Source organism: Schistocerca cancellata, chromosome 10, assembly GCF_023864275.1.
Source record: "Schistocerca cancellata isolate TAMUIC-IGC-003103 chromosome 10, iqSchCanc2.1, whole genome shotgun sequence".
In the NCBI taxonomy this organism is placed as follows: Eukaryota; Metazoa; Arthropoda; class Insecta; order Orthoptera; family Acrididae; genus Schistocerca; species Schistocerca cancellata.
In genome coordinates this window covers 93,308,106-93,380,194 of record NC_064635.1, presented here as the reverse complement: position 1 = coordinate 93,380,194, position 72,089 = coordinate 93,308,106, and the positions used below count along the sequence as shown (strand labels likewise).

Genomic DNA, 72,089 nt, shown 5'->3' with positions numbered 1-72,089 from the left:
GCCCAGACGTGCTCTCAACAGTGCTGGCTGGGATGTTTTCACCTCTGCTGTTGACATTGGCTCCCTGCTGCATGGAGATGTTGGTGAGGGAGTCCAGCATACAACTACAGTCATTCTTTCAACAGCTGATTTAGCCATCCACTGTTCCTTGGGCCTGCCCCAACTGAAGACAGTACTTTGGTGGTCCTCAGAAATCACAGAGGCCATTACACTGTAGGCAGGTACTCTGAAACCATAAGTAGCACCCATCAATGGAACAGTGCATTGCCTCTAAGTGTCTCAATACCTGGGTCCACCATCTAATGAAAAGACGAAAGTGAGAATGCTGGGAATGCTATGTTTCTACTATTGGACCATGTATCTCTCCTCTGCAGGTTTGGGCTAAGATCAGACATCTCTCAATATAAGACACATGCAGGTACACTTGGAATTACCTTGAATGGTTCTGAATACTGTACCAACCTAGATGTCATCACCAAAAATTTTGCTGTGCACTGTGCTCAAGCATCAGAGTCTGAGAATTACCAATCTGTCTTTTGAGTTGGAGCAAAACCAATCACCTTTTACTACACCCGGAGCTATGTAATGCTCCATTGAGAGTGGTAATTCATCTGTGTCCTCTACCACTCCTCTGATACAGCCCAGGCCTGGATCGCATACATACCGTATTTACTCAAATCTAAGGTGCACTTTTTTCTGGTTTTTGTAATCCAAAGAAACGCCTGCGGCTTAGAATTGAGTGCAAAGTAAGCTGAATTTCTGAAAAATCTTGGTAGGTGCCACCACAACCAAAAGACTGTTTGGGATGTTTGACAATATGGCCAACTCTACATTCTGAATTTTTTCCTATCTGTGAGAAGAGATGGTTCCTTATAGGAACTTCTATGAATTGTGAAACACATGCAGTATTCTCATCACCATAAGAATAATATGAATATAAACAATTTGACATGTATTTTTTCGTGTTTGTTGCTAACTTATTTAAATCCCGTCTGCCTGGTAAACTACGAAACTAGAGTGAGACAACAGCAAACTCGGAAGAATATACATATCGTGTCATGTTTACATTCGTATTATTCTTATGCCTAATAGTGATAGTCAGAAATAAAGCACGGCAATTGACTAGATTTTTAAATCTAAGATGACTCTAATTTCAGTGCAGAATTTAATGTACTAAAGAGGTGTCTGCAAAGATTTTCAAACAGAGAAAAATTTTCACCACACTCTCGTTCAAAACATCTTCTATCATACACTGTATATTATTTGGTTCTTGTTGATCATTATCAAAGAAAGTAGCAGTGTAAGTGACAACAAATATCAGTCTCTTGCCATTGTTTTGCTAATGAGATGATTCCTCTCTCTTTTTTTAAAAAATTGTAAGCGGCAGTAGCGTGCACAAAAGCAAGTCATGCCGCGAGCGGTGACAGGTCTTAAACACTCATTATCAGAATACAATGCAGGAGTCAGTAAAGTAATGCATTTTCAGCTTAGAGTGACATAAACACCTATAACAAAGAGAATGGCACTTATCAGATCAAAGAAAAATAAGCAATCAATTCAAACCAGACGAAGCACGCGAAAAAGGAAGGGTACCCGTATAAATACGGATGTCGCACTTGACGCATAGCAATGGCTACCTGGTAAAGCTGAACTGCTAAGATTATGACTCAAACCCAACTACTGTAGCTGTATCGTCATTCATTCGACTTAAATTGTCTCATATTACAATGGACCATATTTATTTCGATTTGAGGGGGTGACCTAAAACTTTTCTCTCCCATTGAATTTCGAGTCTCAGATTTCAGGTGCGGCTTAGATTCGGGAAAATTTTTTTTTCCTTAATTTAGAGTCTCATTTTTTAGGTGCGGCTTAGATTTGAGTAAATACAGTAACTAGATGATCAGGAACCTACCAAATGGTCAACCATGCATCCTTGCCAGCTTTAATCCCATCTTGAGTGTGGGCATGTACCCATCAAAATGGCGACAGAGCATCCTTTTCCCAGTGCTGAAACTGTTTAAGCAGCCTCTAGAGACTGACAGTTATTACCCAATAAGTCTCACCAATGTTCTCTGCAAGTTGCTAGAATGCATGAGGAGCTGGCAGCTGTGTTCGCTCCATGTGTTTTACGATCTTTCACCTCTTTTCCAGGGTGGCTTTTACCAAGGTCATTTCACTATTGATAATCTCGTTTACCTGGAGTCTGTCATCTGAACAGCTTTTGCCCAATTCCAACACGTTAAAGCTGTCTTCTTCAACCTGCAAAGGCTTATGACACCACATCCTCGCTACCTTAGATGATTAGGGTCTCCAGGCTTCACTCCCAATTTTCATCCAGAACTTCCTTTCTTACCTTATGTTTTGGGTTTGTGTTTGTACTTCCCACAGTATCCCATATATCCAAGAGAATGGGATCATTCAGGACTGTGTACTGAGTCTCCCTCTCTTTCTAGAAGCCATCAATGGTCTAGCAGTTGCTGTGAGGTCCTCAGCATCACTGTCAAAGTATGCCAATGACTTTTGCCTCTACTATTCCTCCTCTAGTGTCGATGTTGCTGAGCATCGATCGTAAGATGCCTTAGGAAAGGTGCAGGCATGAGCCCTCATCCATGGCTTGCGATTTTCTGCCACTGAGACTGACATTGTGCACTTCTGTCAATGTTGTAGCAGTCAACCACAACCAGAACTTTACCTTGATGATCAGCTACGTAATGTGATGGAGAGTTATTGCTTTCTAGGGCTGGTCTTTGATTCCTGGCCATCATGGGTTCCCCATCAATGCTAGCTTAAGTAAAAGTGTTGACTGCACCTTAATACCCTTCGCTGCCTGAGTAGCACCAGCTGGGTTCCAGATCACAGTACCTTTCTGTAACTTCACAAAGCCCTGGCACAGTCCCACCTTCATTATGGGAATCTGGATCATGTTTGGCATCACTGTCAGCATCATGGATACTGGATACAGTAAACCACTGTGGAGTTCGACTTGCAACAGGATTTTGTCAGACTTGCCCTGCGAACAGCTTATTTGTGGATGCTGGAATTTCTCCATTGTGGATCAGGCACCATCAACAGCTTGCCAATTACACTACCCCCATTGGCAGTGCCCCTAAGCATCTGACTACCATCCAAACACGGTAATCTATCTCCTGCAATGGCAGCCCCAATGAGGAATTACCATTGTGATCTGCATCTGGTCTATCCTCTGAACTCAGTTCTTCCCTCTTCCACAACTCCTCTGGATCCACTTACATACACCTCCACAGAGCATCCCCTGGCTTCAGCTTCATCTTGACCTATCACAATGTGCAAAACACATAGTCCATCCTGAGGCCCCCTACTGCAAATTTTTCTCCGTCCTTGGTGCATCCCAGGATTCAGAAGTTGTCTACACTGATGGCTCAGTGGGTACTGGTCATCTAGGCTTTGCTTATACTTGGCCAGTACATTCTGAACTGCTCTCCTTGCCAGATGGCTGTAGTGCTTTAACTTCAGAGTTGGTATCCATCTCTCATGCTCTCAGGCATATCCGTTTCTGCATTCCCTGAGCACTTTGCAAACTCAGCTAGTGCTACCCTCACCACCTCTTGGTTATTGTTATCCGTGATTCCCTGTATGACCTCGAAAAGTGTGGAAACTCGGTGACCTCTATCTGGAACCTGCACCTCACAGAGATCCCAGGGAATGAGCTTGCTGAAAGCCTGGCGAAACAGGCTACCAGTAAACTGACTCTAGAGATCAGTTTTCCAGAAACTGACCTCCAGTTGGTATTACACCATCAAGTTTAGGTACCCGGAATATGGTATGGCTCATTCTGACTTCACCAAACTAACTACCATTGATAAGGGGACTATGAATCTGTGGAGGTCCTCCATGCAGGCCTCTAACCAGGGCTCTACCTTTACTGGCTCCCCATTGGCCATACTTGTCTGACTCCTGGTTATTCCCTCCATAGAGAAGCCCATCCCACCGTTGTTTTGGCATCCGTATGACAGGTGTCCACATTTTGCTGGACTATGCCAAACTAGCCACCCTGTGGCAGACTCATAGCATCCGTGACTCACAACCACTGCTGTTAGGAGACCATGACCCAGTATCTGAATTAGTTTCATGTTTTATTTGTGAAGCAGGCTTTTACCACTCTCTTTAAGGAAGGGTCATTTAACTTCACTGTCCTGTTTGGGGGTTGGCAGAAAATTCTGTAGTCTTCCCTGCCCAGACAGAGCTGCAGCTATCTGGGCTTGGCCATCCAGTGCAGTCTCGACCCTACCCACTCTGTCTCTGTTATTGTCCTTTCCCCCATCCTCATGTAGTCTGTAAGACTTGTTCATCTTTTGTTTGTCTGTGCTTTTCTAGCTGTAGTAGTGAAGGAACTTTGTCACACTGTAAACAATAGTGACAGCATCTTTTTCTATTTGATAATAAATGCACTGAGTTTGAATGAGCAAGTTTTAGGCAAAAGCAATGGGTCCCCCTTGTTAACCAATTTTGTGTGAAATCACAGCACTGATTCCTTAGGAGAAAGCGTCGACTTGCAAAACTAATGGTTTTGCAGGGTCAAAATGCACTAAACATCTGTCACTAAGCAAGGCATTTTTGAGTTTCCAAAATCCATTTTGACAGCCGTTAGCCCAATAAAAAAGATACACTTTCGTGATGCAAGCAATGCAATGAAGCTATGATTTGTGTGGCATTTGGTATGAACTCATCTTGTCTAGTGCAGTTCAGAAACATTGTGAGGAACAGACAGGTAACAGATTGCAAGCAAATGACACTGGAGGGGATGCACACCCTAACTATTGTAGTTCAGTGTGAAAAAAGTCACACTTTCAAACAACGGAAAGTCCAGGATGGAATGTAACAATACAAGAGAAGGAAAGTTGGTACTCACCATATAGCTGAGATGCTGAGTCGCAATAGTCACAATATAAAGATTCACACAATCGTAGCTTTTGCCCTTAAGGCCTTTGTCAGCAGTACATACACATACACATACGCATACGCACACACACACTCATGCAAGCACAACTGCAGTCTCAAAAAGCTGAAACTACACTGCGAGCAGCAGCACCAGTGCATGATGGGAGTGGTGACTTGGTGGGGGTAAGGAGGAGACTGGGGTGGGGAGAGGGAGGGTTAGTATGGTGGGAGTGGTGGACAGTGGAGTGTTGCAGTATTACAGAGGGCAAGAGAGAAGGTGCGGAGGGGGGAGGGGTTAAGTAGTGGAAAGGAGAGAAATAAAAATAAAAATAAATTAAAAGACTGGGTATGGCAGTGAAATGATGGCTGTGTAGTGCCAGAATGGGAACAGGGAGTGAGCTGGTTGGGTGTGGACAGTGACTAATGAAGGTTGAGGTCAGGAGGGTTACATGAACGTAGGATGTATTGCAGGGAAAGTTCCCACATGCACAATTCAGAAAAGCTGGTGTTGGTGGGAAGGAGCCATATGGCACAAGCTGTGAAGCAGTCATTGAGATGAGGGGTTTCATGTTTGGCAGCGTGTTCAGCTACAGGGTGGTCCACTTGTTTTTGACCACAGTTTGTCGGTGGCTGTTCATCAAGGCAGGCCTACCTTGAAAACCAGTCATGTGATTTAGAAGCTAAGCTGCAACCACTGTGCTGCATTCTATGTAGGGATGATAACCAACGAGCTGTCTGTCCACATGAACGGCCACCGACAAACTGTGGCCAAAGAACAAGTGGACCATCCTGCAGCTCAACACGCTGCCAAACATGATTTCCATCATCTCAATGACTGCTTCACAGTCTGTGCCATATGGATCCTTCCCACCAACACCAGCTTTTCTGAATTGCACAAGTAGGAACTTTCCGTGCAATACATCCTACGTTCCCATAACTCTCCTGGCCTCAACCTTCATTAGTCACTGTCCTCACCCAACCAGCCCCCTCCCTGTTCTCATTCCAGCACTACATAGCCATCATTTCACCACCACACCCAGTCTTTTAAATAATTTTTATTTTCATTCCTTTCCTATCCCCTACTTACCTCCTCCACCCTCTGCACCTTCTTTCCTGCCCTCCGTCTAAACTGCAATACTTCACTGTCTGCCAGTCCCATCATACTATCCGTGCCCCTCCCCACCCCAGCCTCCTCCTTAGCCCCACCCAGTCACCACTCCCATCACGCGCTGGTGCTGCTGCTCACAGTGTAGTTTCAGCTCTCTGAGACTGCAGATGTGTGTGCAAGTTGCACTTGCGTGAGTGAGTGAGTGTGTGTGTGTGTGTGTGTGTGTGTGTGTGTGTGTGTGTGTGTGTGTACTGCTGACAAGGGCCTTAATGGCCGAAAGCTATGATTGTGAGAATCTTATTATTGCGCCTATCGCAACTCAGCATCTCCACTATATGGTGAGTAGCAACTTTCCTTCTCTCAAAAAGTCACACTTTTTGAGATGAAACTTTGATTCTGCTTCTGACAACACTCGAAAGACAGTATGCAAATTGGCAATGTGTTCCTCTGGTGTATGACCTGAGATAACAATATCATCTATTTAGCTCAAACAAAATGGCACCTTTGCAGTCAGCTCTTCCGAGTAATATTAAAAAAGTCCAAATTCAAATATTTGAACAGTCCTAAGTGTGTATTTGCAACAAACACTTTTTGTTATTCTGCATCCAATGGTATCTGTGAGTAGAAGTCATGTAAATCTATCTTAGAAAAGCAATATTCTGCACCAAGCCTGTCCATGACTTCCACAGGGTAAGGCAATGAATAAGTGTCAACTACTGTCTGTGAGTTGACTGTAGACTTGAAGTAAACATAAATATGAATGCAACCAGAAGACTTAGGCAACAAAATGGGAGGACTTGCCCCATGACTAGCTTGACTGGTAGCAATTACACCATTATCTTGCAATTCTTTCATTTCACCGGCTGCTTTGTCTCTTAAAGCAGTTGGAATGTGGTGGGTCTGGAAAAACTTAGGCTGTTCATTGTCTTTCACTGTAACATGCACTAAAAAGTTATTAGATTTTTCCATTCCTTCTAAAAATAGTTTAGGAAATCCTTTTGCAAGCTACAGATGCTGTCTTTTAGTGCAAAAGCCAGTACTGAAAGTACATGGTCTGGGATGCTAAGTCCAAACAAATTAACACATTAAATTTCACCATCCTGATGCGGCAGGCAAACTACACTGTCCAAGCAGTGGAATTTCCTGTCCATTGTAGGTAGTGAGGTGCTTGCTAGATTTAGGAGGGCAGGGTGAGCCTATCTGTTCGTATGTGGCATGATAAAGCAAAGTTACTTAGGTACCTGTGTTCAACTGAAAGTTCACACAATGGCCAGCAATTCGCAATGAGACAAATATTTCGTTAGAACATCATTGTGCAGCACTAGGGTGAGGAGGAAGTGTAACTTTAATTTTACTTTTGTCAGAACGTGTTGTAGGCTTAGAAAACAGAGCATTCACTGCATTTTCATGAGCCTGTATTTTCTGGGAGCAGGCAAAATTGGAGCTTTTGTGCCATTGCAAACAAACTGCTGGGAGAAGGTCTTTTCTTCCACATGTGTAACATGTTGTGTTACATGATGGTCATTCCTGTCTTTTATGGCAAGTGAAACATCTAGGGCAAGACTGTACTAAATTCACAGGCCTGTTTAAATGTCTACATGGCTGTCCACATGGCTATGTACACGCTCGTTGTTGTGGCGGCTTGGGTTGGTTGCGAGCAAGGGACGACTCAACCTGACAAATCGGGGCCTGGTCAAACTTACTGGCTGCTATGACACCCAAATGTACCTCTAAGTACTTTAGGATCTGTTCCCATATTCTGCTGTCTGGGACACTGAATGTCAAGGCATTGTGGATCATTAAATCAATGTAAAAGTTGTCACAACTGCACTTAAATTTACTTCTCCCCGTTATGCCAATTAAATCTGTGTATCTATGGCAGTAGGTCTGTTCTGGCTTTTTTTTTTTTGCAAGTGAAAGAACTGATATCTAGCTGCAGCTACTTTGTCTTGGTGATCATAATGTTGAGTTAATGCAGCAATTACTTTGTCATAGCCGAGTTTGCCAGGAGACATGGTGGGGAATAGTTTTTGTATTAACCTTAACATTGGGGACACTGCAATTAAAACAAAGTATTGTAATTTTACAGTACTTTGAACATGGTGAACTTGACAGTATGCTTGGAACTGAGTGAGGTATTCGAGCCACTCCTCTTCTGTGTCATTAAACTGCCAGATCATCGCTATGCTGCTCGGCAGCAAATGTCAAGCTGGTCGGTTGTTCGGTAGTGCAGCTGACGCAGCTTGTGAAGCCAGAAGAAATTGTACCATCATCATCAGTAGGGTATCAATTTGTTGGTTCTGAAACTGAAAAGCTTGTATTAGATCCATTACATTAGCTGTCTGTGGTTGAGGTGTGGTGGCAGGGGATGGATAGTTCACAGATACAGCAAAAAGCAAGCAAAGCCTCTGAAAAGAGAAATTTGATTAGTTCTGCCGTTCCCCTCCTACAATACATGCAAGAACACAAGAAAAAATTAGCAATGAGGAACACAATCACCCATGCAAGGTAAAACTCAAGAGAAGAAAGCAAACTCTTTGGCCAATTCGACTAGCTTCATTTGTTACTGAATTATCCTCGTCACTGTTGTGTCCTTGTCGCCACTGTAGAGCCTCATACCATGGAAGCAATGGAGAGGAAGTGGCTATGTGTGGCTAGTATCCTCTTTCTACATCACAATTGCATACATGGATTAGCTCAGTCCTTTATTTTCTGGAACAGATAGCCACTACTTAAATTGAAAAGTCCACGTGTTGTGGTACAAGCTCTCAAAATGTACTCCACGTTAGCCTCACTGAAAGTGAAGTACAAGTCCCACTATAAACACTACTCTGGTCACTATATCTGATCCTAGCCCAAGCCCACTATGTGAATGAATGACAGAAACCAAACAGGATTGTGAGTTAATTACTGAGGCACTCCAGCCAACTGCAGTGTTCTAAATACTTTCTGTAGAGAGGGCCTTGGTGGCGTGTTGCTTGCAAGTTCATCTCTGGCCTCTTGTGATAGGCATGCATGATCCACCACCTACTGTCGATCTTTGTGCTATATCTTTGCCAACCAGAGTGCTGGTGACAGCTTCCACCAGCACACTTGGCCTGTCCATGTGGCTAGTCTTTCCAAGGCCATCTTGGAGTGGAGTACCTCTGGTATGTGACAGGAGCCAGGTGATGTATATGTTCTCACTGCACTCTGCTTTTGGAGGCTCCTGGTTGCTTCCTACATGGGGCGCCTTGCTTGCCTGTTTTGCTCTGTCTCCCTTCCTCGTCTTTGTCTCTTATTTAGATGCTTCGACATAAGTAGATCTTGAGGTTTTCTTCACCTGGTTTTTGTGTTGTAGGCATTCACTGATCTACAGTCATATAGCCTTGTCTGTCTGAGGCAGAGGGACTGATGATCTAGTAGATTGGTCCCTTTAAGCATCCAACCAACCAATATTAAGTATATCTGTGGAATGAGGAATAGTACCTCACCTCATTAAAATTTAAATAATTAAAAAACTTTTGGGTTAAATTTGAAATTAGTTCTTGATGCAGATAAATATACTTAAAACTAATTATTGGCATTTTTGTTGCAAATATTCCATTTAAAAAATGTTGCATTAAAAATGTATTATAGAAATGCACCAGGGGATCTATGATAAAAGTGAACATTGAAATGGGTTCCACTTACAGCAAAGTTGTAGGCAACTCTCTAGTTTTCCTCATATTCTTTTCAACATTGAGTTAATTTCTTTGTCACATTGTTATATATGAATAATATGTATTTGTATCTTATATATTATAATGGAATTGATTTGCTAATACAATCAGTAATAATAATGACTTCTCCATGCTGCAGATAATTTTATTACGATCTGTATGGTATAGTATAATTTACTGTTGAATTGCAATATATGCTGATTTTTGGAAATATGATTATTATGCACATCTTTTGAGACTTTCTGATGGTTTCAAAACATGTTTCTGTGTTAACAGATTCAGTCTCATGGCAAGCATGTGAGAAATGATGTTGGGGAACCAGCACATGTCTCTTGGACAGCTTCAGATTCAGCTTGGCCACCGTGGAGAGGCTACCAAGAAGCACGATGGTATCAAAATATTGCACATTCGCATATCAAGAATGTATCCAGGCCATTGTGTTTGTAATGCATATACTTAAAGCTGGAAAGTACTATGACTTTGACTACATCAATGCCAGGTATAGAGCAATGAAATACTGTAATTCCTCTGATTTGACAAAATAAGGATAGAGGTGAACTTTATTTGAATAAATATATGCTGCACAGTACATGTTTCACTGAATCATGACAAATCTGAGGCATAGGGATATTTGGGTTTTATTGGTAGTGTGTTTATTAATATTTTGCTGAAGAAAGGTGTAGCCACTCCATTCCAACTGACTTCTTTCAGGTATTAATGAGGAAGACAGCCAACAGTTCATAAGTGAATTACAGTTACCAGTAGCTGCTCAATTTTAGTTACATAGCAGAACAGTAGTTTCTTTCTGACCCTTTGTCAACCACCTGCTATGACTGGTAGCCATATATGACATCGTACTCTTCTTTCTCAGTATTGTTAATTTGTATCTTTTTCAACTAGTATATATAGTATGAATTGCATTTATGTAAGGGATATTATGATCACTTTCGCGTATACGGTTTTCCTTATTACATAATGTCCTTCAGTCAGGACTATCATTTCCCAATCCTGTTGCCTTCAAATTAGAGTTCTTGTTACCACATTGGCTGTTTCCAAATATCTGGTTCTCTTCTTAAGCTTTTCTTCTCTTCTTGAGCAGAGAAGTATGTTCATAGTATTGTCAGTATATTTGGTATGAACTTCAATTATTAACCAGTTTTTTGATATAATATGTTCAGGACTTGCTGGTTTCTTTGTCACAATTTTCATTTAATAAATTATTATTAACACTACAGTGTTTCTCTGTTTCTGTTTTTCTCAGACTTAATGTTAATTAAGAAATAATGTCTATGTGGTGACATTAAGAAGACAGATTTCCTATATTTATTCTTTCTTTAAATTGTGTTATGGATTTTACAGGAAATTTTTGATTGCAGAAATAATATTCAAGGATTGCACTGTTGCTAGTAGTTACTAAATGAGAGCTTGAACTTGTTAACAGGAAAGACAATGTCCGTCACCTGTGAAATTACCTGCTGGAGCTTCTTGCAGCTTGCTATCTTCAGTTGGAGCTTTCTCTCTAGTAGCAGTAAAACTTCCAAGTGGTGCTGGATATAATTGACTCCACAGAAGAATTCTAGGTGAATAATAGAGCATAGAAAATACAGCAATTTGTGTCCTGTGGATGGAAAGGAGTTGGCAGTTCTTTTGCTGCTGTGTGCTTAATACAGGGAAAGGGTCAAATATCCTTAGCAGTGATGTGCAGGAAACTGAAACTTCAATTCAGCAGCATCAGAAACATCTTTCTGTGTAGCTGGCCAGCAGCAGTGCAAAATGAGAACTTGTTAGCTTTTAGATCGTGGTTTTATTTCATCCAATGTAAGAGTGGTAAGGATTGAATGAAACAAGAATTTATACAGAATATAACCCAGGGCTCTGTGTTACTGCTTCTTGCAGAATGAAATTGACTTATGCTAACTGTTGTTGCTTCCCATTTTTCAGAAATTCTGTTCTTCTTTGTCTCTATGTTCTAGACTCCACCCTTACACCAGAGTCTTTTGTTGCTTTGCTAATTCTCATTTGCTCCAACCCTTTTATGCCATCTAACAGTTGAAGGAGCCCATGGTTCTGAAAACTAGCAAGATTTTTTTTATTTTCACTGCTGGCGTTCCCGCTGTTTAGTAAACAGGTACTTTGTTATTATCTATTTAATTACTGATAGTTTTTATTAAAGTATGCACATTCATGTGCCAGAACATAATTTCATAGAACAAGAGGTCAAGAATTGTTGCTGTATAGCAGTCAGTAGCTTCTTGCACTTAGAAGTTTGTGAACTGTTTTAATTACTGCAGTTTGTTTAAAGTCATTATAATTTCTAAGTTGATGCATTAACCTCATGTTATTGGGCTTCATATTGACATGCTTATAGCTCTGTCTGAGAAAACATTTAATGGTCAGTTCCAAACCATACTGCATATGGGCAGCTGCTATCACAGTCCATGTAGAAACTGCAGAAAGGTACCTCTTACTAAAGTGGCCAAATATTTGGTGTCATGTCGTATGCTATGGGTCCACATCTTGTCTTGAAATTGTGCAATACTTTAATTTTGATCTAAACTATAACCATGGAAGTAGTATTGTAATAAGTAGTGATGGCTCAAAATACCAGAACATGGGCCATGTGCATCTACTATTACAGTATGTAAAAAAGTGGCACTACTAGTGACAGAAGGGAGTGAATTTCTCCAGAAAAAACGGAGGAGCCATCTATTCACAACTATCCCTTAAACTTATGCCAATACAATCTGTTACATATTTCACACTAGGAAAAAAGATAATTAACTAAAGGGAAAACAAAATCTGAAATAAGATGAAGGGAAGGTCTCTAATTTTGAGAAGCAGTGAATTACAAAATGATTCTATTTTAAGGAGGATTTAAGTTTCTAATGTGATGAGAGCCTCAAGACACTGCTCATGAGGTTGAAAACTGATTCTGTTTCCTAGTGTCAACCCCTCTCATATATCTAAAGTATTAGATCACTGGCTAGCTCTTCTGACAATTATGATAGTACATATATTTAGGTGTTAGTGCTTGTAGTTGTGTGATGAGAGCAATACATTAAATTTAAGAATACAGATTTTTCCTACTTATTTGGTTGGTGCCTCAAGCTGCTTTTAATTTCTCCAGCTGTTTTCAAAAGTTGGGCAGTGGATTGTTCAATTATTAAACTGGATACAAGTTGTTTTTCATTTTTTTTTATATCCAAAAGACATGTCATCCCTTCACTACTGCTCTATATCAATTCCAGTTCATAAAAACACAGTTCGTTGTGCAGCATAGCCAAGCATCAAAGCATAATAAGCTACTAGCTTCCACCACTGATGTCCCTCTCTGACCAACTGACAATGCATTTCCCTTTCCTTTGCACACAAAAATGGACACTTTACAGTATGCTGGTAATGCCACAATTATTAGACACTTTCCCCGTTTTGTTTTAATAACTTTAATTCTTGGAATTATATGATTTTTCCATTAGTTGTATTTAGTTTTTATAATAAAGAAGATAACTGAAGACATAAGAATTGCCATTTTTATGACATTAATTAATTTAGCCAAATTCAATTGGTCAATCTTTGAATTGTAGTGTAATAGAGGTCATTTAGAACTATAAATGCAGTTATGTAAAACTGTCTTGGGTTTTGCATGCACTAATAAACATTTAAATGAAGTTATACCTATTCTGTATAAATACAAAAATTGTAGAGAAATTATTTTACAGACACATGGCATTTTTCTGTTATGTTTTAAAATTGGTTTAATTATGGCGTTGATTATATTTCCTCCCACTGACAGTCATTTGTGTTGGTTTGGGTATCTGATTTGGTCTAAATTTGGAAACATAGTTCCAATGTGAAGAAAATGGTGTTTTTGTGGGTTTGTGTGTTTGTGCGTTTGTGCGTGCGTTTGTGCGTGTGTTTGTGCGTTTGTGCATGTGTTTGTGCGTTTGTGCGTTTGTGCGTGTGTTTGTGCGTTTGTGCGTGTGTTTGTGCGTTTGTGCGTGCGTTTGTGCGTGCGTTTGTGCGTGCGTTTGTGCGTGCGTTTGTGCGTGTGTTTGTGCGTGTGTTTGTGCGTGTGTGCGCGCGTGTGTTTGTGCGTGTGTGCGCGCGTTTGTGCGCGCGTTTGTGCGCGCGTTTGTGCGTGTGCATCATGCATTGGTCTCTTAAATGCATTTCATCTGGCAGCTCTTTGCCTATAGCCCTATGCTGTGTTTTACAATTATTTTGCAGTAATCTCTGTTTCTGTAGAAGTTTCTGTACAATAATTGTATACGATGGAATTCCCTCTCATTATGAACTGTTGTACAGGGTACATACCTATTCAGCATGTCATCAGCTACTCTTTTAAACTTGGGTAATAGTTTGTCTACACATTCCTGCCCTGCACTGAAAGTTTAAAGTTCCTCATTAAGATAGGACATTACAGATTTCTTATCCAGTTTCTTGATGGTGGGTTAGTAATTGAGAAATCAATGTGCTAAATTTCTCTTGCAACAGTCAACATATGAAAGTTGGGATCCTGTTATCTGGGAAGTATTTACAAATATTGTTCAATTATTTATGTATATATTATATATGGAATCAGAGAATGAATTTAGAAATTATGACAATCGCACAGGCACATAAGCACTCCTTATTCACACATCGAACTTGTGATGTAATGAATTCAGACAGTTAAAATTGAAATATTTTGTGGTTCTTCACTTGGATCATTATGCAGTTTTCATCAATCTCACTTTTATAAAATTTCACATGTATGTACTTGCCACAGCACCTGATTCCTAATCTCCATCACTATTTTAGTTTAGCAACTTCTTGACATTAAAATGAGCATGTGCAGTGAGAAGACAACCACTGCCACATATCAAGATGTTTGATTTACACTCAAATTCTGTTGATGTAAAGTTATTCAGCTTCTTAATATTTTTGCAGATGCCACAGAAGTTGAGGATGGAGGAGCTGTTGGCAGGTGAGATATTTGCTTTCTTCAGTAGCTTAATTACACATTAAAGTTATGACTTTCATATTTTATTATGTGGTACTTTATTTTTCATCTTTTTCTTTGAAATTAATATTCCATTGGTGGTGTGCTAAACAATTTTTGTGAAACAGTTTTTCAAAATTCTATACTGTAACATAACACTGGATGTTAAGTATGTCATACATAATTCATACTGAAAATTGGCGGTGTTATTGTAACTATGTAAGATTGGTTACAAATGTGCAGTTGCATTGAAAATGTGTACTGTGGTAGATTGTGAGGGAAATGTGGTCAAAGAGAAAAAAGACAAATTTTTAAGTACCAAATTGACATTTAGAAATTTGTCATTGTAATGTTAAGCAAACATTACAAATAGGCACACTACGATAAGTAGTAATGAATTTTGCCACCTGACTGATGTGTGAAATAGCCTGACCCATCTGGGTGCCACAGTTACTCTCAATCCCTCACCTGCCAAGAGTGTTATTGACTACCCGGTGACAACATGCTACTGAGTACAAGGTGGCTGACTTGTTGGTGGCTTCACAACTTGTGTACTGCATTCTCGAGACCCATCTCATACTCCTCTCACCCCCTCTACTCCCATACCAGCTTCCCTAATTTGAAAATTTTGGAGTTCCCCTTAACTTAAGTTTCACAATCCTTCCCTCAGTACTAGCTACCCCTACACTGCCCTTTCACATGCCTAGCTCTGTACCTGTACCTGTACCTGTACCTCTACCTCTACCTCCTATGTTACACCCTCTGCCATCCCATCCCCTCCATGACATTTGCATTAAATCTGTCCACCACAACTCCTCACGCAGTTGGCCTGCAGGTTTATGACAATTTATCTGGTTGGCAGAGGGACAGAACGCAACAAATGTTATTCCAGGCTTAGCCTTTTACTGCTTATTTCCAGATTAACCCTTTCATGGCCAATCGAACATCTTAGGCTGATGCATAACACTGTAGTGTTTCCTACAAGTTAAAAAACTCAGACTATACCTACTGGAGACTTAAATCATCATAAATAATATACTTTGTTTCGCTGTTCACTTCAGTCTGTTGGGATAACTTTCTGGATCCACAACTGTAGAAATCATGTGATTTTGTAACAAAGAGCCATGTTCAAAGTGTATTTTCACCCCAAAGGAAGTATGTCAAGATCATTGAACAGAGAGCAGAGAAGATGAAATCTGAGGGTGCAAGATCAGATGAAAAGGGTGGGTGCAAAATGACTTCTCAATCCAGTTGTTCTATAGTGTTTGTTGCCAGTCAAGCAGAATGCTGGTGACTGTTACTGTGGAATAGCACCACTTCACACAGTCTTCCTGGATGTTTTTCTGGGACTATATCTGCAAGATGTCTGTTGTTGACAATAAATACCAACAGGAAAGTTACACCTCATGCAAGCAACTCGTAGTACACCACATGGTCACCTACATCTACATCTACACGATTACTCTGCAATTCACATTTAAGTGCTTGGCAGAGGGTTCATCCAACCACAATCGTACTATCTCTCTACCATTCCACTCCCGAACAGCGCATGGCAAAAATGAACACCTAAACCTTTCTGTTGGAGCTCTGATTTCTCTTATTTTATTTTGATGATTATTCCTACCTATGTAGATTGGTCTCAACAAAATATTTTCGCATTCAGAAGAGAAAGTTGGTGATTGAAAATTCGTAAATAGATCTCGCCGCAATGAAAAACGTCTTTGTTTTAATGACTTCCATCCCAACTCACATATCATATCTGCTACGCTCTCTCCCCTATTACGTGATAATACAAAATGAGCTGCCCTTTTTTTGCACCTTTTCGATGTCCTCCGTCAATCCCACCTGATAAGGCTTCCACATCCCGCAGCAATATTCTAACACCGGACCTCTGCACAATATCGATAACATTATCTTGTGTGGATGCTCAAAAGTCTATGTGGCACTGATGCTTTGTTTGGACTAAAGCATTCCTTTCCGTTCTTTGTCTTACATTAGCATAAAAACAAAATTTCTAGTCATCAGTAACATTACAGGTTAGAAATGGTCAGTGGTATTCACCCTCTAATGAAGAACAAGCAAGAGGTTAATGTACATACGGCCAACCACTGATTTATATGGTTTGGCATGTGGTACCCGTATGCTTTATTGTTGAACCTTCTCCATTGTATTCAAATGCTGCACAGTGACGGAATGGTCATACTTCATCACATTTTCTGGTTCTTGAGTGCAATGATGTGCATCATCGTGGATTAATGCATTCAGATGATCTTCATCAAATGCTGAAGGTCTTTCTGAAAATGGAGGGTCAATAATGTCAAAACAATCATCCTTTAAATTAGAAAATCTTTCCTTGCCATGCTCTGTCCCATGGCATTATCCCCATACATGGTGAAAACGTTACCATTGAAACCACATATTCATAAACACCACTGTTCTCATTTTGCCCACTTAGCCATTTTAAATTAAAATGTAGCAGTGCTTTGTGTCAACATAATATTCATAGAATGACAATTTACCTAAAAGAATGTGTCCACATTAAGTGAGAACAAGGTAATGTACTTCGTAAAAATGGTGGAAAAGACAACTGTATCCTTTGATCCCTAGGCATATGAACTTCTCTTAGATCACATGTAATGCCCCCAACAACACAAAACACAATGATGGGAAAGGCTGACTTAAAGCATACATTGTGTGCTCACTGTTACATTATTGGTATCGGCTGCATAAGTAACAATAACACAGTGCACACTGTTCACTTAAGACGTCTCTCTGTTTTTGCTCCCAACATTTAGTGTTCTAATGATGTACCAACATCATAATGCATTGATGATGGGTGGTTTAAATAAAAAATATGTGCAAATGAAATGAGCTTCATGACAAGGCTGAAGATATATCGGTACATAGGACACTGCATAGAACTACATGGAACATTGTAGATGTAACTGTAGATGTGCTCCAAGGAAGTGTGTGGGGCCCTTGATATTGATGTTTTATATTAATGACATCACAGACATTCTTCTTCTTTTTGTTTTTCTGTTTGGGGTATCTAATGACCACATCCTAATTTCAATGCTTCCTCCTTTGTTCTTCTTCCAGGTTTCCTTCGTCTTCATTATCTATCCTTTTTTTCTTCCTCAGACGATTCTGACCCTGTCTTCCTCTTCTTCTTCCTGCCTTGGAATGCTTCCATTTGCAACACTTTCTTCTTGAAATCCTATCATTCTGCTGGGTCTTTTTCTTGTATTTCTTTCCAAATCTTTCCTAACTACTTGAATCTGTCCTGTTGTTGACATCTTGTCCCAAAGATGCTCAACAATCTGTTTGGTTAACCTGTTGCTGTTCACTCTGTATACATGTCCAGCTCTTCTGCAGCATTTCAATTGTTTTTCCTATGCTGCAATATACTTCATTACTTCTTAATATTCATACTCATGGATTTCCTAGCAGTCTGAGTATTTTTCAAATGATTCTTAATTCTAGGACTTGAAGTTTGTATAATTCATAATTCAACATTAAACATTCACTTGCATAGAGACATTCTGGTTTTACTACTGTGCTGTAGTGCTGTATTTTCAAATTTTTAGACACACACATCTTGTTGTAAATGTTCATGTTTATATCATATGCTTTCTCCATTTTAGATACTATTTTGTCTACAGCAAATATTTTTGAAACCATTGCCTTGAATCTTTCCTCCCAAATATTTAAATTTATAAACCCTCTTTATCTGTTCATTATCTGTTACTAGGATTTCTGGGTCATTATTTTATGTTTGTCCTAAAAAAAATTTTTCTACAGAAACTTTTAAAGCTGCTTTGTTAGGTATTCCTTCTAAGAGGTTGATTTGTATTTCTGAATTTGTTATATTTTTATAAAGAATGGCATAATCATTTGCAAATACTAGACACTGAATTTCAGTATCTCTTTTTCCTGAAGTCTCCAGTCTCATTGTGACAGCTTATGTTCTTTGCCTTTTGTTTCAATTATCTTACTATTTCCTCTAAGATGCAGTTGAGGTGGTGTGGAAACATGTTGTCATCCTGCATTTCATCTGTTATTTTGAGTGCCTTAGGTGTTTCACACCAAAACTTTACTTATGCTTCAGTGTGTGGGTGTTTCACGAATAAGGTTTGCTAGCTTAGTGTAATGCCAAGTTCTCGAGTCACTTTACCCACTGTTTACCTGTCAATCAAACGCTTTTCTAAAACCTGTAAATGTTAAAACTATGTCTTAAAATTCGTATGGACTTGAAGTTGAAATTCTGTTCTGCGCCAGATTCGATCTTTCTAAATCCACTCTGATATTCTCCCAAATGGCTGTCAAGTGTTACTTCTACCTTGTTTAGTAATATTGTTAAAAATATAATACAGCCCACTGGCAACAGATATATACCTGTGCAATTATTTAGATAATGCCTATGACTTTTTTGTGCACAGGATGGATAGGAGCCACTTTCCAGTTTCCCATATTTCTTCAGACATAATCTGAAGATTAGTTGTCATTTCTGCTTGACACCAGTTATGGTTGAGATGATTTTATTTCTTCTCCACTGGCTTTGTTGTTTTTCAGGGTTTTTTTTGTTTGTTTGTTTGCTGTAGGTGGTAGATCTGCTTCCATGTTTTCAACAAATATCTGGAAATTCTAGCTAACAATTCAGTTATCTACAGTTCAAGAGTTGATCAAAGTACTTTCTTAGTAGTTTACATGTGTGGTTATTGCTTAGACCTATTTTACCATTTTCATCTCTGATGTAAATACGTTCGATCATGATAGCCCTTTTTGAATAAAACCATGACTGTATGTATGAGAGCATTTTTTCTGCTGTAGTACACAGTGATTCTTTTTTATCACTAATTATGGTACTCGTGTCATCTTCAAATAGTAGAATTTTGGCTGAGCTGTCTGGAGCCTGTATGTCATTGATATAAACTAGAAATAATAATGGGCCCAGAATGCTGCCCTGAGAAACAACTATTTAAATTTGTTTTGGTTCGGATATGGGTTTAAAATTGTGAAGATTCTTGGATGACCTCAGCTCAACAACTTGTGACCTGTTTTGCAGATAGGAATCAAACCAATTTTTAACGGTACCCCTAATGCATATTGCTTCAAGTTTCCCTAGTAATATTACATTTTTCACAGTATTGAAGGCTTTGGCTAAATCTAGATTAATTCCAACAACCTGTTTATTTGACTCAAAATTTCTTACTATTTCTGTGCAATATGGCTGTTTCTGTACTGTTATTTATTAGTTTATTTTTTCTAGATATTTTGTAACCCTGATTTTCGTAAATTCCTCAAGTATTTTGGAGAAGGATGGGAGGAGAGATATAGGTTGGTAATTTTCTATTTTATGTCTGTCACCATTTTTGTATAGAGATATAACTTTAGAGATTTTAAGTTTATCCGGAAATATCTCTTCACTAAGGGAAAAGTTTGCTATGTGCACTATAGGTTCGACAACACGTGGAGCAATTTTTTAATTATTGATACAGGTACATCATCCAAACCAGAGGACAATTTGGATTTCAAGCATTTAATGACTTTTAGAACTTAATGCTCGTCTGATGGGATTGCCATCATGCTGGTATTTACCATTGGAGACATCACTGTTAATTGTTGCTTAAAGTAAGGGGAATATTAACAAAATAATTGTTTACATTGTTTGCCGTGGCGTTTTTTCTATGGGGATATTTTCATTATTTTTAAGATGGATTTCCTTTTCTTTAGTTTGACCCTAATTTTTTTCTTTTTTTTTTTCTTTTTTTTTTTTTTTTTTTTTACCTCATCATTCTGGACTTGTTACTAGCCTGCCTTATTAATCTATCATTACTTAATAATTTTGCTTTTGATATTACTTTGCGGTAAGTCTGTTTGTATGTTCTCACATACTCAACAAACTGCTGATCATGACATGTTTTTAACTTTAAACTTAGTAATATCATGGTTTCACTTGACGTTTTAATTCCGGATGTACTCCAGGTCCCTTTGGATCCAGATGATCTGTAACTCAAAAGCTTTTTTGGGAAGCACATTTCAAAGTATGCCGTAAAAGTGGAAGCAAATGTATTGTAAGCATCATTTGTGTTTGTTTGTGCCAAGACCTCTGGCCAAACTGCATTTTTAACATTATTTTTGAACTGATTACAATTTTCAGTAGAGAAAAATCGTTTGTACTCCTTTTTATTTTCCCCTCCTTGGGAGTTGCAGTGAGATTAAAGGTTAGTGCATTATGATCTGATAATCCTATATTCACATTTGTAACTGCAACTTCATGTGTGACTACATTTGAGAAGATGTTATTTATTAGGCTTTCACTGGAATCTGTTGTTCTAGTGGGAGCTGATACGTGGGGAAACAAGTTGAAGCTTTTAGTATGTCTAAAAACTTGTATTTTACTGAACTCTGGACCAATAGATTAATATTAAAGTCACCACAAAGAATTATGGCAGAGTTCTCATTTGAGAAAAATGTCGAGCATTTCTTCCAAATTCTTAAGAGAGACTTCAGTATCTCCTGATGGTGATCTGTAAATTGCTGCAACAAGTACTTTCTTTTCTATGATTAATGGTTTAGCTTCATATCTTAACTTAAATTTAAGCTTGGGATTTAGATAAATGCATACACCACCACCTTTGACATTTTGCCTATAGTACTGACTGGCAAGTTTATAATATGTGTGACCAAAAGGACTTAAACTATATCTGTACATTGTATAAGGCTCAGTCACAACTTCTGTGCATGGCTATGACAGGTGGGGTGGGCAGCCTATCAAGTTAGGCTGTGGTCTCCTGATCTCACATTTTGTGCTCGCTTACTCAGTTGTGCAGGACTCTGACACTTGTCTCACTCCTCTGTCAACACAGCTTCCCTTTCATGTTGTTTGTCTCCTAACACTGCAGTCAGGTGTCATGTGGTGTAACTATTTAATACAATGATGTATTATATTCAGTACCTTATCTTCTATACTTCTTCTCAAACTCTGTTATAATTACTTTAAAATTCAATATTGATGCCTTTGACACATCACATTTTTATAAATAACTTACTATGTCACTTTTGACTTAACAAATTATTTATTCCCTTCATCATCACACTCGTGAACTACACTAAAAGATCACCTTCATTCAGTATAAAAGAGACACTCACAATAATTTTGAAGGTTCCTCTTCTGTGTCTCACAACATACATCAGTTGTTGAAACAACTCCTTTGGCAGCCTATTGCTTTATAGGACCGTGTGGTGACCCCACAGAATACTTATTTTCACACATGTAGTTTGGCACCCAAAGCTGCTGCGATAGCTGTACAGTGCTGAAGGTGCATATTGTCCCCTGATGTAAGTCACCACACACAAAATAGAAATAACACTAATGAACAATATCTGTACGTTTATGTTTGACATGTTGTTTTCTATTGCTCTTTTCATAATGTGTACACAACACTTCTTTCAAAATGGCATTCATTGATAAGAAGTCATTGATATGTGCATCTCTCCTCTGGAGTGGTACGTACAAGCACAGTCTGTGAACATGGTGCCCAGTGGACACAGTCCAAAGTTTTTTAAATTTTTTTCCTATATGCCATGAATGTGGATTTCTTTTCGTAACTATGGCTTCTGAGATTGGTTATAGCCTCAGTACATCATTGTCCATGATAAAATACGCAAATTTACCCTCAATTGCAGCCATAATTTAAGAGCATGTCACTAAAGTGAACATAAAGTACTTAAAAGATGTTTTCTTCTCTGTGTGTACAATAGTATCCAGTGCAGAACCACAGCGGCAGCGGACACCGGAGGCTGGAACCAGTACTGGGCCTGGGGACATACATGCAGCGAAGTCACCTGGTGAGAAAGAGTAAATTTACACGTAATTGCAGCCTTAACTAAAGCAGTACATAAAGTACTTAAAAGACGTTTTACTCTCTGTGTGTACAATAGTAGGCAGTGCAGAACAACAGCAGCTACGGTCACCAGAGGCTTGACCCAGTACTGCAGGTGCAGCGAAGTCACCTGGTGAGTAAGAGTAAGAGCCCTCTGTGGGAGGCTTACATTCCTGCTCTGTACACTAGAGAATCAAATGTATCTGGACACCTATTAGTGGACATTAAGATTTTGTGTTCTCCTTTATGAGGACTTGAACTCTTCTGGGGACACTTTGACATTTCGAAATCTCTGTGGGTGGATGCCAGCCCATTCTTCCTTGATAGCTGATACCAGACAAGGTAGAAATATTGGACACAGGGTATGGAGTGAAAATGCCATTTATAACTAATCCCTAAGACGATCCATTGCTTTCAGGTTGGAACACCGGCAGGCAAGCCTTCTTCAGGAATGCCACTGGTTATAAGCCTTTGCCTAACAATGCTGATCCATGAGAGGTACAAGTGTTGAGCTGATCAAATCGGTCGTTGTCTGTGAACTGTTCCTCTGCTGTGTATAGTACACAATACTGTCAAATATGTACTTACCCTTCTGCATTTATCATATCCTGAAGTACAATAAGGGGAGAACAAGTTAAAGAGGAGAAATTGCATATTGTTACACTGCCTGCTCTGCACTGCATTGTTGGCAGTAGAGGTAATGGCAGATAATGTTCACTTAGTAGTCAACACATCCAAATTCTTCTGTCAGATAACCACAGAGTATAGCACTGTTTGTCACTCCAAATCTCGTTTCCACTCATCCACTCAACAGCAGTCATAGGTTTTTATGCTACTGTCAGTGTGACTTTATGTTGAACAGAAATATGTTGTTTCCAGAAGCTGCTCAGCCATTGTAACCAGTTTTTCTAACTCCCTGCACACAGCCATTTCCTTAGCGGGCTCCTAGCTGCACTTCAAAACTGAAGAGTGACTGCAGCAGCTAACTGCAAGCTGGTTTTTATTATTTCCTACCACAATGATAGAAGCACTTGTCCATCAGCGTACTGTGTGTGCCTGGACTTCATGTAGCATTGGTTGTTCCTTCACATTTTCACTTAACTGTCACATCACTGACAGCTGACTTGGGCAAGTTTGGAAGGGCTGAAATGCATCCCTGTGTTACTTATTCAGGTGTAATGCAAAGAAAAGTCCATGTTCAGTGTACTCAGATCCCTGACTGATGAATTCTGCTTACAAAACAGTATTATCTGCCACTTCCTATAATATATATGACGGCAGTATCTGTTGCCGAAAGAACAATTGCCATGGATAACCATGCAGCTTTGCTAGAAATGAAATGATAATTAAATGGACACCCTAGCTACAAACAGGCGGTGATGTACTTCATTGGGGACATGTTGAAAATGTGTGACCCGACCGGGACTCGTTCCCGGGATCGTCTGTTTACATGGCAGATGCTCTATCCATCTGAGCCACCGCAGGCACAGAGGATAGTGCGTCTGCAGGGACTTATCCCTTGCACACTCCCCGTGAGATCCACATTCCCAACATGTCCACACCACTACATTCGTAGTGTGCCTAACAGATGTTTGCCAATCATACTCATTACTCGTGGCAGATTAACCTACCAAGTCCCGTATGAGTTTGGGCATATCGTGTGCATTCGCACAAGGTCAATGGCCGGGAAGCCATATTTTAACTATATATGACGGTAGTATCTTATCCCGAAAGAACAATTACTGTGGATGACCATGCAGCTTTGCTAGAAATGAAATGATAATTAAATGGATGGAGCGTCTGCCATGTAAGCAGGAGATCCCGGGTTCGAGTCCCGGTCGGGGCACACATTTTCAACATTTCCCCAATGAAGTACATCACCGCCTGTTTGCAGCTAGGGTGTCCATTTAATTATCATTTCACTTCCTATAATAGTAGCTCCACCTCTCATTGAATTAAAGTGCTCAGTTGCCCGTTACATAAGGGTGCCCAGGTATTTTGATTTGATAGTGTGTTTATAGTTCTTATCTATGTGATTTCTGCAACCCCTTAGTCAGTCCACCATACACAATTGAATTAGAATCCAGAAATCACAATATATTTTATTATATTTATGTTTTTGAATATTGAGTACTTTGATTTGGGGCGAGTATTTACTGACTTCCAGAAATACAAAGTTTGCCGATATAGCTGTGGAAATATGTGTGCTGAGAATTACTGGGAGGGAAAAGGAAACAGACAAACGGACAGGGAACAGGCAGGAGTTGGAGACGTAGTGGGGAGGTACTTGAGATGAGTGATACATGTAGTGATGGAGTGAGTGACAGATAGGATAAGACAATTACATGCTCCTATCCTAGAGAGGTGAGTGGGGGGAACATTGAGGTGACAGTCCGGTGAGAGGCATTGAGTGGATATCAGGCTACATGGACTACAAGCTGCAATGCCTGTAGCTTGAGACCAGAATACCAGGAGAAGCCAGGGAAGAGGCTTAATCAAACAGTGAGACTCCAATGAATGACTGATGTGAGTAGAAGAAAATGAGGATGATCTGTATTTCAAAACTGAACATTTTTGTACAAACTATTAGGGTAGTAACTTAAATGGAAATATTGGGGTGTGAATCTAGTTTATAAATGGTCACAGCTGATGCGTTCAGCACTACCATAAATTATTTGATACTAACATTTTCAGGGGCTCCCTTAACCTTTCTGTGGTCAATCTGACATAAAGGTCCTGCCAAAATGTTTGTTTCAGAATCTGCACAACCATAGGAATGTCCCATTTCATTGTGTACTGTGATCTGTTGTTCAGTTTATGTACAATTAGAACCCAGAAGCTGACAGGTGATGCTAGAATGTGTTTTTTTCTTTGTTGGTGCAGAAGTGAGTACAGTATGTTTTGTAGAAGGAGCTTCCTATCTTTGGCTTAATTGTGGATGGCAAAGACAGTGTAGATATTATTTATCTTTGTTACATTATTTGCTAGGTATATACTTTTTGACATATATTTTCACGGATAACTCACTCTTGAAGAAAACTGATGTCTGTGCCTTGTAACTAAAATTAATGCATGTCTTTATTAATGAAAATCATATCAAAATCGTGACTGTAGTAGGAAATCTACCACCACAAATGTACAGATACTGTTCTTTTGATGTACTGTTTTTCTTCTTTCTCATGAGATAGTGTACTGGAGACAATTGTTTTCTTTTCCTTATTTTGTCTTGAATGTCTCAGTAGTTTCTTGGAATTAATTGTTTACAATTATTTATGGAGCTGTCTTTTGAATTATGGATAGGGTGGTTATGAAGAATCCAGTCAGCAGAAATAAGGTTTCTATGATCTACTTTATAACATATGAAAACTGATCACCTCTGAAATGAAGGTGCTGGGAGTGTATAGTAGAGTGAAAACAACTGAAGCATGTGGGATGAATGTGTCAATGCTTTTGGAGAGAATGGCTGATAATACAGTATCACTTCCTGTTCACTAGATTTGTCTCTGGTGCCAGTACCTTTGTTCATAAAATATTTCCCATCAAGACTTTCACTACAGTTTGATCCCAGACCAATCTGTTTGTCTTTCTGCCTCACCTCTCTACAGGGAGTCCAGCAGGGAGCTGCCTTGCCCCATCTGCCACCCACACTCGTGGTCATATGTCCCACCTAACGTGGATGATCCATGCACAAGGAGAGAAATGTGCTCAGGTAGCCATGAACGTTAGAACTTCATTGCAACACAGAAGGCACATGATAATGTTGGGCAAGTGAAACAGCTTCCTAGTGCAAGCAACATAAAAATACTCCTGATATGCTGTAAGGTTGTCACTAATATGAGCTAAGCTGAGCACTGCAAGCTGCACTGATGATGTCCTAGATTCCAATGTTGCTGTGCTCAGAGGAAAAGTTTTGACAGTAACAGCAGCCAAAAGTATGAACTGTCATCCCCATGGAGGAGATGGCAGTGCCATCCATGAGGCACACACCTGAAAGAAAAATACAGAAATTGGGCCAAGACATCAGTAAGGAGGGATGATGATGTGGAATGGTGCAGGCAGAAAGATACCAGGATGAAAGAAAGAAGTGGCACAAGGCATTTGAACACGGAGCAAAACCATTCAAACACTATGCATAAGCACTTGAACACAGAGATGAAGGCTACCTAATGGATCACAAGACACTGGTAAAAAGCTTCCAGAGACAAAAAATGAATTATAAAAGCACAAGAAGAGAGATGTTCCTGTGTGGTCAAGAGGAAGAGTGTTTCATTGTGGCACAGATGGTACATGCCAACAAGAAGCAAATGAAACAACTTTCTGATGAAGGCAAGGTAGAGAATGCCCTGATGCATGAAAAGATTGCCACTAATATGAAAACTATTCTTGAAGCTTCCTGTTGAGCACTCTGTCTGTAACAACTGACAAACACTGCTGTAGGTTGCACTGGCAATGCCAATATTGTGGGCTGCATTCTTCTTAATATAGTCATGCATTCCAAAGTAGATAGTTGATGTCGAGTCTGGAACTGGGTTGGCTGGTGAGTCACTGTACATTCCCCTACAAAGGCTATGTAGTGGAGAAATACTGTTAAGTTGTCCAGTGTCGCATGGCTCCAGGGTGGAAACCATGCAGTGGCTGTCATTGGCAAGATCCGCTGCACTGAGGGTGAGTTTCAGTTTCAAGCCTGTTAAGATGCCAGCAACTGACATACCTCTGTTGTGTGGCATAAGGCAGGATTGTAAAGCACCAGCCAGATGCTACACCACCCACTTCCTCCTCATTCCTATTATGTCTCCTAATCCATCCTGTTCCCATACGCATCAGATTTTCTTTCTGTCTCACCTCTACTAAAAATCCACCTGAGAAATAATCTGCCTCACCTGCCACTCATTCTCCTCACTACTTGTACCCATCTGTAAGTAAAGAAAGGATGTGTTACATTGAATGTGTTTGATGTGGCATTATTACTGCACAAACAGCAAAAATGTGGTAAGTGATAAACATTTTTGCTATTACTTTCTGCCCCCCTGCGGGTCCGGGGATTAGAATAGGCCCGAGGTATTACTGCCTGTCGTAAGAGGCGACTAAAAGGAGTCCATCCCCCTCACGAGGGTATTTAGCGCCTGCGTCTGGAGACGGACGGTTCCACGACCTATAATCGTGGTCTTTTTGGTTTTTCACTTCTCGTTTCTTCCTTCCTTTTGTTGGTTCCTTTCTTTGCTCTTCTCCACCTCGCTGTCTTCCTTACTCTTTCCCTTGACTTCTCCTTGCCTTCTCATTGCCTTTTTCTCCTTGCCTTCTCATTGCCTTTTTCTCCTTGCCTTCTCATTGCCTTTTTCTCCTTGCCTTCTCATTGCCTTTTTCTCCTTGCCTTCTCATTGCCTTTTTCTCCTTGCCTTCTCATTGCCTTTTTCTCCTTGCCTTCTCATTGCCTTTTTCTCCTTGCCTTCTCATTGCCTTTTTCTCCTTGCCTTCTCATTGCCTTTTTCTCCTTGCCTTCTCATTGCCTTTTTCTCCTTGCCTTCTCATTGCCTTTTTCTCCTTGCCTTCTCATTGCCTTTTTCTCCTTGCCTTCTCATTGCCTTTTTCTCCTTGCCTTCTCATTGCCTTTTTCTCCTTGCCTTCTCATTGCCTTTTTCTCCTTGCCTTCTCATTGCCTTTTTCTCCTTGCCTTCTCATTGCCTTTTTCTCCTTGCCTTCTCATTGCCTTTTTCTCCTTGCCTTCTCATTGCCTTTTTCTCCTTGCCTTCTCATTGCCTTTTTCTCCTTGCCTTCTCATTGCCTTCTTCTCCTTGAATTCTCTGGTCTCCGCCTCAGCGTTTGAGACAGTCTGTCCTCCTCCTCCCTCTCTCTCTTCTTTTTCCTCTTCTTCCTTCCTCCCTGTGCGTGCCTGAAGGCCGACCCACGCGTGCGCACGCGTAGCCGGTGATGGGGTAACGCGTAATTCCCCGCCCTGGGTAGACATGTAAGGCACGCGCGTACCCCCTGGTAAAGGCCAGGCCCGGGGAGGGGTGATTGCCTGAGCTGATACCTTCTGACCATGCCGATTGGTCCCTCCGTCTGTTTCTTGGGAGGTGTGACCTGAGGTGTAAAGATTCACCTAAGGCGGGAGTGCCCTCTGAGAGGGCCCCCACAAGGAAGGAGCACGCCATCGGAGACGCTGGCAATCATGGGGGATTCCTCCACAATGGATTCTACTCCATCGCTTTCGACTTCTGCCCAAAAACGGAAACGTGACCAGCCACTAGTGACAAAAGTACTACCGCCTGCCCCACAGTTCCTCGTCGTTTCTCGATCTGAGGACGGAAAGGATTTTTCCTCTGTCAACCCTTTCGTTATCCAGAAGGGCGTAGATGCCATAGCCGGATCTGTCAAATCTTGTACCAGGTTGCGTAACGGTACCTTATTACTAGAAACTGAGAGTGCCTTTCAGGCACAAAAACTGCTTCGGGCCACACTCCTGTACACGTTCCCTGTCCGGGTGGAGGCCCACCGAACTTTGAATTCGTCTCGTGGTGTAGTCTATACTAGCTCCCTCGACGGATTGACTGACGAGGAGATTCAATCTTTCCTCGCTGAGCAGGGCGTGATGGCTGTCCATAGGGTCATGAAAAAGGTCAACAATGACCTTGTACCGACCCGGACACTTTTCTTGACCTTCAATAGTGTTAAGCTGCCATCGCGCATCAAGGCGGGCTACGAGGTTATTTCTGTTCGCCCCTATGTCCCGACACCTACGCGCTGCTACCAGTGTCAGCGTTTCAATCACACTCGACAGTCTTGCTCCAATGCGGCTAAATGTGTCACTTGTGGCAGGGATGCCCATGAGGGTGACTGTCCACCTCCGTCTCCTCATTGTGTGAACTGTCGGGGTGACCATGCCGCATCCTCCCGCGACTGTCCTGTCTATAAGGAAGAACACTGTATCCAAGAAATTCAGGTCAAAGAGAAAGTGTCCACCTCGGCTGCTCACAAGCTATTGGCTAGTAGGAAGCCCGCGCTGCTCCCAGCGGGGAAATACAGTACTGTCCTCGCCTCTCCTCGGACTACCAGGGAGGTAGCAACCCAGACATGCGATCTGACCTTCAGCACCATGCTCGTCCGTTCGGCCAGTGTTAAGATCGCGTGGTCGACGTCTCCTCTTCCTCCCATCAACCCACAGACACCAGACCCTTCATCAGCTTCTGCTAAGACGAAAACCCCGAAGTCAGATGCACGGGCCTTCAAGAAGGAACCATCCCGTGCAGACTTCCTACGTACCTCGACCTCCCAGCCTTTGACCGGTACTTCCACCAAACGTCCTTCCAAAAAGGCTCATAGGAAGCACAGTTCTCCTTCTCCGCCACGGCGCATTTCTTCTCCTGCGCCACCCAGCGGTTGCCGCCCCAGGCCATCATCCGTTTTGCCTGGCCACACCGCTGGTAGCTGTACATCTGGCCGTTCACCGGCGGAGGAAGCTCCCCCTCCCGGCCATCCTCCCGAGATGGCCGATGAACCTATAGACCCAATGGACGATGACAGTCCGCCTACTGATAGCGGTGGCAGTGCTCGCTCGAAGCCAGGCCCTCAACGGCCTTCGAGGTGACCCCTTCTTTCATCTTCCTTTTCTTACGATGGCACTTATTCACTGGAATATTCGCAGCATTCGCTCCAACCGAGAGGACTTGAAGTTGCTGCTCCGCTTGCACCGTCCGCTCGTCGTAGCCCTCCAGGAAACGAAGCTACGCCCATGCGATCAAATTGCCTTGGCACACTACACCTCTGTGCGTTTTGACCTACCCCCTGTGGTAGGTATCCCAGCTCATGGAGGGGTTATGTTGCTGGTCCGGGATGATATTTACTACGATCCCATCACGTTGCACACCGGCCTGCAGGCAGTTGCCATCCGCATTACTCTCCCCACTTTTACGTTTTCCTTTTGTACCGTTTACACTCCATCGTCATCTGCCGTTACCAGGGCAGACATGATGCAACTTATTGCTCAGCTACCTGCACCATTTTTGTTAACTGGAGACTTCAATGCCCACCATCCCCTTTGGGGCTCTCCAGCATCCTGCCCGAGGGGCTCCTTGTTAGCAGACCTTTTCAACCAGCTCAATCTTGTCTGCCTCAATACTGGCGCCCCTACTTTTCTTTCGGACACATCTCACACCTATTCCCATTTAGACCTCTCTATATGTACTCCCCAATTTGCACGCCGGTTAGAGTGGTATGCACTTTCTGATACATATTCGAGCGACCACTTTCCGTGTGTTATCCATCTCCTACAGCATACCCCCTCTCCATGCTCCTCTAGTTGGACCATCTCCAAGGCAGACTGGGGGCTCTTCTCTTCCAGGGCGACCTTTCAGGATCAAACCTTCACAAGCTGCGATCGTCAGGTCGCACACCTCACGGAAATCATTCTCACTGCTGCTGAATATTCCATCCCTCACCCTACTTCTTCTCCACGTCGCGTACCGGTCCCCTGGTGGACCGCAGCAAGTAGAGATGCTTTACGTGCTCGTCGACGTGCTTTACGCACATTTAAACGCCACCCTACAGTGGCGAATTGTATCAATTATAAACGATTATGTGCTCAGTGTCGTTGTATTATCAAAGAAAGCAAGAAAGCCAGCTGGGCTGCTTTCACAAGCACCTTCAACAGTTTTACTCCTTCTTCTGTTGTCTGGGGTAGCCTGCGCCGGCTATCTGGCACTAAGGTCCACTCCCCAGTTTCTGGCTTGAAGGTCGCGAATGAAGTCCTTGTGGCCCCTGAGGCTGTCTCCAATGCCTTTGGCTGCTTTTTCGCAGAGGTTTCAAGCTCTGCACATTACCACCCTGCCTTCCTCCCCCACAAACAGGTAGAGGAGGCTAGGCCACCTAACTTCCGCTCCTCGAACTGTGAAAGTTATAATGCCCCATTCACCATGCGGGAACTCGAAAACGCACTTGGCCGATCACGGTCCTCCGCTCCAGGGCCTGATTCTGTTCATATTCCGATGCTGAAGAACCTTTCTCCTGTGGGTAAATGTTTTCTTCTTTGTACATACAATTGCATCTGGATTGAGGGACACGTTCCCGCATGCTGGCGCGAGTCTATTGTTGTCCCGATTCCTAAGCCGGGGAAGGACAAGCACTTGCCTTCCAGTTATCAACCTATCTCGCTTACCAGCTGTGTCTGTAAAGTGATGGAGCAAATGGTTAACTCTCGATTGGTTTGGCTGCTCGAGTCTTGACGCCTACTTACCAATGTACAATGTGGATTTCGTAGGCGCCGCTCTGCTGTTGACCATCTGGTTACCTTGTCGACCTTCATTATGAATAACTTCTTGCGGAAGCGCCCGACCGCGGCTGTGTTCTTTGATTTGGAGAAGGCTTACGACACCTGTTGGAGGGCGGGCGTTCTTCGCACCATGCATACATGGGGCCTTCGCGGTCGCCTCCCTCTTTTTATTCGTTCCTTTTTAATGGATCGACAGTTCAGGGTAAGTGTGGGTTCTGTCCTGTCCGACACCTTTTGCCAGGAGAATGGGGTACCACAGGGCTCAGTTTTGAGCGTCGCTCTCTTCGCCATCGCGATCAATCCAATAATGGATTGCCTCCCAGCTGATGTATCAGGCTCCCTTTTCGTGGACGATTTTACCATCTATTGCAGCGCGCAGTGTACATGTGTCCTGGAGTGCTGTCTTCAGCGTTCTCTTGACCGTCTTTCCTTCTGGAGTGTCGCCAATGGCTTCCGTTTTTCTGCCGAGAAGACGGTCTGTATTAACTTCTGGCGCTACAAAGAGTTTCTCCCACTGTCCTTACGACTCGGTCCCGTTGCTCTCCCAATCGTGGAGACAACCAAATTTTTAGGCCTTACATTTGACAGGAAACTTAGCTGGTCTCCACATGTGTCATATTTGGCCGCCCGTTGTACCCGTTCTTTAAATGTCCTCCGTGTTCTCAGTGGTATGTCGTGGGGAGCGGATCGAACCGTCCTACTTTGTCTATATCGGTCAATCGTCCGCTCCAAGCTGGATTATGGGAGCTTCGTATACTCCTCTGCATGGCCATCCATATTACGCCTCCTCAACTCCATACAACATCGGGGTTTATGACTTGCGATCGGAGCATTTTATACTAGTCCCGTAGAGAGTCTTCATGCTGACGCTGGCGAATTCCCACTCACCTACCGGCGCGATATACTGCTTTGTCGGTATGCCTGTCGGCTACTGTCAATGCCAGACCATCCGTCTTATCATTCCTTTTTTGACGACTCTCTCGACCGTCAATACGGGTTGCATGTCTCTGCCCTGCTACCCCCTGGAGTTCGCTTTTGTCGCCTCCTTCAACACCTTAATTTTTCACTCCCTGCAACCTTTCGAGTGGGCGAGAGCCACACGCCACCTTGGCTCCAGGCTCAGGTCCACGTTCACCTTGACCTCAGCTCGCTCCGGTTCGGTCTACCACTCCCGTTTTTTGGAACTTCGTTCGAAGTTCATCAACATGACTTTCATTTATACAGATGGCTCTAAGACCAATGACGGGGTCGGGTGTTCCTTTATTGTCGGGGCACAAAGTTTCAAATACCGGCTCCATGGCCATTGTTCAGTCTTCACAGCTGAGCTCTTTGCCCTCTACCAAGCTGTTCTTTACATCTGCCGCCACCGACGTTCTGCTTATGTCATCTGCTCCGACTTCCTGAGCGCCATCCAGAGCCTCAGTGATCCGTACCCGGTTCACCCTTTCGTACACCGGATCCAATGCTCTCTTCAGCAGCTGGTGGACGTCAGTTCTCCGGTTAGCTTTATGTGGGTTCCTGGCCATGTCGGTATCCCTGGGAACGAAGCTGCAGATGCTGCGGCCATGGCTGTGGTCCTCCAGCCTCGGACAGCTTCTTGTTGTGTCCCTTCGTCCGATTTTAGCAGGGTCATTTGTCGGCGCATTTTATCGCTGTGGCATGCCGATTGGGCTGTACTTACAGACAACAAGCTTCGGGCCTTAAAACTTCTTCCCGTGGCTTGGACGTCCTCCTCACGCCCTTCTCGGTGGGAGGAGGTAGTGTTGGCCAGGTTAAGAATTGGACACTGCCGGTTCAGCCATCGCCATCTGCTGACGGCTGCGCCGTCGCCGTTCTGCCCATGTGGGCACTTGCTGACGGTTCGACACATTTTAATGTCCTGTCCAGATTTTAGCACACTGCGTCTAGATCTTAACCTGCCAAGTACTTTCGATGCCATTTTAGCGGATGACCCACGAGCAGCAGCTCGTGTTCTTCGTTTTATCAATTTGACAAACCTCTCTAAGGACATTTGATGATGCTGTTTTTTAATCCTATGCCTGTCAGTCTGTCTTTTATCCTGTTTTCCCTTTTAGTTGTTGTTGTCAACTTGTGCCTCACGTTGCATTCTTAGAGTAGTCAGGGCGCTAATGACCATTGAAGTTGTGCGCCCTAAAACCACAAAAAAAAAAAAAAACGAAAAAAACAAAAAAAAAACTATTACTTTCTGTGGGGTATCTGTGAGAGAAATTCATGATTATTAAAAATTATTGGTGAAGTTTTCTGCATAACACTAAGTGCTCTCATTGCCAAATACTGGATGAATATAATGTCGGTACATGAATGCAATTAGTGAAGGTGCATAAACAAGCTTACACACAGTTCCTAAATGTTAAACGTGACACAGTGTGTTAACTGTGTAACATAAGATTGTATGTTTTATTAAGCAGATAAGTACAAGATTATAAATTTTAAAATTTGATCAATAATTATGTGAAATGATGACAATAAACATTTATTTGTCCCTGCCAGTCTTCAGATAGCAAGCGTGCAACTGGAATAAAGTTCTGGCTTTCTGGAACTCGGTAATATTGATGGTTGTTTATAATTGAGTAGATTTGATGCTCAATTATACACTGATCCGTAGGTTTTCTAAAAGATAGAAACAGTTGATTCTGTTCTTTATCTGGTCATGTTGAAACACACTTAGTTTATCACTAGTTTGTTTTACTTGTGCAGATAAAGTATTTTTTATATTAACACGCAAATTCCTTTTTTGTCAATCAGGCCCTGCTGAGGAGGAAGGCACGCATCCCATCGCTCAGGTGAGTGAAAGTAGTGGATGCACGTATGAGACTGGCAGAGCAAGTGTGATTTTCACCAGTAGCATATAAAGTTTGGTTCTGTGGCATGTAATGAACCCCACACTGCTTCCTGTCCTCCTCCCAGGGTGAGGACATAGTTCATCAGCTCAGGGCTTTGAACCATTAAAATACTTCCTCCTATTCTGAGCTACTCTGCACACTACCCTCTTGCTTAATCAAATAAATTCCTTTATTAATATCCTATTCATCTCCATTTCAGTCTCATTGTGTCTCCCATGGCAGTCTGTTTCCTGACATCACAAACTTTGCAACTTCTTTAGCACTGTTAACTGAAATGCTATCTCAAGTCTAAATTTCCTGCTAAATGACCCAAAAAATATCTCAAAGACCACTCATATACTGGCTCTTAATTTAAAACAAGTAACTCTCTTTAATTATTAATGTCAAGTCTTGTGTCATTGGTTAGTGTACAGAATCTTACTGACAGCTCAACTTCATCTTCGTTCTCCGGATGTAATGGCAGTTGTCTTGATGCTGACAGTTCTAGGGGGAAGGCACATTGCTGAACAAGAATGAGACAGCAAGGAATAAACCCATGGACTGGTTGTTTGTGTTGCCATCATCATTTGTGAAAGTGGCATGGCTGGACCATGTAAAATTTGGGAATTCGTGTGGATGCTGATAACCACGCCATTGAGTGCCCCCTAATCAGGTATCATCATCATCATGATAGAATAAAACACTGAAATCATCATGAACTGTGAAGAACGATAAACTAATTATTGTTATCCCACCCTGCAGATATGCTGCATCAATCTCCACTAGATTTTGTGTGTTGTGGTTGGCAGGTGTTACTAGAGGAGGCCAAAATGCATGCGTTTTAACTCACGCAGGCTGGCGTGAGGTCTGGAACAGGACAAGGAAATTAGAATTTAGAAAAACGGACATAGCTGGTGAAATACTTAACTTTAATCCATTAATGATGAAAATCTGTCTTGATGGTACATGATTCACAATATCAATAGTAACTGATATGGGCCCCTTGCTAGGTCGTAGCAAATGAGGTAGCTGAAGGCTATGCTAAACTATCGTCTCGGCAAATGAGAGCGTATTTTGTCAGTGAACCATCACTACAAAGATGGTTGTACAGCTGGGGCGAGTGCTAGGAAGTCTCACTAGACCTGCCGTGTGGTGGCGCTCGGTCTGCAGTCACTGATAGTGGCGGCACGCGGGTCCGACATATACTACCGGACCGCGGCCGATTTAAAGGCTACCACCTAGCAAGTGTGGTGTCTGGCGGTGACACCACATTATGCACAACAGAGAAGGGTATAAAAGTTTAAAGCCATCATTTGAGTTTAAAAAAAAATAATCACTTTGTGGTGGTGACCATTGTTCATCGGTACTATAGATATTGTGAGATGTACACCTTTACCAAAGCGATGTGTTGCACCATATTTGATACTCATTAAACATGACAATAAATATTCCTTAAAATCGACACTTACCACTTACTGTTGTCTAAAATGCTTACTGATTGCAGTTGGGAACTGAGATTTCCCTGTTTTTGAGCAAATATCAGAAACGCAAATGACAGGTACTCGCAATCGCAAAAACGTTTCAAAGTACCTTTCTAGAATGATATCAGACTCATTCTCCTTCATACATTCATGGCCTGTCAAACTTCCTAAACTCTTCTGAAAATACTTTCCTGCTTGTGAAATAACTACCAAGTAAACTACTTTGAGAGGTATACTTGTCATAGTGTTTGTTATGTTTGACACGTGTTGATTAGTAATTCAATAAAACTACCTTAGTGTACTTAAGCACATGCATCACAAATTGTGCAGTGTGATTTTAAAGTAACTGTTTAGTTACTTTTGTCGTTAGGGATTTGCTTTCAGTAATATTAATATAGGTCTCTGGTACATTAAACAGAATCAAATGATCGTTCTTGTGATCTTTCAGATCTTGCATTGACTTACTTGCCAGCTCTCATGACCATGGCAAACAGTCCTTTATCCAGTAAGTGGTTTCTTTTTCATACATCTTGTTGTTTAGGACCAATATGTGGCACAAATCTTAAAGGTCAGGAACGTGTCACATAAAATAAAATGTTTAAGAAACCAAAAAAGAGGAGCCATAAGTTTATGTAAATGCAGTCAAGAATGTAACACAGGAATGGCCGCTGAGTTGCCACCTCTCCATCTCTTTCCTCCTCCTCTTTCCTAATCATGACATTATTCCAATGGAATATTAGTGGCCTTGAATCCAAAAAGATGACTTGCGGCTGCTCTTGGAATCGCAGCCTCTGCTAGTTCTCTGCCTGCAGGAAACAAAATTGCATCCTCCAGACTGATTTGAGCTTTTGTATTTCTTCCCAGTCTGCTTTGACTCCCTCTCTCCAAAGATGGCATTCCATATCATATGAGGAGAGAGGGGAGTCATGCTGCTCATATGGAAGGACGTTGAAAGTCAACCCTTCTCCCTGACTACCCAGCTTGAAGCTATTCCTGTCTGCATTTTACTTCCTCTCCTGAACTTTTCCATATTTACTGTTTACATCCTTCAGTCATTCGGTGTCATGGACACTCTTCATCCAGCTTACTGGCCAACTCCCTCACCCCTTTCTGCTGCTCGTTGACTGTAATGCACACCATTCCCTTTGGAAATCTCCCAGAACCTGACAGAGAGGTGCCCTCTAGGCTGAACTTCTCAGTCACCTTAACCTCATTTGCCTTATCATGGGAGTACCCATCTTCCTTTTATACTACATGCACTCCTACCCATATCTGGAAATCTCCTGCACTGCCCAATTTGCCCATCATCTCATCACTGTCTCTAGTACGTACTCGAGCAACCATTTACCATTTGCTATCCATTTTCTGACTCCTACCCCACATATATTCACACCCAAATGGCAACTTTCTAGGGATGACTCGAGATTTACTGTTCCCTGGCACCCTTTGAGTAACATAATTTCACCAGTTGTGATGGCCAGGTAAAATATCTTACAAATGCTATCTTTACCACCACGCAATATTCCATTCTCGCACTTCATCTTTACTGTGCCATGTCCCAGTGCCTTGATTGACTGAGCTGTGTTGTGACTCAACTCACATGCAGAGATGTGTTCTCCATGTTTTTAACCATCATTCTATGATGGCAAACTGCATTCATTGTGAACAGTTGCATGCACAGTGTCGTTGCACCCTTCAGGATAGCAAAAATCTAGCTAGATTTCCTTAACTAATTCTTCTAACAGTTCCACTACCTCATCTGTTGTATGGGCCCTGCAGGACCAAGATCCATTGGGCTGCTATTCTGCGGAGATTTCAAGCTCCACCCACTATCATTCTGCCTTCCTCCACCAGAAACAAGTGGAGGAGGCTTGGGTAGTACCCTTATTTTGGCAGATTAGCGAGTGCTACAAGCTGCCTTTAGTATGAGGGGGCGAGAACTTGCTCTCACTTCCTATCGATCCTCCAACACAGTGCTGGACGATGTTTGCATTTGGATGTTGCTAAACCTTTCTTTTGTGGGCAAGCACTTGCTCTTTCTTATGTACAACTGCATCTGGGCAGAGGGCGCCGTTTGCCAGATGCCAGCATAAAGACACTGTCATTCCCATACCCGTACCCATGCCCAGTAAGGAAAAATACCATCCTTCTAGTTACTGCCCCATTTCTCCCACAAGCTGTGTTTGCAAACTGATGAAACATGTAATTCATGCCTGGCTGGTATAGTGACTAGAGTGTGGCAATTCACTGACCACTGTACTGTACGGATTTTGAGCAGGCCGTCCTGCAGCTGACCATCTCATCACTTTGTCTACGTGTGTCGCGAATGGTTTTCTGTGGATATATCAGACACTGGCAGTGTTTTTAAATTTGCAGAAAGCCTAAAACACCTTCTGAAGGATGGGTGTTCCTGATCTCTCTACATGTGGCACTTCTGAGGCCACATGCCCCATGTCCTTCAGGTATTTTTAAAGTATTGATTTTTCAAGGAATGTTGGTACTGCCTTGTCAGACACCTTTACCAGGAAGTTGGTGTGCCTCAGGGTACTGTTTTGAGTGTGACCCTCTTTGCTATTGCCTTTAACCTTATTATGTCCTGTCTCCTGCAGGTCATCTCCAGCAGTCTACTGTTGCCCACCCCTACCCTGTTACCCTCCCACACCCTGTCCCAGCCTCCTCCGTACCCCCACATGATTGCCTGTCTCATCATGTGCAACTGCACGCAGCCTGGCTTCAGCTGCCAGAGAGTCTGATCACGTGTGTGAGAGTTGCATTTGCATGAGTATGTGAGTGTATGTTATCTATATATAACAGAGGCCTTGTTCACTGAGAGCTCACTTTCTTACAGTTTTTCTTTTCTTTTTTTTTTTTTTTTTGTCGTGCCTGTGTGCCTTCCATGGTATTGTTAAATTTATTTCTGAAGAATTGTGATGGCTCGAGGCATTGAGGTGCTGAGGTAGGGGTCAGTGTACACTCATCAGCAAACAAACAATTGTGCCTTATTAGACAAAAGCCAGGAAAGATCAGACCATTTGGCAATAGTGCCGTAAAAACCAGACCAGGGATTGATCTCGGGGAGATGAGTGTCATTGGTGTGGTAAATGTGAGGTGTCTGATACTAACTCAGTATTCATGTATGCCCCATATGCTAGTGATCGCTTACTTAACTGCATAGGTTATGGACCTGACTCTCAGAAGGTTCAAATCACTGACATAAGCACACTCTTAGCCTTAGTATATTTATTGGCATTCACATTCTAAGTGCTCACTGTCTACCATTCAATCAACTAAGAATGGAAGACCAGTTTTACCAACAAGTTTTTTGTATTCCACTGCCACTCATATTCTTCATTTTGCAGCTTGAAAATATATCTCTGCATGTTTTGGAATGAAGGTTAAGGCCTCAAAATTACCTGCTCTTCCCAAATCCTTTCTCCATGGTGAAATGATAGAAGCATTGCACGGTAACCTGAAGGTGCAGAGTTCAAAGCTACACATTTCCATTTTTTAATTGTTTTTGCAAATTCACTAGAAAGAGAGACAGATTTTTTGGACATTTATGCAAATAATGAAATTGAGTGTCTGAGTAATGAAATAGCTGCTCTTGTTGCGTATGGGCTTCACTCTGTTTCAGATACATTTATTAAACTACCTGTAGCTAAAGTCATGAAAGTTATAATGTTTTATGATAGAGAAAATAACCAACAACAAAAGCAACATTTGAAGAGCTCTTCTTAAAAGACAGAATGAAACATGATACCTTTAACAGTTCATGATAAGAAATGTTACACACTACTACAACCACACTTAATACTTACCATCCTTAAATGTTTAAAGCAGTGGTTAAAATTTCCCAGAGTACTTTGACAAAGTGTGAACAAATAATGATGTACTTGTGCACCTACATACAGCCATTAAAGCTCTAATGAATGGGCAGGCAGCATTATCAAATTAGTTATCAACATTACTGGGTCAGCTACTTGTCAGAGAATATTAACTATAATCTATTAGATCTATTATGAACTACCAGAAAGAAGAATGCCAACAATTAAAAGCTTCCAGATGCATTTGAACTTGGATGTTGGCATCTTAAGTACTCACTTATGTGCCTTTACTGATGTAGATGTAGAATGGGTGCCAAGTTTGATATAGCTATTTGAACACAAACCAGACCTCATGGCAAAGAATAGAAACAGTAAAACTAATGATTCACAGTATCATCCAGTTGCAGGCCTAGGTAAGCCAAGTGTTGCAACAAAACATTTGATCATATTCCATCAGATCTCATCTGTCACATGTGCCAAACTATAACTTCACTTTCCATTACAGTGCTTGTGTATAGTCCAGCACAATATCAACATTGTGAAGTGCACTTCCACAAACATTTCTACAGCAAAAAGAGATCAAATTTCTTCACGGGGTTTACAATACTATTCAGGATTTCATCACACAATGTTTGTCTTGTTTGGGAGTCCTAGTGTACTGCATATCGTGCTCGAAAAAGGGAACAGGGAGAAGGGGAAGATAAGGAAGGTGATGGCGAGGTGAGTTGCAGTCTTGTGTTAGACCATCATAGCAACAATAGTTGCGGGCACAGATCAGTGGAAGATGTCATGGAAGGCCTTAGAACATCACTGAGACCCTAATTACAAGTAACAGACATAAGAAATAAATGAATACACCTTTGGTTGTCGTTACCCATGCCCTGGCTCCACTCAAACCATTAATGTTTGCTTGACTGTGATATTCCTGTGGTGCTGCTTGTGAGTGGATGACTGTAACTGAGGTATTGTCAGAGGTGTTAGTCATCAGAAATGGCATATTAGTCCAATGCTGATTTCTCTCTTGTCATGCTGATAAATGGCAAAAATGTTTAAGGAAATTTTGTTCAAATATGTGGCCTGTCCTCAGTGTAAGCTGTGCAAGGTTAAGCAAATGTCTGCAGTATGCAGATGATTTGGCTTTCCATCCATGCTTGTCACATATCTGGCAGAGTCGTGAATTTCTATGTATCCTGTGTTGACATGACAAATATTAAGGGGTAGTAACGTGCATTTTTAAAGCTATACAAATTCACCCCAAGTGTGACTATGGGAATGGAAGTTGCCTGAGTATTGGGAACTTTGGATAAAATATCAACCTGTGTGATTGATGAATCTTTGGAATGTCAGAAGTCTACCCCTACTATAAACAGAATTTTAAAGAATTTTGTTGAAGGAGGCACTATCAGCAGAATGCCTGGCTCAAGATACTGAGCCCACAGCAGTATAACACATAGCTTGCCTGTAAGAGCCAACTAATCCGTCCCCTAGATACGAAGCAGTTGTAGTGAGTGACCAACTTCCCAGTTCCAATGATGCAGTTAACTGAGGGCCAAGGAAAGCTGTACTCCACGCACAATGATCCACTATAAAACAGGAACTCAGTGAGGAAATGTTACACTGGCTGGCAGCCAGAGCTCCATCTGAATGCAATGTGGAAAAATGTACTTTTCACAGATAAGTTGTCTTACCAAGACCAAACAGTAGTTTAGCAGCCGCGAGGGTCCAGACATAATGGGGAATAAGTGGTGACAACAGGTAGTACTAGCCGATTGTCAGTTTCCTGGGGGCGTTGGTTTCCCCGCTGGGGGCGTTGGTTTCCCCGCTGGGGGCGTTGGTTTCCCCGCTGGGGGCGTTGGTTTCGTTTCCCCGCTGGGGGCGTTGGTTTCGTTTCCCCGCTGGGGGCGTTGGTTTCGTTTCCCCGCTGGGGGCGTTGGTTTCGTTTCCCCGCTGGGGGCGTTGGTTTCGTTTCCCCGCTGGGGGCGTTGGTTTCGTTTCCCCGCTGGGGGCGTTGGTTTCGTTTCCCCGCTGGGGGCGTTGGTTTCGTTTCCCCGCTGGGGGCGTTGGTTTCGTTTCCCCGCTGGGGGCGTTGGTTTCGTTTCCCCGCTGGGGGCGTTGGTTTCGTTTCCCCGCTGGGGGCGTTGGTTTCGTTTCCCCGCTGGGGGCGTTGGTTTCGTTTCCCCGCTGGGGGCGTTGGTTTCGTTTCCCCACTGGGGGCGTTGGTTTCGTTTCCCCGCTGGGGGCGTTGGTTTCGTTTCCCCGCTGGGGGCGTTGGTTTCGTTTCCCCGCTGGGGGCGTTGGTTTCGTTTCCCCGCTGGGGGCGTCGGTTTCGTTTCCCCGCTGGGGGCGTCGGTTTCGTTTCCCCGCTGGGGGCGTCGGTTTCGTTTCCCCGCTGGGGGCGTCGGTTTCGTTTCCCCGCTGGGGGCGTCGGTTTCGTTTCCCCGCTGGGGGCGTCGGTTTCGTTTCCCCGCTGGGGGCGTCGGTTTCGTTTCCCCGCTGGGGGCGTCGGTTTCGTTTCCCCGCTGGGGGCGTCGGTTTCGTTTCCCCGCTGGGGGCGTCGGTTTCGTTTCCCCGCTGGGGGCGTCGGTTTCGTTTCCCCGCTGGGGGCGTCGGTTTCGTTTCCCCGCTGGGGGCGTCGGTTTCGTTTCCCCGCTGGGGGCGTCGGTTTCGTTTCCCCGCTGGGGGCGTCGGATTTCTGTGAGAGGAGCAGGAATGCTTCCTCAGTAGCAGGCCGTATGCCCACATTTTGAAGAAAGTGGTGCTGCATTTAGTTTGAATGCTGTATTGTGGAGGGGAATTCATGCTACAGGAGGAATATTCACTTGTGTATAGGTCTGCTCATTCAACTGCAGCTGTCCAACATAGACATTAATGTAATGGACTGGCTGTGAGAGACTGCTCACTTGAACACAATGGAAATTATGTGTGTGTAAGTAGCACGAACACACAGAGAACTGGTTGTGAAACACACCATTTATAGCTGATGCTCTTTTGGACTGCTTTTTTTGAAGCCTCGGTGGGGTTGCCTCTTCTGACAAATGGGTCCAATGCCTCACAAATTCAGTGCCAGGGTGCATGACTGAAGTCAGAAATGATGGGGCATTCTGGATAAAATGTTATGGACTGAGAACATTTTACTTTCTTTCCTTGTTCTGCTGTGCAGTGTTCTGTCAGTGAGAGCCAGCACAAAATCTCTTGGTGACAGAAAAATATCAAAGATGAGAGAAGGAAATTTGAGCTAGTTCTAGTTGGCATTATCCTTGTACCTGAAATAAATTTGTTTTAATTTAATATTTTGAGTATTACATTCTCTTTACTTGCTCTCTGCCTACATACATGAAATGAATAAATCAAGAGAGCCCCCTTTTTAGGGCTATTTTTTGTTATGTCAAATTCATCTCTCTCCCACTCTATTGCCACCCATGAGACTCGGCCAAAAATGTGCAAAATATATCTTCTCTCTCTCTCTCTCTCTCTTCTCTCTCTCTCTCTCTTCTCTCTCTCCTCTCTCTCTCTCTCTCTCTCTCTCTCTCTCACACACACACACACACACACACACACACACACACACACACACACACAGAGGCAAATTACAAATTGGAAAGTCTCTCATGACCAAATAAGAAAACAGGGCAGTAGGATAATTTGTAGTTTCTAAATGGTGTTTATATATAGAAATTGGTCTGTATGCTGCATTTATTTGATGGAGTACATGTGTTTCCTCATGCTGTATGTAGAATAAGAAACAATATGACATTTAATTTCTGTTGGACAAAACGTGTTTATTTCTTGTCTGAATCCTGGGCTATAGCAATGAACTTTGTCCAGAGATTGTTCTTCCTTCATGTAATGGAGGAAAAATGCAACTGTGGACACTGCATCATGTAATTTCCCCATGCATCCTCCACAGCCTGACTAAACACAGCTTTGTTAGAGGCCATCTGATCTCGACTGTCGGTCATTTGTCCCAATCAGAGCTACCTTACAATAGCAAGACCGTGCACTCAATTTGCTTACTAAATCACAATCTGTCTTACATCACTGCACCCTTCAGTAAGAGTGATAGATTTGGTGAGTGGGAAGTAACTATACTGCCTCTCATCTCAGACACTTCATACTTGCAGAACTGCAGTGCGAAAGGAGGGAGGTAGGGTGGGTGGGAGGGAGGTAGGAGGGAAGTCAGTATGGAACTGATGTAGCAGAAAATCAGTTTGTAAAGTAAGCACCACTTGGTATTAGGCTCATACTCACCCAGTTTATGGACTGCAGTTGTTCTTGTTGTTGTTATTGTTATTGTCAGTCCGAATGGGGTTTGATGCGGTTCTCCACTCTGGTCTACCTTGTGCAAGCATCCTTCGCTCTCGGTAACCATTATTAAATTCATTATCATGTGTTTAAATCTGGTAGGAGGCATACAGTAATGATTGTAACACAGTACCACATGGAATGACTTCAGTGCAGTCACCACCACCAATTTCTGTGCAAGTGACTGGTCAGAGAATTCTGTACTGCCTTCACAGAGTGAATAAAAGTACTTGTTTCTCATGAGGTACAGCAGTGCTGGAAGTTAAGCCACATCCTGTTAGCAACTGACACAAGCTGAGTGGACCAAAATCCATTTAGTTCACTTTCAGAGGACTAATTCCAGACCACTGCTGTAGCCCCTCAATGAGCTATGGACATTTGTGGACGTGTTTAGTCAGATGTTTTTACCTATTTTTCCACTTTTTGTTTCCATTTTAATTTCTTGTATTTCCTTTGCTTTGACTGCCATTGGGACCCTAGTTGTTGGGCTGCCCCAGTCCAATTACGCTCCTGCTCAAGTCACTACTCGACAAAAAATTCTTATTTGCAGTTTCCTCTTTATTGGATGTGTTCACATTAGTCACATTGTGTTGCTGCTGTCATAATATCAGCTTCCATCCCTGTTAGCCATGACCACGGAGATATGCACGGCCAAAATACAAAGTTGCTTCAAAATTGTCCACAGCAATTGCTCCAACAGCTTCCCAATTAAATGCTCGAATATACCAAAATGGGATAATGATGCATTGCCTGTAGTTCTGTCAAACTGTGCTCTTACAGATTACTTCAAAGAAATTACTTTTGAAATTTCCTTTCCCCTCCAAGTGATGTAGGACTTGCCTTATGCATGTCAAGGAATACAAATTTACATTGCAGTTGGATTTTGTGTAAATGTTACATTAGTTTCTTGTAAAAGTTGTAACAGCAGTCCCTGAAAGGAATACCTGATGTTAGGTCATCAGTACTGAGTACCACACTTGTTGATGATAGTTTTGTTGGTTAAGCTGTGTATCCAAATTGGCATATAGTTCCTTTAGTTGCTGGATATAAAATTTTCCAATTGTTTAAACTCCCACACCTTTATGCTGGTTCTTCATGCAGTCATTGTTGCTCTCTGCAGTGTTACTATGAATATGTGCTAGGCTGTTACAGTATTTGTGATTTATGATGCCATATATCATTGCTACCAATGTCACATAGTACACTTCAAGACACCTACACTATCTTCTTTGTAAATTAGATATACTTTTCTGCATATCACCTTAACACTGTCCACAGTATGAAGTGGCTTCCGCCTAGTCATTCACTATGAAACACACAAGTCTCACTTGTTCTGTGTGTACAGGTACAAATCAGTGAGGCTGATACACTGATGCCAGTTGCCACTGATGCATTTTTACAGGAGAATGCCATCAATAGCGATTTGGATGCCTACAGTGCTATATTTCAATCACATTGCAGTCTGCTGTAGCAGTGTGAACAACAAGAGCTATTGAGTGTAGTTTGGGGGCTAACTGAGCATGTGCTAATCAACACAAAATACATAATTCACATAGAAAATAACTATCCAAACCCTAACCAACAATGTACCTTGAACAAACTGCTTGCATCTGTAAGAAGCTCCCTAACAGGGTAGTGCGACTTAATTGAAATGAAAACTTATGTGCTGGCCATGCGTGTTAAGTATCTGTGGGCTTACCCTCAACACATTAAACCTCCTTACCTCTAGAGCAGCTATTGGCATGTTGGAATCCAAAATATGAACTTTGATGAAGAATTACTCTAACAGAACAACACTCTGGAACAGGTTAGTACACCCCTAAATAGACAAAGCTCATAAAATCATAATGTATTGTTGAGACCAGTGTCCTCCAGTTTTGTAGGTATGCAGTCATTACAGTACTTGCAGATAGTTTAAATTGTTTCGATCAGGATTCCCGGTAATCATGTGACCTTTATGGCTTCCTATCAACATCACACTACTAATACAAAAGAAAGTGAGTCACATAGTTGTAAGCTGCCACAACTCTGCTACACTACATGGCATGTCATTTGCGACATGTGCCACTTGAAATGTTGTGGCTCAACACTTTGGGATCCGCTGGTTCTCAGTAACTTGAAATCCAATGGAGACACTATCAGAATTGTACATGACATAATTTCTCTATCTCCTAACTGTGACAGTCTGTAATTTTATAATGGTCTGTTATTCCTTCCCCCTTTCATGAGAGGTGTTCATTCCAGCAAACTATGCTGTACCTTTATTTCGGTCACTGGCAGTGTCCCTACACCAGCCTCCAAACACCAATGTTGACTTGCTTTTTGTGGGCACCTTTGTCCTTCTCTGTGACAGTGGCTGTATATGGCAGCTGTAATGAACTCAGACAATTAAAATTAAAATATTTTGTGGTTCTTCACTTGGATCATTATGCAGTTTTCATCAATCTCACTTTTATAAAATTTCACATGTATGTACTTGCCACAGCACCTGATTCCTAATCTCCATCACTATTTTAGTTTAGCAACTTCTTGACATTAAAATGAGCATGTGCAGTGAGAAGACAACCACTGCCACATATCAAGATGTTTGATTTACACTCAAATTCTGTTGATGTAAAGTTATTCAGCTTCTTAATATTTTTGCAGATGCCACAGAAGTTGAGGATGGAGGAGCTGTTGGCAGGTGAGATATTTGCTTTCTTCAGTAGCTTAATTACACATTAAAGTTATGACTTTCATATTTTATTATGTGGTACTTTATTTTTCATCTTTTTCTTTGAAATTAATATTCCATTGGTGGTGTGCTAAACAATTTTTGTGAAACAGTTTTTCAAAATTCTATACTGTAACATAACACTGGATGTTAAGTATGTCATACATAATTCATACTGAAAATTGGCGGTGTTATTGTAACTATGTAAGATTGGTTACAAATGTGCAGTTGCATTGAAAATGTGTACTGTGGTAGATTGTGAGGGAAATGTGGTCAAAGAGAAAAAAGACAAATTTTTAAGTACCAAATTGACATTTAGAAATTTGTCATTGTAATGTTAAGCAAACATTACAAATAGGCATACTACGATAAGTAGTAATGAATTTTGCCACCTGACTGATGTGTGAAATAGCCTGACCCATCTGGGTGCCACAGTTACTATCAATCCCTCACCTGCCAAGAGTGTTATTGACTACCCGGTGACAACATGCTACTGAGTACAAGGTGGCTGACTTGTTGGTGGCTTCACAACTTGTGTACTGCATTCTCGAGACCCATCTCATACTCCTCTCACCCCCTCTACTCCCATACCAGCTTCCCTAATTTGAAAATTTTGGAGTTCCCCTTAACTTACGTTTCACAATCCTTCCCTCAGTACTAGCCACCCCTACACTGCCCTTTCCCATGCCTAGCTCTGTACCTGTACCTGTACCTGTACCTCTACCTCCTATGTTACACCCTCTGCCATCCCATCCCCTCTATGACATTTGCATTAAATCTGTCCACCACAACTCCTCACGCAGTTGGCCTGCAGGTTTATGACAATTTATCTGGTTGGCAGAGGGACAGAACGCAACAAATGTTATTCCAGGCTTAGCCTTTTACTGCTTATTTCCAGATTAACCCTTTCATGGCCAATCGAACATCTTAGGCTGATGCATAACACTGTAGTGTTTCCTACAAGTTAAAAAACTCAGACTATACCTACTGGAGACTTAAATCATCATAAATAATATACTTTGTTTCGCTGTTCACTTCAGTCTGTTGGGATAACTTTCTGGATCCACAACTGTAGAAATCATGTGATTTTGTAGCAAAGAGCCATGTTCAAAGTGTATTTTCACCCCAAAGGAAGTATGTCAAGATCATTGAACAGAGAGCAGAGAAGATGAAATCTGAGGGTGCAAGATCAGATGAAAAGGGTGGGTGCAAAATGACTTCTCAATCCAGTTGTTCTATAGTGTTTGTTGCCAGTCTAGCAGAATGCTGGTGACTGTTACTGTGGAATAGCACCACTTCACACAGTCTTCCTGGATGTTTTTCTGGGACTATATCTGCAAGATGTCTGTTGTTGACAATAAATACCAATAGGAAAGTTACACCTCATGCAAGCAACTCGTAGTGCACCACATGGTCACCTACATCTACATCTACATGATTACTCTGCAATTCACATTTAAGTGCTTGGCAGAGGGTTCATCCAACCACAATCGTACTATCTCTCTACCATTCCACTCCCGAACAGCGCATGGCAAAAATGAACACCTAAACCTTTCTGTTGGAGCTCTGATTTCTCTTATTTTATTTTGATGATTATTCCTACCTATGTAGATTGGTCTCAACAAAATATTTTCGCATTCAGAAGAGAAAGTTGGTGATTGAAAATTCGTAAATAGATCTCGCCGCAATGAAAAAGTCTTTGTTTTAATGACTTCCATCCCAACTCACATATCATATCTGCTACGCTCTCTCCCCTATTACGTGATAATACAAAATGAGCTGCCCTTTTTTGCACCCTTTCGATGTCCTCTGTCAATCCCACCTGATAAGGCTTCCACATCCCGCAGCAATATTCTAACACCGGACCTCTGCACAATATCGATAACATTATCTTGTGTGGATGCTCAAAAGTCTATGTGGCACTGATGCTTTGTTTGGACTAAAGCATTCATTTCCGTTCTTTGTCTTACATTAGCATAAAAACAAAATTTCTAGTCATCAGTAACAATACAGGTTAGAAATGGTCAGTGGTATTCACCCTCTAATGAAGAACAAGCAAGAGGTTAATGTACATACGGCCAACCACTGATTTATATGGTTTGGCATGTGGTATCCGTATGCTTTATTGTTGAACCTTCTCCATTGTATTCAAATGCTGCACAGTGACGGAATGGTCATACTTCATCACATTTTCTGGTTCTTGAGTGCAATGATGTGCATCATCGTGGATTAATGCATTCAGATGATCTTCATCAAATGCTGAAGGTCTTTCTGAAAATGGAGGGTCAATAATGTCAAAACAATCATCCTTTAAATTAGAAAATCTTTCCTTGCCATGCTCTGTCCCATGGCATTATCCCCATACATGGTGAAAACGTTACCATTGAAACCATATATTCATAAACACCACTGTTCTCATTTTGCCCACTTAGCCATTTTAAATTAAAATGTAGCAGTGCTTTGTGTCAACAAAATATTCATAGAATGACAATTTACCTAAAAGAATGTGTCCACATTAAGTGAGAACAAGGTAATGTACTTCGTAAAAATGGTGGAAAAGACAACTGTATCCTTTGATCCCTAGGCATATGAACTTGTCTTAGATCACATGTAATGCCCCCAACAACACAAAACACAATGATGGGAAAGGCTGACTTAAAGCATACATTGTGTGCTCACTGTTACATTATTGGTATCGGCTGCATAAATAACAATAACACAGTGCACACTGTTCACTTAAGACGTCTCTCTGTTTTTGCTCCCAACATTTAGTGTTCTAATGATGTACCAACATCATAATGCATTGATGATGGGTGGTTTAAATAAAAAATATGTACAAATGAAATGAGCTTCATGACAAGGCTGAAGATATATCGGTACATAGGACACTGCATAGAACTATATGGAACATTGTAGATGTAACTGTAGATGTGCTCCAAGGAAGTGTGTGGGGCCCTTGATATTGATGTTTTATATTAATGACATCACAGACATTCTTCTTCTTTTTGTTTTTCTGTTTGGGGTATCTAATGACCACATCCTAATTTCAATGCTTCCTCCTTTGTTCTTCTTCCAGGTTTCCTTCGTCTTCATTATCTATCCTTTTTTTCTTCCTCAGACGATTCTGACCCTGTCTTCCTCTTCTTCTTCCTGCCTTGGAATGCTTCCATTTGCAACACTTTCTTCTTGAAATCCTATCATTCTGCTGGGTCTTTTTCTTGTATTTCTTTCCAAATCTTTCCTAACTACTTGAATCTGTCCTGTTGTTGACATCTTGTCCCAAAGATGCTCAACAATCTGTTTGGTTAACCTGTTGCTGTTCACTCTGTATACATGTCCAGCTCTTCTGCAGCATTTCAATTGTTTTTCCTATGCTGCAATATACTTCATTACTTCTTAATATTCATACTCATGGATTTCCTAGCAGTCTGAGTATTTGTCAAATGATTCTTAATTCTAGGACTTGAAGTTTGTATAATTCATAATTCAACATTAAACATTCACTTGCATAGAGACAATCTGGTTTTACTACTGTGCTGTAGTGCTGTATTTTCAAATTTTTAGACACACACATCTTGTTGTAAATGTTCATGTTTATATCATATGCTTTCTCCATTTTAGATACTATTTTGTCTACAGCAAATATTTTTGAAACCATTGCCTTGAATCTTTCCTCCCAAATATTTAAATTTATAAACCCTCTTTATCTGTTCATTATCTGTTACTAGGATTTCTGGGTCATTATTTTATGTTTGTCCTAAAAAAAAATTTTCTACAGAACTTTTAAAGCTGCTTTGTTAGGTATTCCTTCTAAGAGGTTGATTTGTATTTCTGAATTTGTTATATTTTTATAAAGAATGGCATAATCATTTGCAAATACTAGACACTGAATTTCAGTATCTCTTTTTCCTGAAGTCTCCAGTCTCATTGTGACAGCTTATGTTCTTTGCCTTTTGTTTCAATTATCTTACTATTTCCTCTAAGATGCAGTTGAGGTGGTGTGGAAACATGTTGTCACCCTGCATTTCACCTGTTATTTTGAGTGCCTTAGGTGTTTCACACCAAAACTTTACTTATGCTTCAGTGTGTGGGTGTTTCACGAATAAGGTTTGCTAGCTTAGTGTAATGCCAAGTTCTCGAGTCACTTTACCCACTGTTTACCTGTCAATCAAACGCTTTTCTAAAACCTGTAAATGTTAAAACTATGTCTTAAAATTCGTATGGACTTGAAGTTGAAATTCTGTTCTGCGCCAGATTCGATCTTTCTAAATCTACTCTGATATTCTCCCAAATGGCTGTCAAGTGTTACTTCTACCTTGTTTAGTAATATTGTTAAAAATATAATACAGCCCACTGGCAACAGATATATACCTGTGCAATTATTTAGATAATGCCTATGACTTTTTTTGTGCACAGGATGGATAGGAGCCACTTTCCAGTTTCCCATATTTCTTCAGACATAATCTAAAGGTTAGTTGTCATTTCTGCTTGTCACCAGTTATGGTTGAGATGATTTTATTTCTTCTCCACTGGCTTTGTTGTTTTTCAGGTTTTGTTTGTTTGTTTGTTTGTTTGTTTGTTTGCTGTAGGTGGTAGATCTGCTTCCATGTTTTCATCAAATATCTGGAAATTCTAGCTAACAATTCAGTTATCTACAGTTCAAGAGTTGATCAAAGTACTTTCTTGGTAATTTACATGTGTGGTTATTGCTTAGACCTATTTTACCATTTTCGTCTCTGATACATTAGAGCATGGTAGCCCTTTTCAATAAAACCATGACTGTATGTATGAGAGCATTTTTTCTGCTCTAGTACACAGTGATTGTTTTTTATCACTAATTATGATACTCGTGTCATCTGCAAATTGTAGAATTTTTGCTGAGCTGTCTGGAGCCTGTATATCATTGATATAAATTAGAAACAACAACGGGCCCAGAATGCTGCCCTGAGGAACACCTATTTAAATTTGTTTTGGTTCGGATATGGGTTTAAAATTGTGAAGATTGTTGGATGACCTCAGCTCAACAATTCTTCTTGCGATATTTCAGAGAAATGGCTATTTGCAACAGCAGATTAAGAAAGTCCTGCAAATAAAAACTGCAGAAAAATCACAGGAAAAGGATGAGGAAGTGGAAAGTGAAGTGAAATCTACAGCCTTTCTCCATATGTGGGTGATATTTCTTCTAAAATTGCTGGAATCTTGAAGAAACATAAAGTGGATGTGATATTCCGCCCACCCGCTAAGACTGCAGCCTTGTTGGGATCTGTTATGGATGATCTGCTCTTGCAAAAGGCGGGAGTTTATGAAATCCCTTGTGAGTGTGGAAAATGTTACATAGGGCTACCACGTGCACTGTACAGGAACGATGCATCGAACACCAGCGGTACTCAGGTCTCCTTCAGTCCAACAAATTAGCAGTTGCTGAACATTGCATTTCTACTGGCCATGCCATGGATTATATAGATGTTAAGATTTTAACTACTGCTTCATCTTTCTGGGACTCAGTTGTTAAGGAAGCTGTAGAAATACAACTAGCCGACAACCTGCTAAACCATGACGAAGGATTTCATCTTGACAATGCTTGGAAACCACTTATTTCACACCTTCGTTCAGAAAGAATTTCTGTATCTTCACTTCTGACAGATGTTACCTCTTTCAAAGATTAATTATTTATTTACAGGCACGGTGGATTCACAGCAGCACTATTTTGTTTGCACTCTGCGCTTATATGTTTATCTTTGCTATATAAATCTTAACTATGACTAGTGCAGTAGTGGCAACTTTGATATCTTTGATGCATGCGCTTTTAATCCTCAGCAGCTTAGTATCACATGACTCTCCATATAAATAGGCATGCACAAATACTATGAACTCAGTCTCTGACTCGCCTTGAAGACTGCTGGGAGGTTTCTAGCTGAAATATTACAAGAAGAATTGTCGCTGTCCCAAGTGCACACCTGAAAGATGATGGAACAATTTAGTTGTTTACAGTTCAAGAGTTGATCAAAGTACTTATTAGTAATTTACAGGTGTGGTTATTGCTTGGACCTATTTTACCATTTTCATCTGTGATGTACATTATTGGTATAGGAGTAGTAGTAGTAGTTGTTGTTGTTGTTGTTGTTGTTGTTGATGATGATGATGATGATGATGATGATGATTTTTAACAGTCATAGAAAACACACACACACCTTAAAAGACCACTTTCATTCATTCAGTATAAAAGAGAGAATTGTTATAATTCCAACATTCCTCTTTTGTGTCTCACTGCATGTATAATTTATTGAAATAACTGCCCTTTGGAAGCCTATGCATCAGCAGGACAGTGTGGTGACCCACGGAGTACCTATTTCCACAGCCAAGCACATAGTTTCTCACTGAAAGCTGCTGTTAAAACTCTCCAGTGCTGAAGGTGCATATTGTTCCATGTCGAAAATTCACCATATAAAAAATGAAAATAAATCTAATGAACAATATGACAGGTTGTTATATGTTATTATTTTCATACTGTATTAATGACATTTTTTAAAATGTCATTCATTAAGAAGGCATCACTCCTTTGAAGTGGTATGTACAAGCATATTCCATGAAAGTTGTGTGCTAATTGACACTGTCTAAAAGTTTCCTTTTTACGCAGACCATGAATGTGGCTTTCTGTTTCTTCGTAATGTCTTCTGAGATTGATTAGAGGCGCAGTATGGCAACAGTGTGTGTTAAAATTAACATATGTTCCAGTCATTGCAGCCATAATGTGGGAATAGTAGAAGGAGCACATCACTAAAGCAGTAAATAAAGTTATTAAGAGATGCTTTCCTCTCTGTGTGTACAGTTGCAGCTGCTGGAAGACGGCGGCAACTCGAGGAAGATGCTGTACCCAGTAAAGAAGCGAGAGCTGGAGGTGCCAGGCACTCAGTGGGTGAGTAGTAGTGAGACCCCACAGTGGGAGGCTTGTGAATCAAATGTATCAGGACAACTATTAGTGGACATTAAGATGGAGTGTGTCCACCCTTCTCCTTTATGGTGGCTTGAACTCTTCTGTTTGTACTTTCATTGAGACGTCTGAACCTCTGTGAAGGAATGGCAGCCCATTCTTCCTTGAGAGCTAAACCCAAAGAAGGTAGAGATGTTGGACATCAGGTTTGGAATGATGTCACCATTATGACTCGTCCCGAAGATGATCCATTGCTTTCAGGTTGGAACATTGGCACGCAAGTTCACTTCAGGAATGTCATTGTCCATAAATCTTCGCCTCACAATGCTGCTCAGTGACAGGCGGCATTGTTGAGCTGATTGTCAGTCTTTGTGTCTGAACACTTCCTCTGCTGAAGACAGTACACTACCGTCAAATACATAATTATCCTTCTGAATTTAGCATTTTCTAAAGTGCAATAAGAGGACAACAAGTTAATGATGAGGAATTGCATACTGTAACACTGCCTCCTCTTCACGTGATTATTGGTACTAAAGATGATGGCAGGTAAAGTTCAGCCAGCATTCAGCTAACCCAAATCCTTCAGTCACATTTCCATGGAATATAGAATGATTTGTCACTTCACTCCTAGTCCCCTGCTTCCAGTTGTCCACTGTTCAGTGGACATTGCTCATTACGTGACCTTCAGTATTGTTTAGTGTTGACAACAGGAGTGTGCGGTTTTGAGAAACTGTTCAGCCATTGCAACCAGGACTGCGAAGAGTGAGGGGTGGCCATGGGGCAAGACACATGAGCCCCACGTAAAAATATAGCAAACCAATTTTATTAGCAATGTAATGTAAGTGGAGTGGCTCCAAATGTTTGTATAAGTTAAACGTGTGTGTGTGTGTGTGTGTTTTTTTTTTCTCATGCCACCACTTGGTAGCTTGGTAACACTGCCCCCCCACCCCTCCGGGGGCACGCCATTCCTTGGTGGGTTCATTCTTGGCTACCATGGGGCCCCAGGCTTTGCAGCACCTTTTCCCTTTTGTGTTGTATGTCAATCATCTTGCTGTTCTTTTTCCCCTTGGGGAACATGTCTGGGGTATTCTTGGGAATGTCCAGCATTCTGTCACTGATGTACAAACAATCTCACCTCTGTCTTCCGCTCCATTTTCCTTTCTCTGTTCCCCTTCTCTTGTTCCTCCGCTTCTGCGTTCGAGGGTCCTCTTTCTCTTCTTGCTCCCTGTGTGCTCCTAAAGGCTGGCCCATCTGTGCATAACAGGTAACTGGGTGACTCATAATTCCCAGCCCCGTGTTGACAGGTCGGATTCTCTCGTTCCTCCTGCTGTAGGCCAGTCTCAGGGTGGGGTGTGTGCTTGAGCAGTAAACTTTCCAAATTGCCATACATTCCAAACCCAATGTGCTGCTACCAATGTCATCATTTTAACCACTCTAGAACATCTTGTCAACACCCAGCCACATGTCACCTGTGGTAGGGATGCGCACGAGGGCAATCATCCACCTCTATCCCCCTGCTGTATCAACTGCAAATGCGGCCATGCGAATTCATCTTAGGAGTGACCAGTGTATCTTGGTGTGCACGTTGTTCAAGAGATCCAGTTAAAGGAAAAGGTGCCTTATCCAGTTACTGGGTAGTCACAAACCCTGTGTTCTCCTGTCTGGAATCTATTTATGTTTTTGTTACCCCTTACTCCATGAAAGACGTGGCCAGGCAGACATACAACCTCCAATTCAACTCTGAGGACATGAAATTGCCCAGTGTCAAGGTAGCATCGCCATCCCTCTGTCCTGCTTTGCAAAAAACCGTCGAACTCTTGCCTCAAGGGCCCAAGCAACCAGCTACACAACCGGTAGGCCAGAAAGGCCAGAAGGAGTACTCCCATGAAGACTTACTCCGTCCCTCCAGCCAAACAACACTTGAGTCATCAACTGGGAGGGCTCAAAGAAGTCCTCCAAAGGCAAACAGTCCTCCTTTTGCCACCCTGAAGATGCTCTTTGATGGTGTCGGCACGTAATACCTTAGGCCGGCCAGCCTCCATGATGCCGATGTTAACTAAAAACTATTTTTCGGCACTGGACTCCACAGACAGCCCGCACAAGCGATCTGATGTTTCTGTCTGACTCCATGTAGCTGGATCCTCCTGTGTCTGCACTCTGTAGTAGCACCTCTTCCTAGGCTGTCACTCAGCATCTGCCGAGGTGACACCGCAACGTCTGTTCATCATGACTGTTCTCCAATGAAACATTCACCACCTTCAGTCCCACAATGAGGATTTGCGACTGCTTTTAGTGTTGAAGCACCCCCTTGTACTCTGCTTTCAGGAAACGAAATTGTGCCCTCATGACCGCTTTGAGCTTTCAAATTTCTTACTGATTTGCTTTGATCTTCCCTGTTGTAACCATGACCGGAATGGCTGCAGGTATGCTGTCAATGAAAGTGCAGTGGTACCAAATAGGAGCAGTCCGCGAACAAACAAGACAGATGAACAGGAAAGGAAAAACAGACTCAACAGATGACTGAGCAAGATACTGAGACACAAAGACCAACAACAAGCAATAAGCAACGGGGTCACAAGTGAAAACCTCATAAATCGACAAAGGCCACTCGTACATGGAAAGGACGTCTGAGGTGTTCATGATGGCCAACCCAGAGGCCATGGCAGCTGAGGGAGCTGCCGATCCATCTGGGGGCGGGGAGGGCTGGTGTCAGGCTGGCAGGGAGGCAACAATTGGGGCAGTGGTGGTGACTCAAGGACCACATGTGTACCTGAAGGAGGTAGTGGTTGAGGAGTTGGTGGCGGGAGTCCCACAGGGGAACGTGGGCAGAGCTGGTTATGATGGCGGCACTCCAACCCTTTCAGCGTGTGCACTGATGTCACATGCAACCCATGGGTTGCGATGACTGGCAGGTGTCCAACCCGCCTTGCTCCTGTAAACGTGGGCCCACACTACCGTGCTGGGCTGTAATGCTGAGAAGGCGAAGAGCGGGGGCAGGAAGAGGATGGCATCAGCAAATGCAGCAGGGTCTGTGGCTGTCACCCATGGAGGATTTCCTCTGAACTACGTCCGTCAAGTGGCATGGTGTGATAGGTGCTCAAGAGCAGGGTGAGGGCCGATGTGGTTGGAGATGTTCAGACTGCCTTTGTGAGCTGTATAAATGTGTGGCCAAGCCTCTCTGCTGCGCCATTGGAGGATATGTTTGATACCATTGGCCAGACAGAAGTCATGGAAGGAGGACACCATGAATTGGTTGGCCATTATGGTAGACCAATGTGTGAGGCAGGCCCTCAGTGGTGAGAACCTGGGCCAGGGCCACGAGTGTGGCCTCCATGGCGGTGGCCGCCACACGGTCAACATATGGGTATTTGGAGTAGGTGTCAATGATAAGTAACCACACAGACCCCAAAAACGGGCACTCAGAATCAAGATGGGTGTGATTCCATGGCTGGTGAGGTACAAGCCAGGGTGCAAATGACTGAGGAGGGGCTTGCCTGGTGACGCGCAACCAAAGTGCACCCACGGATGAGCCGGTCAACATCATCATTGATGTCTGGCCAATGCATGTGCGAACGAGCCAAAAATTTCATGTGGGACATACCCCAGTGCCCACAGTGTAACAAACTGAGCACTTGATGCCACAAATCTGGAGGGATGTCCACCTGATGGGATCAGACTCCATGGCTAACAGAAGGACATCATCGACCATGGAGATACTGTGGTACAGTGGGTGCTAGGGGCTGAAGTTGGTCCACATCCAATGAGTAATATAGATGGGCTACCAGTGGACCACATAGCGGAGGACCTGCCACAAGACAGGGTCTCGGCATGTAGCCGTGGCAATGTGAGCAGCCATAAGAAGCAGAGCATTCAGCGTGTCCTGGTGGGTGGAATCAATGTGGAAACAGAGGACCATCTGTTCATCAAACACAGTTTCAGGACCTGCTGGGAGATGTGACAAAGCGTCTGCATTAGCATCATAAGCGGTTGGCTTATACTGGATGGTGTAAGTGTAATTCCATAAAAATAATGCCCAGTGCTAGATACGATGAGCTATCCACTCTGGAATGTGGGAGTGGAGCCCAAAAAGCATAACTAAGGGTTTATGGTCTGTCAGGAAAGTGAACTTTGCTCCAAAGAGATAGTTGTGAAACTTTTGGACGCCGAACACTATTGCCAGGGCCTCCTTCCAATCTGGGAGTAGTTCTGTTGTGCTGGGGTAAACATCTTAGAATCATAAATGATAGGCTGTTCAGAGCCATTGACATTCCGATGCATGAGGAGGGCCCCAATGCCATATGCTGATGCATCAGCTGCCACAACCAAGGGGTGGTCTGTAAAGAAAGAAGGAAGTAAGGCAAGGGGCAGAGTTAAGCATCACCTTTAAACAGAGAAAAGCCTGGTCACAATCAAAAGGTACCCCTTTGTGACACAAGTGAATTAGGGATTGAGCTACAGAGGCAGTCTGGGGTAAGAGCTTCAAGTGATAAGTAACCTTGCCCAAAAATACCTGGAGTTCAGATAAGTCCTTGGGATGAGGGGGGCCTTCAATGGCCACAACATTATGACCTGAAGGGCAAATGCCATCTTTGCATCTTTGCTAAGCCAGTGGCCTAAGTATTCCACTTCTGGTTTGAAAGAAAAACATCACATGTCTAGCTGACAGCGTAAACCTCCAGACTGCTGAGTGTGAAGTAAGGCACTGAGGTTTTGTAAGTGTTCCTGGCGGGAATGACCTGTACCCAAGACGTCATTCAGACAATTCCTGCAGGGCTGCCTAAGCTGCTCCAGGAACTACTGGAAAATGGCTGGCACCAAATAGTCACCAAATGGTAGGTGCTTGTACTTGTACAATCAGAAAGGCATGTTGATAATCATGATGTTCCAGGAATTGGTATCTGAGGGTAACTGGTGGTATGCCTCAGCCAGGTCGATCTTTGAAAAGTTCTCTCCCTTGGCAAGCTTGGTGAGAAGGTCTTCCTGTCAGGGAATGGGGTAAGTGTCTATGAGGGACTGAGCATTGACAGTAGCGCAATGTCCCCACTCAGCAGAAGGGACCCATTGGGTTTCTGTATGACCACCAAAGGTTTCGCCCAGGCACTACAAGTCACAGGCTCCAGAATGCCAGTAACCTGGAGCCGATACAGTTCCTGCTTGACCGGAAGGGGTGGGGCCCAGAAAAAGTGAGGCTGCACTTCCAGCCGAAGTGTGATGTGTGCCTGAAAATCTGAATCACATCCGAGATCTGTGACAAACAATGACACAGAAGCTGAGCACAGATTGCCCAGGTCCTGAAAAGGAACAGCTGTGGAAACAACCTCAACTTCATCAGAAATTGAGAAGTTAAACAGTTGAAATGCATCCAGGTCAACAATATTCGAAGCCAATGGATAGTAGACGACAAATAGGGTAAGGAGCTGGGGAACGTGTTTGTAAATTGCCTGGACAATGAACTGCCCATGAAGGGGAATTGAACCATCTCTGGAGGTGACCAACTGCCGAGAGGTAGGTGACAACTCAAGAGAACCCAGTCACATGTATGTTGCCATATTAATTAGGGAGACAGTGGCCCCAGTGTTGACCTGAAAACTGTCATCCTCTGTGAAAAGGCTGAATGTGAGGAAAAGCTAAAAGCTACCGCACCGATGGGTCATCCAGTGGGACAATAGATTGCAGAGCATGTATGGTATCTTGAGGCCCAGGAGGGGCAGGACTGAAGAGAGTCGAGCAACTGCGACAAGCCGATTGGATGTGGCCCTCGTTGTCACACAGCATACACGTTTTTGAGCGGTGGGGACATTCAGCTCGAGAATGTGTGGTAAAGGACTGTGGGCAAGATGGAAGTGGACCGCCCGACCGCCGACTGGAGACGCAGATGTCATAGACACATCAGGCAAAGAGGAGTCCCAACAGAACTGGCCTCTGTTGGCTGGGTCACCACAACTCACGAGGGTGGTTGTGGCATTGGCCGTGAAGGAAAGTGCGGTGGAACTGAAAGGGAGCAGACCGTGAACAAACAAAATGGAGGAACGGGACAGGAAGGACAAGCATGACGACAGATGACCGAGAAAGACACCAAGAACAGCAAGCAATAAGCAACGGGGTCACAAGTGAAAACCTCACAAAATCAACAATGTTCACTGGTACATGGAAGTAAGCCAAGTAAACATGATGTCTGTAAGCCAGATATCGAGAGACTTAGGCGAATATCGGACTGCTTCATTGAGTGAGAGGCAGGCACTTAAATACATGATAGGGTATGTCACTATTGGCTGCTACCTTCCCCATTTTTGCTGCTTGGTGACTTTAATGCAAATCACCCCTTTTGGGGTTCCCCCCCCCCCCCCAGGACCTGTCAGAGAGGTGCCATCTTGGCTGACCTGCTTAACGAACTTAACCTCTCCTGTGCCTTAATACGGGAGCACCCACTTCCCTGTCCAACTCCTCGTGCACCTATTCCTTTTGGACCTATCCTTCTACACTGCCCAGCTTGCCCATCACAGCTTTCTAGGGCTAACTGCCAGCTTTACTCCTCCCTTCCTCCCTGGTGACCTTCAAAGAATGAGATTTCCCAGTTGTGATGACTAGGTCGAATATCCCACATTTGTGGGATATGTTATCCTTACTGGGATATGTTATCCTTACTGCTGAAGAACGTTCCATCCCCCACACTTCCTCTCTACCATGTCATGTCCCAGTCCCTTAATGGACTGAGGCATGCTGCGATGCAATTTGCACATGTAGATGTGCTCTCCACATTTTTGACCCCCACCCTAGTCTGGAAAACTTCATTCATTATAAACACACGCATGCAAAGAGTCATCGTGTTCTTCAGGATAGCAAAAGAGTTAGCTGGATTTCATTCACTAGTTCTTTTATCAGTACCACACATTGCTCTGTCATGTGGGCCAACATCAGACAGCTCTCTGGAACAAAGATCCATTCCCAGTTTTCTTGTTTGACAGTAGCTGATGATCTCATTGTGGACGCTATTGCTATCTTTAACACCTTGGGATGCCATTTTGCAGAAGTTTCCAGCTCTTCCTACCACCACCCTACCTTCCTCCATCAGAAACAAGTGGAGGGGGCTTGGGTGAGACCCTTTCCTTCTCTGAATCATGAGTGCTACAAATCTGTCTTCACTATGACAGAGCTAGATTATACTCTCAGCTCATCCTGATCCTCCACCTCAGGGCCAGACACCATCCACATTCAGATGTTGCAGCACCTTTCTCTTGTGGGCAAGTGCTTTCCACTAAAACCTCCCTTCTGGCTACCCCCACCCCCCCTATATCTTACCAGATGCATTTGCAAGGTGATGGAATTTGTATGATTCATGACTGGCTGGTGTGGTGGCTTGAATCTCACAATTTACTGATGGATGCTCAGTGTGGATTTAGAGTGTGGCGTTCTGCAGTTGACCATCTCTTTACATTGTCCACCCATTTTATGAATGGTTTTCTGTGAAAATCCTAGACTGGGCTGTGTTTTTTGATTTGGAGAAGGCCTAAAACACCTGCTAGAGAACTGGTATCCTCTGTACTCATAAAATGTTGGGCTTCCGTAGGCACCAACCCTGATTTCTTCAGGTATTTTTACAAGACCGAGTTTTCAAGTTGCATGTGGGTTCTGCCTTGTTGGACATCTTTATCCAGGAAAATGGTGTGCCTCAGGATTCCACCCTGAGTGTCATCCTCTTTCTTATCGCCATTAACCCTGCAATGGCCCGTATCCCGCCAGGCATCTCCGGTTCTCTTTTTGTAGACGACTTTGCCATCTATTGCAGTTCTCCATAGACCTGTCTCATTGAGCAGTGTCTTCGGCACTGTCTTGATAGTCTTTACTACTGGAGCATTGACAATGGCTTACGCTTTTCCCCTGATAAAACCATCTGTATGAATTTCTGGCGGCAAAAATAATTTCTCCCACCATCTTTACACCTTCGTCCTGTTGCTCTTCCATTCATTGAAACTACAAAATTTTTGGGGCTCATGATCAATAGGAAACTCTATTGGTCCTCCCATGTGTCTTACCTGGCAGCCCGCAGCTGTATGAGGTTCCCCAATCTCCTACATGTCCTCAATGATACTCCGTGGGGTGCCGATCAAACCACTCTCCTCAGTTTGTTGGGGACCCTTGTCCATTCGAAACTCGACTATGGGTGCTTTGTTTAGGAGTTTGCACACCCATCCCTCTTATGCTGTCTCAACACTATCCACCATCAGGGCATCTGTTTGGCCAAGGACACCTTTTACACTAGCCCAGTTTAGGGTCTGTATGCTGACACTCCTGAACTACAACTGTCCTACTGTCATAACTTTCTCCTCAGCAATTATGCATGCCATTTGTCTGCCAAGCATGGCCACTCTGCCTATGCATCCTTCTTCGATGATACCTTTGATCATCAGTACGGGACTCGTCCCTCTTCTGATACCTCCTGGAGTTGACTTTCGCCACATAGCCAAAATGAATAGTCTTTCATTGTGACACAGATTGAACATGCCAACATGCAGCAAATGAAACAGCTCTCTGGTGAAGGCAAGGTAAAGAATGCCCTGATCCACTAAAAGATGTCGCTAATATGAAAACTATTCTTTAAGCGTTCACTTGAGCCCTCTGTCTGTAATAAGTCACAAACACTCCTGTAGGCATCTACAGTTTAGGTTGGACTGGCAATGCCCATATTGTGGGCTGCATTCTTATTAATATAGTCATGGCACTCAGAAGCAGAGAGTTGATATCGAGTCTGGAACTTTGAATGGCAAGTGAGCCACTGTGAATTGACCTACAAAGTCTGTGCAATGGAGAAATGCTGTAAAGCCCAGTGTCACATGGCTCAAATGTGGAAACTATGCAGTGGCTGTCATGGGAAAGATGAGCTGCACAGTGTGTGAGTTTCAGTTTCAGCCCTGTTAGCATGCCAGCAACTGAAAGCCCTCCATTGTGGGGCATAAGGAGGGATTGTGAAGCACCAGCCAGATGCTACACCACACATTTCAACCTCATTCCTGTTATGTCTCCTTCTCCATTCTGTTGCCATACTCATCATCTTTCCTTTCTGACTCACCTCTACAAAGAATCCTCCTGAGAAGTACCCCACCTCATCTGCCACTCATTCTCCTGGCTACTTGTACCCATGTGTAAGTAAAGAAAGGTGTGTTACATTGTATGTATGTGATGTGGCAATTTTAATGTAGAACAATGAAAATATAGTAATTGGTAAGCGTTATTGCTATTGCTTTCTGTGGGCTCTCTCTGAGAAAAATTCATGATAATTTGAAATTATGGGTGAAGTTTTTTGGAAGTCACTAAGTGCTCTCATTGTCAAATACCAGATGAATATAATGTCGGTATATGCCTGCAATGAGTGAAGCTGCATACACAGGCATAGACACAGTTCCTAACTGTTAAACTTGCCACAGTGTGTTAACCATGTAACATAAGATTATATGTTTTAAGTAGCAGATTATTACAGCATTTTAAATTTTGATCAGCAATTATGTGAAGTGTTGACAATGAAAGTTTATTTTCCCCTGATTGTTTTCAGATAGCAGCCTGCAACTTCACTAACTGAGTTCCAAAAAGACAGGGTTTTATTAATGTTCACTGTTGTACATAATTGAGTAGATTAGATGCTCAGTTATTCACTGATTAGTAGGCACTCTACAAGACTGAAATAATTGATTCTGTTCTTTATCATGCCATGTTGAAACACTATTAGTTAATCAATTATTTGTTTTACTTTTGCAGATTGAGTTTTTTATATTAACTCAAAATGTTTTCTGTCAATCAGGTACAATTCAAAGCGTTCTATCTCCTATTGCTGAGGAGGGTGAAAGTGGAAAGAGCACCGGTACAACTGATGGAGCCATGGTATGTTTCACCAGTAGCAGAAAGTTCGATTATGTGGCCTGTAATTAACACCACACTACTTCCTGGCCTCATTTCAGGTGCTCACAAAGTTCATTACATTTGGCCTTTTAGCCATTACAATACTTCCTCCTCTTCTGTACTGCCATGCACTCTACACACTTACTTAAATAAAAAAAAAATGCTTCCTTCATATCCTATTCATTTCCATTTCATTCTCATTACATCTCCCATGCCAGTTTGTTTCCTGACACCACAAACATCACAACTTCTTTTCCAATGGAAACTGAAATGCTATCTCAAGTCTAAATTATCTGCTGAATGATCCAAAACATTTCTCAAAGACCAATCGTATACTGGCTCTTAATTTAAAACAAGTAACTCTCTTTAATAATTAATGTCAAGTCGTGTGTCATTGGTTAGTATGCAGAATCTTAATGACAGCTCAACTTCATCTTTGTTCTCCTGTGTAATGGTAGTTGTCACAGTGCTCACAGATTTAGGGGGAATCCACAATGCTGAACCAGAATGAAACAGCAAGGAATTAACCCAAGGAGAGATATCATCAGTATGGAGTAAACCACTCAAATCATCATGTACTGTGAAGAACGACAAAGCAACTATTGTCATCTCACCCTGCAGATATCCTACATCAATCTGCACCAGTTCTCATGTGCAGCACAGAAAGCTCCTAAAGTGTATAAAAGTTTAAAGCCACCATTTGAACTAAATAAAGACTTTATGGTGGTGACCACTATTCATCAGTACTATAGACATGGTGAGGTAAACAATTTACCAAATCAATAGGTCATATCATAGTTGTTACTCATTAAATATGACAATTAATATTCTTTCAGAATGACAACTACCACTTACTGTTGTCTAAAATACTTACTTATTGCTGTTTGGAAGTGAGTTTTCCTCATTTTTGAGCAAATATCATAAACACAAATGATAAGTGACTCATTCTCCTCCATATAATCATGGCATGACAAACTTCCTGAAGTCTTCTGAAAATACTTTCCTGGTTGCTAAATAAGTACCAAGAGACTACTTCGAGAGATCTACTTGTCTTAGTGGTTGTTGTGTTTGACACGTGTTGGTTAGTAATTCAATGGAACTACCTTAGTGTACTTAAACACATGTGTCACAAATTGTGCAGTGTGATGTAGAAGTAACTGTTTAGCTACTTTTGTCCTTTGGGATTTGCTGTCAGTGATATTAAGATAGGTCTTGGTACCTGAAACAAAATCAAATGATAACTCTTGTGATGGTATTTCAGATCTTGCATTGACCATGGCAAACAGTCTTTCATCCAGTAAGTGCTTTAATTTTCATACACCTTGTTTTCTAGGACCAATATTTGGTAAAAATCTTAAAGGTCATGGAATATGCCAGATAAAATAAAATGTTTAAGAAACCAAAAAAGAGGAGCTATAAGTTTATGTAAATGCAATCAAGAATGTAACACAGGAATCAGCTTAATTTTTCAAGGAAATCCTCAACACGATAGGAAACTCTTCAATTTTGATTTGAAACTACATGGATTACTGCTAAGAGGTTTGAATTCCTGTGGTAACTTACTGCAAATGGATGCCGCAGTGTACTGCACGCCTTTCTGCTCAAGAGTCAAGAAAGTGTGCCCCATAGGCAGATTGGATTTCTTCCTAGTGTTAACTGAGTGAAAGCTGCTAATTCTTGGGAGTAAGCTGACACTGTTAACAAGAAATGACAGCAAAGAATGTGTGTTTATTGAGAGGCCTATGTCAGATTACCCAGACTAATTAACATGGGTCAGCAGGAGTTACACGAGCTTATACAACTTGATGCCTGAACCACCCATTTCTTAGCCGAAACATCCTTTGGGAAATGGAAGAATTACCCCAAAATATACCACCATACCTCATAAGCGAATGATAATAAACAAAGTATACTAATTTTTGTGTCACACTGTCATTTACTTCATATACCATTCAAATAGTAAAAACGCCAGCATTAAGTCTTTGAACAAGATCCTGAACATGAGTTTTCCACAACAGTTCACTATCCATCTGAACATATAGAAATCTGAACTGTTACGTTTCACTAATCGTACGGCCATTCTGTGAAATTAAAATGGCTGGTTTTGTTGAATTTTTTGTTAGAAATTGTAAAAACTTATTCTTGCTGTGATTTAGCATTAGTTTATTTTCTACAAGCCATGAACCTATATCTCCAACTGCACTACTTGAAACAATACCAACATTCCACAAAACATTCTTTACTACCAAGCTAGTGTCATCAGCAAACAGAGGGCATACCATTTATATAAATTAGGAACAATAGATACATTAACAGAAAACGCACACCACTCTTACGAGGTATGTTGGCCTCAATGAATGTGTTTTGTGACAGCTGAATTCGCTCCCAAAGCTAACATGTAAATATATAAACACGGAGCCATAAACTTTGTTCATTAAACATTATACTAGTACAGATGACAGTTTTGCATTGGTGATTGAACAGCAGGAGGATGATCCATGAAAGTTCGAGAAGCGCTTTGAGTCTCATGTTGTTACATATTCCCTCCAGTGAGTGGATGCCCAATGGTGCACTAAATTTTCTCACAATACATTGAGAACATCCGAAATATCCCAGCAATTACAGTAAAATATGCATTTTTAAAGTTTTTAATGATGTATGTTGAGAAGATGCTCTCTCCCAGGAATTGAATAAGGTTAGGCTTGAAACCTATTCAGTACCCTCGTCCTCAGGACATTGGAATGTGCAAACTATTCAAAGGAAAAGGGAGGGTGAACTGATACTTCTTAAATTCTATAGATATTTATACCAGTACCAGTGTGACTTTAGGCTGTACATGGATGCAGACAAAGTAACCTCCTGGGAACTATTGAAATCCCTCAAGGTTGGCAGCAGAAAAAGCATCATTACTCATTTAAGAGACAGTTTTTCCAAGTTCCTATTTTTATTGCAGGTGAAAGTTAGGTAAATTCTAAGAACCTTGAAAAAGTATCTTCCCTTTGTTCCACTAGATGATAGAGAGAGCTGTGTAGGTCAAACAGAGGTAAGGCCAAAAATGTCTTAAATTCTATAGTCATTGTGATGTGTTAAATAACTTTATCAAATCAGCAGTTTCCCTGGACTTTTATCTGATGAGCCTAAATATAAAGTCCCTCCAGCACATAGACATAAACTTCACAGAGCCCTATTAAGTATGGTGTAGCCATTTGTTCCCTTCTTGTGCTAAGTTCATCCTTGCTACTTTTCACATATGCTGCAGATGCTCTCCTATTACGGTGCCCAGAATACTTCTGCTTAATTCCAAAATTGCACCTCCCCTGGCTTAAAGAATGTTTCTTCCTACTTGGTGTGCAGAGTTTGACTGAATATGCATGCTGTTTCATTCAAGTATGGCACAGAACTTTTCTTGAACAAATTTGGCACAGTGCAAATTTCTTATCGTCTATAATCTACTTACTTTTATAACTTTTTGGCTTTCTGGAATACACACAGGACATCTTGTGACTGAAATATGTTATTTGAAATGAAAAGAAAACAGTGACTGACAAACAGAAAAAGCCTGTTCGTATAAAGTTCATGGATAACCTTTTTATTTATTTATTTTTTCTCCTGTGAATAGTTCATCTGAGGAACACATTCCAATTTTAGATCCTCACGATTTGTTGTTTCCTTTTCTTCCATTATGATTTCATTTGTTCACTATATTCTGTCTCTTTGCAGACCATTTTGAACCAGTCTTTTTAGCTACCCTGCCTCGGAATAATTTGATTTTCAATACTTCTTCCTGAAAGATTTCTCTGTTAGCATCTTCTGTCCTTATATAGTTTCTTTCTAATTTTTTTTTTTTTACTTCACTGACCCAGCTATTTCTGTACTGCTTATCCCACAGCTATTTTAAAATCTTATTTGTAAATCTACTGTCTTGTGTTTGTGATGAAGCAAGCTGGGATAGTTTTACTCCCATTCTTGTTTTGCCATCTGCCTCCTTAAAATTCATTTTGTCACTTTTGAATTAAGTACTATTAACATATGTCAATATAATCTGCATTTTCATAAGAGAGAAACGTTGGCCCTCAGTTTTAAAGAACTTAACATCAGATCAAATTTTGTGCTTAATTTTATGTATGTAATTGAATTCCCAGTTTATTTAGACTATTCCTAGTCGGTATCTTCCATTATTAGGTGAAATCAGTAATTGTTTCATAACTTAAATTCTATTGTTGATGTATAAACAAATCTAAATTCTGTACTAATTATAAACATTTGGGAGACAAAATACTAGTAATCTTAAAGTATCTATTTGGCTCTATTCAGAAACATGTTAGCAAAATTATCCGTTATTTAATCCCAAAGTAATTAATAGCTTTGTCCAAAGTATTGTTTGCATACATTAATTTGTCAATTTGATTATTTAAACAAATAATTCTGTCTAACTCTTGTAGTAGAAGAAACTGTTAAAAAGACGGAATTTTTCGATGTAATCAGTCAATTTAACGAGTTAAGATTTAATTGTAATTTCTGTAAATTAAACTTCAAACAATGTGTAGTTTCAGTACCTATCATTGTGATAATGTATAAGGGCCTGATTTCTGGTCCTGAGACAGTCAGTCCAGGGCCAAGTTTGAGACGTGGAACCTGTGTTGGTTAGAGCGACAACAATGTATCAACTTAACAGTGTACCTATCTATTTGGACCACATCGGTTTTAAAGGATTTTCTAGCATTCTTAACATCCCCCCCTCCTCCCCCCTCATGCTGTAGAAATCCTTAAGCCACTTCTACTGGCTATTTCCTCAAGGAAATTCGTTTGTGTTACAGCAGATGCCACATTTTCGGCAGGTATAACAAAATCACCTCCAAATTGATTTCGACCTTTTTTCTTCCTCCTCCTAATCTTATTGGAAAAATGCTGAGTTCAATACATTCTTTGTAAGAAATTCTTACAATTTTCCCTAATACAGTATTGAAAAAGATGGGTACAGGCCATCAGCTTGTGGTACATGTGTTTTTATTTTGAAGGCTGTGAAATTTCTTCCATAAGATTTACTTTACAGAGTGGTATCTGTAAGTGTTTCATGGATTAGGTTTGTCAGTTTAGACCTTATACCAAATCCTCAAATTATTTTATCTGTAGTTTTTCTGTCAACATAATCAAAAACCTTCTTGTTATCCACAAACATAATACAATATCCTTTGAATTTAGTAATTGGTGATGAATTAGTGACTTGAGTTTAAATATTTGATCTGATCATGACCTTCCCTTCATCTAAAGCAAGCTTGATATTCACATTAATGGCTGTCTAGTGTTGTTTTTTATTCTGCTTGATAAAATTTTGGAAAATTCTGAGCTGCTACTGACAGTAGAGAGGTTACTATGTAGTTGTTTCCATCCTGTTTATTATCTTTCTTATGCAGTGGATGTATCAAGGTAACTTTCCACTCCTCTGGGATATTTTTTTTCTGTTTTTCAGATTTCATCAAAGAGTAAATTTAGCTAATTTGCCTTATTTGGCAAGGACCACATCAAAAGTTCAGCTAAAATACAATCTTCTTCACAATCTTTCTTATTTCTGAGGGTGTTAATTCCTTCTTCAGTTTGTTGTATAGCTTGTGGTAAATCTTATTCACAATTTTCAATACTAACTGAGATTTGAAATTCATGAAAAATCTTGAAAGCATTATTTAACCCAATTTGGCCGTTTTTATTTTAGAAACATACTTGCGGTTTGAAACCTCTTCAATTTGTTCTTCACAGTTTGATAAACAGGGGATTTATTTTTGTCTATTTGCAAAAGTTTCTCTTTCTCAAAGCTTTATTTGGTATTTCTGATTAATCTGGTAGTTTTCTTTCTTTGTTGTTTAGATTGATCATGATCTAGAATTTTCTTTCAGCATTTTTGCCTTATTCATCTTTTATCCCTCTCTGGTATGGTTTCTTTGCATATTTCATTCCACCACATTTTACCTTTATTTTTTATTATTAAATTATTTTTGGTGCTGTGAATATCTTTTTGCAAGCTGCCATGCTTAATCACTTTAATTTCATGTTAATAGCCTTTACCTGATTCCTTAGTTAGTGAGTCTATCTGCATTATGTTTTAGTAACCTTTGTGAGTTTCTTTGTTCTTTGTTAGACAGAAGTTTTACTTCAAACTCACTTTTCCTTACTACTTTCAAATTCATAACTTCCATTGTACTTCTTTGTGAAATAGGTACATGACCTAACTGATTTTTTTCTGACATTTTGTTGCGAGATATCCACGTTTTAGCTTCCCTTGGGAGCTTCCTAAGGTGGGTTGACATCAATTTCAAGAGAGCTTTGACACAAAATGATTGACCTCAAATGTGTTGGTTCTTCTGTGAGGTGGGTGATATCCTACTTGATTTATGAATTTCTTTACTTTCTGTTCATTTCATTGCTATCATGATTTTGGCTTCAAGCCCTTAATGAGCACAAAAAAATATGTGGCAGACAGGTGAAAAACATATTCTTTGAGCCACAGAATTGACAAAACATTCGTTACATGTGCTGTTTCTCTGAATATGTTAAGAAATCACTGGGCAGTTTGAGGCCAGTTTGGTTTCAACATTGTAGTAGTTACAATAAAAATATCTCCCTCCATCATTTGGAAAATTCTCATTTGTCTGAGGAGGTCCATTAGCAGTTGGTCTCCTTCTTAAATTACTTTCAGTTACATTTGTGGAAATTCTAAAAGGCCTTGAATTTTTGTGGTGGTTCTTAATTTACAGACCTGCATATCAATGTAGTCTGGCAGCCTTGGCAGAATTGCCAAAGCCAAACCCCTCCTCTTGTCCAGGCCAAGTAGGAGTGTAGTAAATATTGCATGAAAATTTTGATATTTAGATAAACATCTCTTAGCCCGTACTTCAAAATGTCTAATGGAGAAGCCTTGTCAGTGTTTAGTTCTGTGCTTCCAGGAGTCCTGCTGAGTTTTAAACAGTTTATGCACAATATTTCGATGACATATTGTGCAGGCTCTTTCAGGTACTGCAAGTCTGGAGTTATACGAAATTGGTGCTAGGTATTCAATCTCTCAAGGAACCATTTATTGTATGTCATGCACCAGTGTATATAACAGAGTTTGATTGCTGGTACCCACTGTGCAATTTCATGCTTTTTGTTGGTTGGGGCCCTCACTGATATTCTGTAACACGCAAATACTGTGTGTTTTTCAGCAGCTCCTATCTCATACCCTTCTAATAGATCTAGATGCAGACACATCCCACACATCCTCCCTCCACCAACTCCTCCTACTGAAGTCCAGCTAGAAACATTACCTATCGTTTCAGTGGTGGGCAACCTGTGAAACACGTCATGAGATCTAAATGCTAGGCCGCAGCCAACCACTGTACTGCATTATTGGAGGGCAAGACAAACAAGCAGTTACTGTCTGCATAAATGGCACACCACCAAACCCAATGCATTGCTACCAGTGTCATCATTATGACCACAGTCAAATGTCATGGCGACGCCCAGCCAACTGTGTAACCTGGCTACCTTGCCCTCTCTGCTGCACAAGTTGCAATGGTGATCATGCCACCTCCTTCCAAGATTGTCTCGTGTATCTCAATGACTGGGTGTCCAGGAGATCTGGGTCAAGGAAAAAGATGCCTTACCAGATCACTCGCAAATTGTTGGCTAGTCAGTGACCCTGTGTTCTACCATCAGGCAGTTACAGTACCATTGCTGCTACATCTCACTCCATGAAGGATGTGGACATCCAGATGTGTGATGTGAAATACAGCACTGTGGTTGTTGAATCACCCAGTGTCATAGCAGCTGTGTCGTCGTCGTCGTCCTACTCCTACTACTCCTACTACTCCTACTACTCCTACTACTCCTCCTACTACTACTACTACTACTACTACTACTCCTACTACTCCTACTCCTACTACTCCTACTCCTACTACTCCTACTCCTACTACTCCTACTCCTACTACTACTACTCATACTACTACTACTACTACTACTACTACTACTACTACTACTACTACTCACCAGCTGTGCAAGAAGCCTCAAACTTTTGTCTCATGGGACAAAGTCACCTGCTACACAACTGAAAGCCCAGGAGGGATGGAATGAATACTCCCACAAAGACTTTCTATGTCCCTTCAGCCAACAAACATTTCAGTCTTCCTATGCCAACCAGAAAGGATCCAAGAATTCGAACAAAGGCAAACAATGTGCTTCTGTATTTGCTCACAGTTTCTCCTCGATGGTGTGGC

The 72,089-nt window shown here is 41.7% G+C and overlaps 1 protein-coding gene across 1 annotated transcript; it reads right to left on the bottom strand.

Moving 5' to 3' along the window:
• Positions 1–40,505: 40,505 nt before the first annotated feature.
• Positions 40,506–44,777, bottom strand: LOC126106156 (basic salivary proline-rich protein 1-like). Its single transcript, XM_049912397.1, has 3 exons — positions 44,717–44,777; positions 41,795–42,698; positions 40,506–40,569 (listed from the first exon to the last, which is right to left on the bottom strand). The coding sequence occupies exons 1-3, from the start codon at positions 44,775–44,777 to the stop codon at positions 40,506–40,508; spliced, it is 1,029 nt and encodes a 342-aa protein (XP_049768354.1).
• Positions 44,778–72,089: the final 27,312 nt, after the last annotated feature.

Excerpts from the sequence above, each read along its gene's own strand:
- LOC126106156 (XM_049912397.1), bottom strand. The coding sequence starts at position 44,777 with ATGGCAGTCAAAGCAAAGGAAATACAAGAAATTAAAATGGAAACAAAA. Across the intron at positions 42,699-44,716 it reads AACAAAAAGTGGAAAAATAG|AAATCCGACGCCCCCAGCGG; the intron begins GTAAAAACATCT and ends CTCCTCTCACAG. Across the intron at positions 40,570-41,794 it reads CCCCCAGCGGGGAAACCAAC|AAATGTTTGTGGAAGTGCAC; the intron begins GCCCCCAGGAAA and ends TTTTTGCTGTAG.